Source organism: Thamnophis elegans, chromosome 13, assembly GCF_009769535.1.
Source record: "Thamnophis elegans isolate rThaEle1 chromosome 13, rThaEle1.pri, whole genome shotgun sequence".
Taxonomy (NCBI): Eukaryota; Metazoa; Chordata; class Lepidosauria; order Squamata; family Colubridae; genus Thamnophis; species Thamnophis elegans.
This window is the reverse complement of record NC_045553.1, coordinates 33,379,675-33,451,763: the sequence shown is the minus strand read 5'-3', so window position 1 is coordinate 33,451,763 and position 72,089 is coordinate 33,379,675.

The following is a 72,089-nucleotide window of genomic DNA, read 5'->3' as shown; positions in this document are numbered from 1 at the left end:
GATGATGTTATCTACAGTTTTCAGAAGTCAATTTCTAAAATCAATATGCAGATTTCCTGAAAAAGCTGATGCTTGCACCAAAATTATTTCAAAGGACACTTTTGAAGGACACTTTTGAAGGCAGGCCTGGGGAAATTAACCATTGCAATTATAGCAAGCCAACAACGAAAGGGAAACAGTTCTGCCTGGTGGTGCCTTATCAATTAAACTTTTTGTGAAAGCTGCAAGTAGAGACTCAGCACTTCTACCATACGACAATTAACTCAACTGACTGAACTTCAAACGTCATGTTAAGTGGCAATGTTTAGGGTCATTAGTTTTAACAATGTCAGTGTGCTCTATTTCATTTACCATAATTAGTCTACTTATTATTATTTAGCATGCTTCACCTACAGATAATTCCCTTGGCTCTCAATAGGCAGAGAACAGAAATAAATGGTTTTCCCTTGCCATTTTGCTCAAGCAAGTATTTATAACAATGATGTGATCAATCTAAATGCAAAAGCATGGGCTGGCATCAAGCTCTGCAGCTGAACAATCATGAATTTACATATATGTATATGTTTCTCAACTTCTCTTGTTCTTGGTGAGTGCCAGGCAAAAATATCCAGAAGAGAGATTTAAGGAGAATCTTTTTCCACCCCATTGCTTCATCTTTATTATTCTGAAATTTTGTTAAGGCGGTAGTATTTTAATGTTATAACAAATTGCAGAATGTTAATACCACTTTGAGTTCTACCATGGATGTTTCTTCTGCTGCTTTCAAATAAATGAGCAGATTTTACTTTTTTTTGGAGCTTTTAAAACAACAAGAATAATGATTCAGATTCATATCTTAATTTTTTGCAGGAGATCATGGTTTAATGGAAAGGAGCATCTCCTTTCTATTCTCTCCAGAACAGCCTTATGATGTAAATTAGATTAATAAAAAGTAAGTAGATCACTCATGTTCTGATCTAGATATGGATTAGTAATGGTGCAGAAGCAACGTTGCATACAGTTCATTTTGGTTTAGTTTCGACTCTGCTAATCCAACAATCTATACACGTGCTATATTTGTTCATTTGATGTACACAGAAAACATTAAAAAAGGTAATGAAAAAGAATTTATATCAAGAACATATAGTGAATCATACAGCAGTACTTCAGTACTCATCATTAATTGGTTCCAGGAGGTGTGATGAGTATGAAAAATGATGAATACTAAACAACTTTTCCCCATAAAGAATAATATAGTGAGTCATAAGACAGCTGACAATGACAAGTTCTAGCTTGTGCATCAAATACCAAACAAACAACGAGTACATGTCAAAATGCATTAAAAAGGAAATTTGATGAGTTTCAAAGCAGTTGAGTACAAGGTACCACTGTAAAACAAAGAACATAAAGAAACTTTACATTAAAAAACATTTTAAGAGACCTGATTAACTGCAGCATAGTAACTTATAAGTTTTTAAAAAACAGAAGTTTCACTGGGGAATAAGTAAATGCAGTGTTTTTGCAGTAAACGGTACATAAATTAAGGTGGATTTGTATCAATATGTACCTTCCTATCTGTCATGTCTCAGATTTGTTTGTTTTTTAAAGGAAGCAATATGTGATTTAAGTACTTTGCAATCCCTTTTTTCAATTTAGTCTAATAGAGCTCAACAATTTTGTATGAGAAACACTGAAGCAGTTACACTTTGTACAATTTGCTGCATATTGTCATATTATAGGCAGCCATTCACATCCTTTTTGCCTTTTTGTTAGGTAAGAAAGTTCTTTATTTTTTTTTAAAAAGAAAGTTATTTAGTTGCATTATTATTGCTAATTTAATTAAACTTTTTTACAGATGAGATCCAACAAGGTAATAATAATTTAAAAACATGGCCAATATTCTCATTAATATGCAATGTAAGGAAACATCTACCTTTAAATAGTTCTACTTTTAGGTATCTATTTTATAGGAAGCTTTTAAAAATTAGGTGAGTTTAATAAAGATTGAGAAACTAAGAACCGAACACATTTTAGCTGGGATTTTAGTGAACTACTATGCACAAAAACTAGAGGCAAGAGCAATTAAGATTTTTCATGAAATTACAGAATATATGGTATTCCAGTGAACTGATAGGTTATCACATTTGTTCATAAATGCACTAATAATTTAATTAGGGATAATATCCACTAAATTTACCAAAACTTAATTCTGAGCATCTTTCATCCAATACCCCATTACTTCAAGGGAAGTTAAAATTAAGCAGGAATGAACCAATTCTCTCATATTAACCACCTTCCTGGTTTTTCATGCACCCTTGCCTATGTTTTCATGGAAATATAAGCTGCAGGTAGAATCTGAGAGGTGATTCTATTGATAATTCGAACTTCAGGGAAGAATAACATCAAACCTTGGAAAGAAGACAGGTTAAAAATCTTGTATGTTATTTAATATGGTTGGTTGATTGGTTGGTTGGTTGGTTGGTTGGTTGGTTGATTATGTGCCAAATGTTTTTTCAACTCCTAGTGACCACATAGAGTTTCATCAAGATAATATATTCCTAGTGTTTCCTTTCAAGTCTCCCATTAGTGCACTCAATGCCACCGTAATTGAGTCCAACCTCTTTGCTGATGGCTATCCTCTTCTTCTCTTCCCTTCCACCTTTCATAGAATTAAAGCCATCTCCAGACAGGTAGGTCTTCACATGTTGAAAGTAGGATAATTTGAGGCTGGACATTTGTGCATCGAGTGAGAACCCTGTTTCATTTGTTCAACGATCCATTAGTTTGTTTTCTGTCCACAATATTCTCAGTAGTCTTCTCCAATACAAAATTGAAAAGCATCAATACTCTTTCCAATCCTGCTTCTTTAAAGTGCAGCTTTGGCTTCCATAGAGTGCCATATGGAATACCACGGCTTGCATGGTTCTTATCTTTGTAAGTGTAGACACATCATCGCATTTGAACATCTTTTCCAATATTTACTTTTGTGACTGCTTTACCAAGTGTTTTTCTGTGGTATATTTCTTCTGCCTCTTCCTTTACTATTGCTGATTGATCCTAAAAGGCAGACACTATCTACCACTTTGATATCTTCATTGTCAATTCTGAGGCTGTTGATCTACCTAATTAGGTCTTTTTATGTTTATGTTTTATGTTTAATATTAGACCAATTTTTTTCACTCTGCTCCTTGATTTTGATTTTTGTTGTCTATTAGAATAATAGCAATAGCACTTAAACTTATATATTGCTTCACAGTGCTTTACAGCCCTCTCTAAGAGGTTTACAGAGTTAACACATTGCCTCCAACAATCTAGGTCCTCATTTTACTGACCTGGATGACAGGCTAAATGAAACTTGACTGAGTCAGGATCAAACTCTTGGAGTGAGCAGTGACTTGGCCTACACTACTATGCCACCATGACTATAATGTTATAATAATAGTCTAGATTATTGTTTTATTATCCAATTTTAAAACCATGGCCATTTTTTCCAATCCAGTTTCCTTTTATATCTACCTGTTCTGACCCCCCTCCTCCGTCCAGTAATGAATGCCGAGACAAGCTTGACTGGAATGTACTTTAATTAGCAAAATACCAAAACCTCAGTGGCTGAAAGCCAAGCATAACAAACAGATAAGGACCTTGGCAACAACTCAGACAAACTCAGGCAGCAATAAACACAGATAAGGCTTGGCAGCAATCCAGCCTACCAAGCTCCCAGTACTGTCCTCCGACATTCAATCCTGCGTTGACTTCTACAAAGAAGGCCATGTGCACAAGTAGCTTTTATAGTCTGGAGAGGAACCTAATGACCACCAGATGAGTACAATCACCTCCTGCAATTGCATAATTGTTCCTGATGCCTAGTAGCTCTTTGATGGCGTGCATCCAGGAATAACTCATTGCTGGCTTCTGGATCATTCTCCCGGGTCTCCTCCGCACTGGTCCAAGGCTCAGGCGCCACCTGGTGGCCAACAAGTCTCTCTGCACCCTGCTCGGAGTCAGAACCCTGTCCAGGGTTCTCCACATCCTCCAGAGCTGACTCATAGTGCCTCTCGCTGTCGGAGTCTGGTGGCAGCTCCAATGGCTCCTGCTGGGCCACAACATCTACCTATATCTATATCTATGTCATCTATGTCTACATATATCTCTATCATCTCTATCAATTATCTGTATATCTGTCTATCTGTGTCTCTATTGCTATCTCTTGCTATCATTTAATTGAGGGTGATAAAAAGAGATATGCACATATTTTAAAAATGTTTTTTCAGTGCTAGATTATGGGAGCTCTTTTTTCTACATCTGGTTCTGAATATGAATGGAGTTACCTGTAAGGGCTCCTCTCCTAACTTAAGAAAGTGAAGACTCTTGAAACGGAGAATTTCAAAAGAAACCTTCTATTAAGAAGAATGGAAGCCGCTAAAGCCAAAGCAACATCTGAATCCCCTTAGGCAATGCAAGTAGAATTAAAGCAGTAGAGACCCCTCCCATTTGTTTGAATGCAGATTCTAGCCAATACCCAGGTGTGAAGATGTTTCTTTATCAACTGCCCTGAGAGCCGAATAAACATACATTCCCATGGCTACCTTCTGTTAGGCATTAAAGTAAAACGTTCCACATGGCCATCATAAACATCCCTCCAAAAGGTGATGGAATCACAGGCATTTCGGCACCAGGAAACCAGTTGTAAAATATCAGTTGTCACAGGCACTGCCAATAAATTGACTCCAGCCCCCCCTCCTCCCAATTGAATGGCAGTATCACTTTTAGGGATCTGATATGAGTTACCTGTAGGTTCCTGAACCAGATTATATAGTTTCTATTAAACACCCAGTGTCAGTTTATGGAAAGTACAATGGAATGAACTCCTGTACAGTCATTTCCACCACTGGTAGCAAATGTACCTCTCAATCCTCCCATTTCACTCTGCAGGAAAAAAAGGACAGGAGAATTGAAGGCTGTCTATTTCAGAAGTTTGACTTACCATTGTGTTTAAAGTAATTCATTGCTTAAGAAGATGGGACAACTGATTTATCTTTTTTTTTTCATTTCTACATGATAGCAATCACTTGTTCATTTAGAACATAGAGGGAATGTGTTCAAAACCAAAATGGAATTATAAATACTGGCAGTGAAATTTCCTGCCACAACTTCATACTTGTATCTCCTTTCTAATTATTCTTGAGTGGAATAGTTCACTACAACACATATACAGAGTAAATGTCACTCAAAGGTTATAAAGCATCAAAAATCTCCAGGAAATGTACATTGAATTTCAATGATGTGCTTTGTTTTGAAAAGAGGAAATGTTGTCCTGCACTAAAAAGTAGCATTTGCTACTTGTTTAGAAACAGTGCCCTGGGCTAGCCCTACATCTTGCATATGAAGTGGAAAATACATTCTGGAAAGTTGAACTCATTCTTGCATTGTTACATTAATTTAGCTTACAAGAGTTGGGAATAATAATATATGAAATCAAGGTGAATCAACTAAACTGTGAAAATAGAAGAAAGGTCATTTTACAAACCTTCAGCTACAGTTTGCTATAATGGAGCAATACTTAATGGAGCAAATTTTGAGCTGACAAAGGAAAGATGGTCAATAGCCAGAATCTCTAGCTGCAAGGTTCATACAGAAGGTAATAAGAAAGGCCTCTACCTTGCATAGATCTTCAAACTAGATCTTTTTTTTCACTAGACCTTCAATCAGTTACCCGTTGAAATGAAGTTTGGAAGTATATTATCCTTCTCCGTGAAACAGCTCCATTGGATCAATGAAAGGAACTTCCTGGCACGCACAACAAAGCACAAACGCTCCAGTTATTGAACTGAAGCTGCCAACTTTGGTGAATTGGTCCACTTTGAAGCTTTATTGAGGTAGAACAACTGACTTACCAGAAGCAAAGCACCTCATTAAAGCAGATCATGGCTGATCTGCACTGGCTTACTCTACTGCAAGTTCTGGGGAACCACAGCTAATCAAAGGGAGCTGGATAAATCAATATTCTGCCTTTAGAAAGGAGTTGAAAATGTTCAGGCAGCCACAAGCTTGAACAAAAGAAAGTTTCAAGAATACTGATTTTATCATCAACTCTTTTCAAACTCAATACTTAAAAAGGTTATTCAACAAACTACTTTGTCTCTGAAAGCAGCTGTTTTACAAAATCAGCAAGCTGTGGCTTTGTTATTGTTATAGACACTCGAAGTCCCCTATGTTTTTATAAAGTCCTATTTAAAAAAAATAATTCTTCATAATGCAATCCCCAGGAGTTAGCTGAAAAAGTGAAAGATAAAATCATAATTTCTTTAAACTTTTTCCTACTTTCCATCTCTCCACTCCACCCTTTTAGTATATAGGGTCCATTGTACCTGTTGTAATGACATGTGAAAAAGAAATATATAGGAAATGGCATAGGGCCATGATGGCAAACCTATGGCACGCATGCAGAGGTGGCACACTGAGCTCTCTCTGTGGTCCTGTGGGCCATCACCAACTGTTCTTCTGGTTTCCGGTACTGGTCTTCATACGCGCCAGAAAATGGCCTGAAAAACAGCCAAAAAACAGGCATGTGTGCACCAGCTAATCTTTGAGTTTCCGGCGCTCTTGCGCACGCATATAGCATGTGAGTTCTAATTTGGGCACTCGGTGCGAAAAAGGTTGGCCATCACTGGCATAGGGTGAAAGAGATCAGCAATTCATTTACCACAATTTTTGTAAGTTTGCACAGAAAAAAAACACATATCCAGTTATTGTAGGAAGTGATTAGTTTTGGCCACATTAATTTGTCTCTCCCTCCCTCTCCTTCTTTTTCTCCATCTCTCTTTCTCCCACCCTCCCCTCCCCCTTTTCTCACTCTCTCTCTCCCCCATCTCTCTCTCCCCCTCTTTCCCTCCCTTGCTCTTTTCCCCTTCTCCCTTTCTCTCTTCCTCTCTTCAAAAACTCAGGAGTGTGGTTTCTCATTTTGATGTGAGAAACAAGTTGATATTCACTCTGGGTAACATCCAAGCATACCTGACAATGGATCCCCTTGGAGAGAACTCTCCTCCATTTTCTCTTCTTAGGATCTTACTCAATGCTTTGAGCACTAGCAAGAAAGAACTGTAACAGTAATTCTATAGTACACCAGAAATATTGCTGTGAGAGGGCAATCTCCACCAGTCCAATACCAATCACAGATGTTGCTTTATTTTGTCAATTGGCTCTTGACCCTTTAAGTGGTTTTATACATAGTCTTCCTGTCTATCCTTTACAGATAACAATATGGAATGGGGTTGCAGTGGTCATGTGGTAAGATGCTGGGCCTGAGCACCGCTGAGGTCAGCGGCTTGATTCCTTGAGTGAATAAACCACATAGGGAGAAGAAAGAAGCCTTCCCCAATTGTCTATCAGCATTCAGGCATCCTGCGGGTAAAGATAACATCACCTGAAAAAAATTCCTTTCACAGAGGCAGCCACCTCGGTGATCCCTGGCTAATATGTGCCATACTCTAAAAGAAAAAAAACCAATAGGGATACATACAATATGCATGAGTGCTTATACTTGCACATTTCTCAAAGTTGCAAAGTCATTCACAACTTCAAACAACCATGAAATGTTAGGCGAATAGAGTAAAATGGATATTAGAGGAAAACATGGACATGTGTCTTAGTATGGAAAAGTTGGTTTCAGAAAGGGTGCACATTATGAATATTCTTCAGGGAAAATAGGCATGAATATCAATGGATATTTTCTGTATAATTCATTAGCCATAAAGATGGCTAAAGTAAAATTGATAAGGGATAAATGTGGAGAAAATTCAGGTGTGTCCGACTGAAATATATGTACCGTATTTTTTGGCCTATAAGATGCACCTTTTTCCACTCAAAAAAGGGGGTGAAAATCTGGGTGTGTCTTATACACTGAATACAGCACTTTTGGTCTACCAAAATTCCTCCCCCTTTGCAAAAATGGATGTGCAGAGGGTTTGTGAGGCTTGCAAAGTGCTCCTGAGGGCTGGGGAGGACAAAAATGAGCAAAAAAACCAGGCAGGTTTTTTTTTTGCAAAAAACACCCTGTTTTTGTAAAAAAAAAAAAAATAGCCAGTTTTTTGCTCATTTTTGCTCCTCCCAGCCCCCAGGAGCACTCTACAAGCCCCCCCCCCAAAGCTCTGCATGCCCCTCCTTTTTTTGCAAAAAAAACAAGGCATGCAGAGGGTTTGGGAGGCCTGCAGAGTACAAATTTTTTTAAAAAAAATTCACCTCTCCAAAATCATGGTGCGTCTTATACTCTGGTGCGTCTTATAGTCTGAAAAATATGGTATATATTTAATGTCAACATCATTGACATAAGTCATGAGTAATTTACACATATGAGGAACTTCAACTTGTTTTAGAGATGCCAGAAGCCACTGGATCTTTGCAATTGGCATCAACTGGAATCAACCGTAGGCATCTGAGACCTCAAAAGCCAATTCTTATGATTTTTGCTATACAGGAGTGCAAACTGTTGGCTTGTGTCCAGCAGACCTGCAAATTGTTTTGATTGGGCTTCACTTTATTATCTAGGTAAATTAACCTGAGTTTGTCAGAATAAAAACAAGATCTCTCAAGATGCATTAGAAATTTCCTTCCTTTTTTTTTTTTTTTGCGCCGCACAGAAATGTGTCTGTCTTTTTTTTTGGTTCCTTGTCTACTGAAATTGTGGCTGCAACCAGGAGACCAGTTCATAGTTTCTCTGCAAAAGAAAGGAGATGAAAACAAAACCACAAAAAAACACACCATATGGTGACAGGAAGCCCAGAGGTTAAACTCGGGCAATATTTTTCTTTCCTTCTTCTCCAGCTGTTAATCTCTTTCTTGACATTTCTGGTATGCTCAGTTCCATGTCAGAAGAACAAATTGTCACATCTTTTTGGCAAGCTTTCAGAAGCTTCTCTCCACTACACCCTCCTCACACCAGTTCCATTGCCAGATGTCAGCTACACATAGGAATAATAAACCCTGCTCTTGAGTCTGGAACTGATCAATATTTCAATAGGCTTGAAATGATGCAATCTCATCTTCATTTTCTTTCTGATAATTGCATGTAACAAAAAGAAGCTGCTGCTCTAGTCACAAAGGAATTGTTACAGCCTTGATATTTCAAATAGCCATTTCATGACACTTCTTTACATTGTGCAAAAGCCCCAAATTCAGCCTGACTTCCTGTCTTGGGATGCCAGCTGTTATTTAGACATTTGTTGGTTACTATGCAGATGCTACAGTACATCAATAGAAATCAAAGATTAACTAAAACTGGATGATCGAATAACAAGCAATAAACAAATGCCAACATAAAAAAATATATATTCTTTTGTCATGATGTTTCCCATTGAGATTTAGACTTGTAACAACTAATTTATAAAACAGTGGGCATACAATGATCTGCTTTGAGTAGTTGATTGATTCCAATGTATTCCAAATCTGGGAGAGGTTCAATATGGCACACAGGATTGGCTGTGTTTTAATGTAAGACATTTGTCACAATCCCACCTAACCTCTCAGAGCAGCATCATTAATTCCAAATTTCAATTGAAGCATGTCAGGAGACAAGTGGGGAAAAACCATCATGAATCTAACTCTCAAAAGAGCTCATTATTAAGCCTATTTAGTAGTGTTGATGCAGGAAAAAAATCCACATTTTTTCCCCTCATCATCCATTGCATCCTCTGTGTGACCTATGGAGTTCTTCCAAGTAATTCAGAACCTTTTTGGACCTGATTCAGAGAACATATTGATCCTTGGTGGCAGGAATGTGTTAACTAGACACTTAAAGGATAAAAATGAAATGTGAATAATGTACTTGATTGAGTTTGGCTAGCACTTATTCGATCCCTCATGGCTTAAGAAGCAATAAATATCTTCTTGTGACAAGGATTAGTCCCAATTTCATCACTGGAGACTCCAAAACAAAATATTCTTTTTGGGCAAGTTGATTATATGTTCCCACAAGTTCAGAGTTGTTGGATGGAATGGGTTCTCTAAATCTGTTCTGATTTGGGTGAGGACTGGTTTTGCCACTTAAATATTCTTGGTTACCCATTTGGATAATACCTGCAAGGACAAATAAGTGATTGCAACCTTAATTAATTTGCCTGGGGCCTTCAGCAATTTTCAGTATTCTTAACCATAGTATTTTTTTGAAAAGGTTGTCCAAATTAGGCATGGTGGAACAGTCTTGAAGCAGTTTCATTTCTACCTGACCTGAGCTATAATCTCTGAATGTTAGTGTTGGAAGATTTCTGCTTGATTCCATGGCTTTTCTTCTTTGGGGATTCCACAAAGTTCCATTTTATGACCCACACTGTTTAACATCTCACAAAACCACAGAATGAGATCATTCAGATAAAATGGAATAAAATATCATCAGTATTTTGAATGCTCAGCAATTTCTCTCCCTTTCATTTGATCCAGGTGACACTGTAGAATTGGTAAAACGTTGCCTGTGTATAATAATGGACAAGATAAAACCCAAGAAACTGAAGTTCAGGCTTGACAAGACAGAGGTGTTATTAAGAATACTTCACCTTTCAAGGATAGTTTCTCTCTGACGGATGCTCCCCTTAAAGGACGGGTGCATCTGGATTTATCTTTAATCTAAAATCTCTTTTACTAGTCCTGCTTGATGCACCAGCTGCAGCACTATTTGGATTAGCCTTGCAAAAACAATCATTTGATTCCAGGTCTCCCCTTGTTTGTATTTTTTAATAGATTTAATGTCAAGATCCCAACTGATGAACCCAATCAAGCAAGCAGACTTGAAACTTTCCTATCTCTTTCTAATAAACTTTATTGGATACATCATATCAGCATGAATCTAAACAAAACCAACTCTAATTAATCCCCATGGTTTACACATAGTTAAAGAATCAAATTCCCCTCCCCTCATTAGTTTGAGTTACATTGTCCAATTAGCAGTCCAAATATTATTTTAGCAACAGTCCGGCCTTAGTAACCCAGAGGGCTGAATGGCCTTGGTTCCCACAGAATGGAATTCTTGCTGTTGTCTGCTGTCTGGAACCACCATTCCATAGGTGGCTCCCCTCCCCACAGTCTCTGTGGCAACTGAGAAGTGGCAACATTGGAAATCAGCATATAGCTTTGACTCCCTAATGAGCAAAAGATATCTGGAAAATATTAAATGCATACATTAACACTTTTCACTTTTTGTTTTATTCTCCCTCCCCCTCCCAGATAGGGTCCCAGGCTTCTGTGGATATTTTTTTGTGGAATCTTCTCACCAATCTATTGGTTCTTACATTTTGAGCTTTCATCCAACGTGCCTCTGACATTGGGTAACCCTTCCATTATACTAAGTACTGAAATCTTCCTTTATATAATGTGGAGCCTAAGATCTTCTTGATTTCATAATGCTCCTCTTCCTCTACTAACACAGTTCTGGAAGCCCTCCCCTCAGCCCATCTCAATCTAGACCCTACCACTAGTTTAAGCAAGCTGCAATGAAACACTGGCTGCATCTTCTCTAGCAATTGGGGAAGTTGGAGCTCCACTGTGACTGGATTAATCACTTTTACAATGGGGAAAGGCCTATGTACTTTGAACCCATCTTCTTGCAAGGTAACCATAACTTCAAATATTTTGTAGATAAATATACTTTCTCCCCTACCCTGAGGGGTTCTTGGAGTGATCTGTATCTTTTGACTCTTAGTCACTTTGGCTAATGGTCTCTTTATATGCTCCCACGCACCTCACAAGGAATCTACCCACTCATCAAACTTACTGACTAAGGGGCTCCCTGGGATATTCTGGCATTGAGACTGGAGCAATAGGCTCCACCAAGTTCCTCCATTCCGCCAGGAAAATATTAAAAGCTGATTGGCTGAGCTGTCTGACAGCTCCCTATAAAAGGGCTAGCTGTCAGACAGGCCAACCCAGTTTCATCAAGTGAGGATGCCTGTTACTCAGTAAAAGACAGAACCATTGCTCAGGGTTAACCACTGGCATCTGCCTGGATTACAAAAGGCTCCTCTGTGTTGGGCTGCTTTAAAACTGGCTTGGCTGAGAAAAGTCTCTTAAGTTCTTTTTAAAGCTGCTTGACATTCCATAGTCCAGTTCAGTGGCTGGCTTGACTATGGCTTCTCCCTACCTTTGCCCATTTTTAATAGCTCGGTAATGGGCAGGACAATCTTTGCAAAGGAATGAATGAATTGCTGGTAAAAGTTTGCAAACCCCAGGAAGCTTTGCAGCTGTTTATGCATCTTGGGGGCTTGCCACCCTAGGATGTCTTTTACTTTCCCTGAGTCCATCTCTATTCTCTGGCATGACACTTGGGGGCTTGCCACCCTAGGATGTCTCTCACTTTCCCTTAGTCCATCTCTATTCCCTGACGTGATACTTGGTAGCTCAGGTAGTCCAGGCTCATCTTCACATTTAGACAGCTTGGCATATAGGTTCACTTTCAACAGCTTTTGCAGAACCTGCCTCACCTGTTTCACATGCTCTTCCACTGTTTCCAAGTAAATGAGAATGCCATCCATGCACGTGAGGATCCCTTTGTACAGATGCTCAAGTAGCACCTTGTTAATCAATTGCATGGGGAGTCCTTGTAGTCCAAAAGCATCACTTTGAATTGGTAGCTCCCCAAGGGGCTGTTGAATGTCATCTTTTATTTGCTCCCCTCCTTAACCCTCTCTTGGTAGTAAGCTTCCCTCAAGTCCAGTTTAGTAAACATTTTCCCCATGCCCAAGTGACCCAGCACGTCCTTCATGAGAGGAAGGGAGTACGTGTTCTCCATGCACACCCTCCTTATTCTTCTAAAGTCCATGCATAATCTCAAAGACCCATCCTTTTTCTCTTTAAACAGCACTGGGGCTACCACTTATGACTTCACTGCCTGAATGAAGCCCCAGGCCAAATTCTTGTCTATGTAATCTCACAGCTCCACAGGGGTTCTGGATTATATTTTTGGCTTGGAGAGTTTCACCCCAGGTAAGATTTCAATGGCACAGTCCATTGACTGGTGAGAGTGTAGGGAACTGAACTCCTCATCACTGAACACATCCCCCAAGTCTTTGTACTCTTTATGGATGGGAGGTGCTTCAGGTGATGGCTTGGATGCTGTCTTTAAGCTCTCGATTTTTCTTCCATCATTCCTCACAGCCTCCTTTTGCTGGGCTTGGGCCCCTTCTCACCATGGTCATTCACCTGGCTCCAAAGCCACCTTGGCCATGTCCAATTAGCAGTCTGGATATTGTTTTAGCAACAGTTTGCTCTTAGTAACCTAGATGCCTGAATGATCTTGGTTTCTACAGAACTGAATTATTGTTGTTGTCTGCTATCTGGAGCTGGCATTCCACAGGTGGTTCCCCTCCTCCCAAGTCTTTTTGGCAACTGAGAAGTGGCAACACTTGAAATCAGCACAATTTTGCTTTGAAGTTGACACCAGGTTCATTTCCAAGTTCAATTCAGGCTCTTATTTTTAAGCAATAAAGCCCTTCATGACATGCAAATAGAATACTTGAAGGCTCTTCCAACACTGGTGCAAGTGTTAATTTTCTAAATATGCACACTTATGTTTTTATTGTTAAAATAGCATATGCTTATATATGAATTAAAAAGTAATCCCATTAGAGATTTCCTTTAAAGGGCTGTACAAATAACCTTGGGAGACAGAACAAAGACACCAGTCAGAGAAGAGAAATCTCAGCCCACAAATGGTGGTGAAGAAAGCATGTCAGTAGGAATCCTCCCTAGTTTTCTGGAATGTAAAAGTAGGAGAGGGGAGAAGTGCTTTCAGACGTACAAAATTCTGTAATTGTACAATAAAAGTAGCATTAAGATTCTTGGTTTTGACTTCCTGGTCTGGACTACCTTGAAGAGGTGACAGTTCTATTTAAGACAGTACATATCTGATTAATATTAGAATCTATCTATATGGTTCCTAAGAGTCAACAATGTTTTGGTGACACATAAGCAATCGATCGATCGATCAATCAATCTACTTGGTGATAGTCCCAAAGGTGCTTTTTCCAAAAGGCAACTGGATTTTCTTGTCTTTTTCTTTGAAAACATTTAAATTCTCTTCCAAGAATCTTCAGTTCTTCAGAACTTCAGAACTGAAATATCTTGGATGAGAAGCTAAATGTTTTCAAAGAAAAAAAAACAAGGAAATCCAGATGCCCTTTGGAAAAAACGCCTTTGGGACAACCATGACCTAGATATGATTGAGAATCTCCATAGATTCTCCATTGGTGATAGGCTTGCAAGGAAGGATTGCTGTTGAACTCTAAAAGTACAAAGTAGATATGTAAGAAAGATAACAACATTCTGCTCTGAGCCAAATTTGCACACATTTTGATGTATCTTAGACTTCAGGCAAAATATGTTTAGGCTTTTGTTGTCAGATAGTTCATTTCGTGACTCTTCTATTCAATATTACTATACAGATGATTGCATTGCATCTTTTAGAAATGTTACTGTAAATAATCTTGAAATATAACACTTTAAAAAGGTGGTGTGTGAAATTAGACTCTGGTTAATGCCTTTTAATAAACATCAGTCTTGAGTGCCTTCACTCAAGAATGAAATTATTTCTTTTTGAAATGAGATTCCAGGGAGCTATATTTTTTTTAGTATTTAATTCTAACGAAATAAATTCTTCCTTGTATGATATTTTCTTCCTCCAGCAATAAAGATACAAAGAGATCTCTGAATGGGCTTAAATTAGATCTTTCCTAATCAGTGCATCTGAACATTGGTTGTTGGAAAATAGGTAAGGACATCTATTCTTTTCCTGCTGATTTGTTCTTGGACAACATGGAAGAAATATTCTTTACGTAATATGGTATAAAATTACTCAGGTCTTGACACTTCAGAAAAATAATTATAATTCAAATAATGTCACAAATGGATTTGTTTCAATTATATATTGGATATCTTTTGAGGTGGAACAGAAACATGACTCATTCTTATGTTTTGATCCACACAGAGAATATGTTTCCATCCAGTTAGTTGTTATAGGTACATATTTCTTTTCATTATTTAGGGAGGGGGCAATTTTCTAAAACTATGAAATTGCAGAGAACTATGAAATCAAATAATAACTTTATCATAAAATATTAAAACAACACATTTAAAGAAACATTCTGAAGACATTTCTATAAGGTGAATTAAGACTTTTCTTGACTGCCAATAATGGGGATGAATCTCCAAAGGAATATTTTCCCTAGCAATAATCTTTTTTTTAATGGCCTTAGAAAATATTTTCCATAGTGGAAACCATAGGGTGGTTGGGTGGTTGAGAGTTTTTTGGTGACTTTAAGTCAGTCTTGATACTTGGCAACTGGCTGAAGAAGTCCCTGGAGCTTTCTTTTGCAAGATTTCAGAAGTGCTTTGCCTTTGCTGACTTCCTAGAACTGAGAGAGAAAGAATGGGCAGTGTTACTTAGCTAATTTTGTGCCCAAGAAAGGCTGGAACTGGCCATCTACCATTTTCTAGAATGATGCCTTAACCACTTTACCACACCTCTTCTAAAACTGACTTTTGAAACCAGAACATTCTTGCTGGTTTTCATACAGATTACCCCACAGCTGGATTAACACCTGTCTGGAAAACTTTGGAATCAGCAAAAATATATGTACAGTTCTAACAACAAATGGGGATAACATTGGTGAAGTCAACATCAGATGAGGAAACTTCCAAGGGGATCACTTTCACCACTACTGTTCAACATTGCATTATTTCCACTGACTATAGTCCTACGAAACAGACAACTGGGATACCAAATCTCAAGCCAACATGGCAAGATAATCCATCTACTATACATGGATGACTTTAAAATGTATGTGAAAAGCCCCACTGAACTTAAATCAATACTCAACACAGTTCAACTGTTCAGCAGTGGCCTCAAAATGAAATTTGGGCTTGAAAAATGTGCTATATTATCCATGCGGCGAGGAAAAATGAAAAAAAAAAAGAAGGAATAGAACTGGGAAATGGAAATATAGTGAAAGCATTAGCAAAGCATAATGGTTACAAGTACCTAGGCATATTGGAAGAAGATAACATCTTAAATGGAAAAGTCAAAGAGTCAACGCAAAAGGAAAACATCAGGAGGGTCCGCAAAATATTAAAATCAAAGCTGAATGCTGGAAACATAATTAAAACCATTAATACATGGGCAATTCCAGTGACACACTACTCAGCTGGAATCATCAACTGGACTCTGGCTGAACTGGAAAACCTGGATCGGAAAACACACAAACTTTTGAATATGTACAATGCTTTAAATCCACAAAGTGACATCGACAGGTTATACCTGCCAAGAAAAATAGGGGGCAGGGGCTATTGCAAATCCATCAAACTGTATAAGAAGAAAAACAAAGTTTGAATGATTATGTGAACAAAAATACAGAAAAATTGCTGCAGGCTGTGAAAATGGAGAACAGGATAAAAACAACAGAAACAAAGGCAGAATATAAGAAAAACATCTGGAAGACAGATTAAATAGATGGAAAACCAAAGCTTTGCATGGACAGCACTTGAAAAACATTGAAGGAAAATGTGATGACAACTTGACATGGACATGGCTTAAGATGGGAACTATCAAGAAAGAAACGGAAGGTTTAATACAGGCTGCTCAAGAACAAGCCCTCCAAACTGATGCCATGAAAGTGAAGATACAAAAATCCACTGACAAACCAAACTGCCAACTTTGCAATAACAAAGTTGAAACTGTTTCACATTTAATATGGAGCAAAATTGCACAAACTGATTACAAAGCTAGTAATGACCGAGTTGATAAATTTATCCACTGGTGATTATGTAAAAAATATTATTTACCTGTATCCAGAAAGTCATGGGAACATAAAGTGGAAAAAGTTACTGAAAATGAGAAGGTGAAGATCTTGCGGGACTTTCGAATACAAACGGATCGTCATTCAGAACACAACACGCCAAATATCACCGTTGTAGAGGGCCAAAGTATACAGTTTATTGATATCACTGTTCCTGGAGATGCCAGAGTTGAAGAAAAAGAACTAGAAAAAAACATGAAATATCGCGACCTGGCCATCGAAACTACACAGCTATGGATGAAGAATGTAACAGTGATACCCATTGTCATCGGGGCACTTGGCACCATGTCCAAGAATTTTACAAGATACATCAACAAATTGTAGCTTCCTGCAATAACACCAGCAGAACTGCAAAAAACTGCACTATGCGGAACATCTTATATTTTAAGAAGGTACTTGGTTAGATTTTATTGACATTTGTAGGCCGCCTATCTAGCATGCTGGCAGCAAACCGTATCAACCATTAGCACCAGTCACTGGTATTAGTAATGCATTTTTGAATGTTCAGTTGGCTGAGTTTCATGTTTAATGAACAAAGCATATAATAATAAATATTGTAAATAAATAAATAAAACAAATGCTTTTAAATAAGTTTTAAGTCATCCATGCATGATGGTTTATCTTGCCATCTTGGTTTGAGATTTGATATCTCAGTTTTGTATTTTGTAGGATTATTGTCAGTGAAATTAATGTGACATTGAACAGTAGTGGTGAAAGTGAGTCCCCCTGGAAGATTCCTCATCTGATGTTGACTTCACCAATGTTCTCCCCATTTGCTGTTAGAACTGTTTTCCATTTTTGCATATTTGCTTTCAAAAATGTACAGATATTTTTGCTAATTCCAAAATTTTCCAGACAGGTGTTAATCCAGATGAAGGGTAATGAGTCAAATGCCTTCTTGTAATCAATCCACACCATATTGAAATTCATTTTCCTTTGTTTTGCAGTTTTAGTACCATTTTGTCAATGAGCAGCCATAGCATCTCACACAGCCCTCATTGACCCAGGCGACGACCAATCCAGTGTGGAATTTTGTTGATTTCTTCTCATCGTTAATGATGATTTGAAGACCAGTAATCCCATAACCATAAAGACTCAATAGTCGTCCAGCAATGGTGGGGGCAGAAGAACAGCCCAACTGCCCCTTTGGTGTTGTCATTATTATTATTTAGTTTAAGAAATTATATTGGCTCTACCCAAATTAATTGGAGCTCATGATTGAGAGTTGATGCAGAACCATAAGAGATGTACTCATCAGTCTTTATCTTTTTTATTTCTATTTTTGTTTTTCTTTTTTTTATTAAAAAGTTTTAATAAGTTTTACAATAGTATACCTTTCCCCTTCCCTCCCCCCCCCAATCCCACATCCCCCTTACCCTCCCCCCTAACTTCCCAGAGCAAATACAGGGTATAAACATTTAACAATCATACATTAAAATAAACTAACTAACTTTAGCATCGTACCTTCGCTTGTACTTTAATTCCCCTTTTGTAAAGCTAACTTTAGATGAATTGTAACATTCCTTGTTCATTCATTCATAAACTAACTGAAATTTCTTAGTCCCATATTTACTTTGAATATAATCAGTCCATCTTCTCCATTCCATCTTGTATTTCTCATCTGAATGGTCCTTGAGGTATGCTGATATTTTAGCCATCTCTGCTAAGTTTGTTATTTTTAACGTCCATTCTTGAATAGTAGGCAATTCTTCCTTCTTCCAGTACTGCGCCACCAACAATCTTGCTCACCAGTCTTTATCATTGACTCCCACTGAATGTACTCATGTGAAAATAATGGTATGGGGTCACCAACATCTCTGAATTACATCACAGCACAGAATAGGTAGTAGATTAGCTGCATGAGAAGTAAAATAACCTTAATACCACTGCTCAGGATGAAAGATAAAATTATTATCCTAGGTTTCAGTATTTAAATAGAGGATAACAGTTCTATTTTGTGAGTTACTTTCTTTTCCCAGAAGAAAATAAAAATAAAAATACATGCAAAACCTATCTTTATAGAGAAATAACTGTATTCAAAATGATTTAATTTTAAAATTCATTTAATTTTAAATGAAAATGTATTTTTTTTCTTAATGTATAGTGCAGAAGTGTGAAGAAGGAGTTCAGGTCAATAACTTTAAATATTCCAAATAAAATATCCTTTCAATAAGCCATTATGATTTTGTTTTTTAATGAAAAAATGTCTCATTATTAAATGCAGCTGAAGTTAAAGAACTATGAAGACATTTTCTTTCCCTCCCGACCTCCCTTACTGGGAAATTATGAAAAATGATTTGGTCCAGATGTGTCCATCCTGCCAATAGACAGGTGTTCATTTTACACATGATTTAGGAATTCCCAGTGCAGCTAATTGCTGGAAGATAAATGCAATATTTAACTGATAGGAAAATAAATGTATGCGTATGTGTCTTTGGAGAAATGTATTATTTGCTTTTCTAAATATGAAGGTCATATTAGACAAGATGATAAGTATGTCATTTACAATCATACCAGATGATGACGGCAGATTTTTTTTTTAAGTTGCTTTTGGGAAGGCAAAAAATAGGGAAGGAAGATTAAATATCTTTCTGATCACCACAGGTCTTCAGAGTTTCTTTTGTGTCAGTTTTGGAATTAGCAGAGACTGCATCTAGAAGCTAGACTCCTCCTTCTCTTCCTCCTATCTCTCCATCTCTCTAGCTCTCTATCTTCTTTTTCTCTAACTTCCCCTTTCTCCTTCTCCACAATCTCTAAATCTAGATACAATCCAATAAAAAAGGTTACTTAAAAAAAAAAACTAGCTAAAGGCGATTTTCTTTATATTTATTTAAAATCAACTGTAAGCGAATCTTCTCTTTTTTATTAGTAGAATCAGTACATAAGGCCAGAGATAAAATAGAACATTTTTTAAAAAAACACACAAGGATGTCAGAGAAACGAGATGAAGCAATAGGATCATTTTTGCCACCTACTTTGAATTTTTCTGTTGAATTCACATGCATATGAATAAGTTATGAATTAGAATCTATCAATTATTTCTATTGTGCATTCCTTTTATTCACTAGGATTGATTTAAAGGAGTTTTTATACCATAAGAACTTAATTCATCTAGTTAAATTTTCAAATCCACTTTAAATACTATTTTATTTGATATAGTCATTGTATGAAAAATCCCACTAGTTTTAAATGTCATGCATACATCAGGGACGTGCAGTCACTAGAGGCAGGGGGCGCGTGACCTCACCAGTCATGAGGAAAAGGAAAGAATTTTAAAGAATTTTTTAAAAATAATTAAAGCCAAGGTAGTTGCTGCCAGATTCCAAGTCACAGTGACTTGGAACAGTGTTAACTATAGGAGGAGGCCAGAGAACTAGAGGCTTCCTGTGCATAAGCAATTTTTCGCCGTTTAAGAGTTAAGCAAGGGTTAAAAAGCAAAAAAAAATTGTATGCAAAGGAGGCACGTGTTCTCTCGCCACCTGTAGAGGGCATTTTTAGAGGCTTTTTAGAGTTCTCTGGGAGCAACTAGCTCAGTCTGACTCAGAGCTCAGGCCTTTCATGAGGGCAGAGTTGAAATCCTCTCTGAAACAGCTGGAGCAGGTCCGTGTGTGGGGAGGGGAGAGGAATTCAAAAAGTTTGATTGCAGGCAGAACCACGTTGCCTTTTCAAACACACACAGAGCTGGATAAAAGTATATAAGCCCAGCTTCACTGAAAAGGCAACGTGATTCACCTGCAATCAAAGGCTCCGATAGGAAGGCAGCAGGGGAAGGGGGTGCTATGGCAGAGGAGCTGTTTTCAAGCCTTTGGAAAATATATCCAATCCAACTTCTGTGTTTGTGTTTGTTTGAGAGTGAGTGAGTGAGAGAGGGATCCAATTTCTCTTTGTGTGTGTGTCTATTTGAGAGGGGGGAGGGAGGGAGAGAGGGAGGAAGGAGGGGGAGGGGGAGGGAGAAGAAAAAAATGGGAAAACTTATTTTGCAAGGGGGAAAAATGCTGTTGCTTTAAATCAGAACTGAGCATGCCTGGCTGTGGAATTCTGGGAGTTGAAGTCCACAAGTCTAAAAAGCTGCCTCACCAGCCATAAAGCTCACCGCACGTCACTGGAATACATATAATTTCACAAATAGTATTAATGACCTTGCATGAAAATAAATTATAAACCTCTCTTCTATAAAATCAGCTTGAAACTTGTGATCAATTCTTCAGCAAAATATATTCAGCCTTGGTAGGTATGTCATCAACCATCAGATCTCCAATCCTATAAAGTCCTTTGTTTTTGTAGTCCTCTACCAAGCACATTTTCTATTTAATGTAAATTTGGGTGATTAAAAAAAAATAGGACAATAGGAGAAAAACCAGGTGGTAAAAATTATTATTTGTTTAACATTATTTGAATTCTTTAATCTTATATCTCATTTAAGTAGGTTTAATGCAGAAAGCAAATGTAAAGGATGGGCATTAAAGATGGAAAGGAAATCTACCTTGGTTTTCCTTTACATTAAAATATTGGAATGTGTCAATTTAGTCCTGGAGTCTGGACACAGTAAAAATGAAAATATATGGGGTTTAGGCTAATACAAAACCATGAAGGGGTGCTCTTCTTCTCAAAGCTTTAACAAAATGATCCTTACATGTATTTCTTTCACAAAGTGAAGTACTACCTTCTGCTAGGCACTATATTAGAGATAACTTTGTATTGAGTTGTTGCTATGAGATTGTGTTCGCTTGCTTAGTTTACTACCCTTAATTTCACTGTGACTTCAGGTGCAGAAGACATTTCCACTGAAGCAAAGCAGTTTGATGAAATGAAGCGTTCACCGTGGATATTTTTATTTAGAAGGGTCAAGGTGAAATAGTTTGCTTTTGCATGTTGTTTTGGATTTGTTCAAACTTGTGGAGCAGATTTTGGAGGCAAGGAGACTCCAAAGCCAAGCAGCACTTTCTTGCAAAGTCCTAAAGAGGCTATCATGTTATCAAATAGAATTGATTATGTGCCATCAATTTGTTTTCAACTCTTAGTGACTAGATAGATGATAGATAGATAGATAGATAGATAGATAGATAGATAGATAGATAGATAGATAGATAGATAGATAGATAGATAGATGATAGATAGATAGATAGATAGATAGATGATAGATAGATAGATAGATAGATAGATAGATAGATAGATAGATAGATAGATAGACAGACAGACAGACAGACACAGACAGACAGACAGACAGACAGACAGACCAACAGACTAGAATAAATAGCTATAAAAACATTCCATCAGATGTTTAGAAACAATATGTCCAAAAATGTTCCATCAAAACTGACAGAAGAGATTCCGTATGTTATGGGTACTATCTGCAAGAAGCTGCACCTGATAGGACCCAAGAGACAGGATTTTGTTGGGGCATCCACTCAATGACATATCATCCCCCTAGAGGTGAGCTTGGTCCCAGCCCTGTCAACTTTCCACAAGTCCCTCAAATCTTGGTTGGGTCAACAAGCTTGGAGGTCTCAAGGGAATGTTGAGTTGATGAAGAGGCTCCATTGTCTATAATATTTAATACGTCTCTCTTTGCCTTTTAATTACATATACATTGTTTAATTGTTCATTGTTTTTATTTTCAGCTGCCCAGAAACACATTTTGTGAAATAGGTAGCTATATAAATAGCCACTTCATTCAGAAAGATTGCATACAGTTGTCATACAAATATGTCTAATTAAAGCAAGTTGAATACCAAATAAGAGTGATTTCTTTTTTAAAAATATGGAAATCGCTTCCACTCCTCTTGAATGATAAGTCTACATTGCAGATTTAGATTAATCCCTGCTGATCCTACACAAGCAACTATGAAATGGGAAACATTTGATCTACTCATCCCTGATGCTTTAATTCTGGACAATGTTACCATTCGTTATTTTTGACCATGTCTTCATCTGTGACTGACATGACAATTATTATTTTTTGGGGTTGATAAATGCTTGTCTTTTTGGGAATGACATCTCCTTCTATTTATTATGCTTGTCCAGTGTGGTGTATAGATATTACTTCATGCTTATAGGTAATATTGTGTCTGTCAGTTCACAACTGTCATGCCGAGAGAAAGTTTACTGTCACAGAAAACCATGTAATGCCCCCAGTGTTTAAAAATAATCTATCACTCTATCATCAAATGTTTATAGTTTCAGTGGATGTTCACTCACAGAATGATGATGGCTTGCCAAAGATGGCAAGTGAAAAATGGATGGGACAACCGTTGCTAATGAATGTAAGTCAACTGGGATCCATTTATATTTTGATGTTATTTAGTACCTTCCCCACACACATTTCAATTGCAGAACAACATTCAGAGCTCTAAAGAGAATCTGCTGTGGGCATGTGTATTTCAGAAGTCCCCAGATGTCCTTCGAAACCACAATGACAGTTTAACTAGTTTAAAACAAGTTTGTGTTTATTGTGTAAATGTGCCTAAAGGAAATTAAAAGTGACTAGGATTTTTTTAAATGTAGTTCATATTCCCACCTGAATTTCGAGTGCTCTTTTGTCGGGAGTGAGTTACATTTCCAGACTGGTTTATATCACAAACAAAAGTCCCAAAGGGCTCTTCAACCAGATGCATTCAAATACATTCAATTAACACTCATACTTCACTGCTTGTTCTGTAAGGCAGGAAACTCTTATAAAACAGATTTCCTGAAAAATGAGTATAAAACACCCAAGATGATTCTATGTGGAATAGAGAAACCCTTCCACACCATCCATTTTCTCTTTACCATTCATGTCTAGCCACTAATAAATCTGATGCAATTTTCTCCAGTGCCTATGGAGGTTCTCAGTCATTCAGGTTATGGTTGTCCCAAAGATGCTTTTTTTCAAAAGATAAGTAGAGTCAGAACTGAAGAAGGTTTTTGGATGAGAAACGAAACATCTTCAATGAAAAACAAAGTTTAGTTGCCTTTTGAAAAAGCACCCTTGGGACAATTTTCTCCAGAGTAATTTTCTTCCATTCTTCCACTGACTTCCATCAATGTCATGATTCTTTGCTTACTTTGTTCTACAAAAACCACTTTCTTTATTCTACAAGATATATGCACATATCCTAAGTGAATTTTTGCAATACAATGTATGAAGATAAAATACCTTTGGCTTTGTCCAGTTGGTTGCTTTCCCACTCTATGGATTAGTAGATATTCAAAACATGGGATCCATACAATGTATCTCCATATTGATTCCATTTAGTTCACTTCTTATCAAATCCAAGGGAGGAATAACTAACCTGATGCCTCCCAGATAGCAATAGCAATAGCAATAGTTAGACTTATATACCGCTTCATAGGGCTTTCAGCCCTCTCTAAGCGGTTTACAGAGTCAGCATATTGCACCCAACAACAATCCGGGTCCTCATTTTACCCACCTCGGAAGGATGGAAGGCTGAGTCAACCTTGAGCCTCATGGGATTTGAACAGCCGAACTGCTGAACTGCAGTCAGCTGAAGTAGACTGCAGTGCTGCATTTAACCACTGCTCCACCTTGGCTCTGATGATCTAGACCAGTGATGGTAAACCTATAGCATGCATGTCGGAAGTGGCACGTAGAGCCATATCTCCGGCCGTGCAAACCATTGCTCGTTGCTCTTCTGGGAAGCATGGGAAACTGGAAGAGCAGCCTCCCAGTGCACATACACGCACCGGAAAAATAATCTTCCTGTTTCCATCGCATACATGTGCACTGGACTTCGTGATGCGCACCATAAACTGGAAGACCAAGTGGCCAGTGCACATTCATGTGCCAGAAAACAGAAGGTCATCTCCCTGGCGTGCGTATGCACACCTGGTAGCTGCTCTTCTAGCTTTCAGCACGCCATTTCTTTACATCTTTTCTTCCATTTTCTTTCTTTGTATTTTTTCTTTCATTCATTTTCTATTTACTTATCATTTTCTTTTACTTTCCCTTTTCTTTAAATTTGTGTTGTGCTTACCTTGTAAAAAACTTCCTCAATAAAAATTTTAAAAAAAAGATTTTGCCAAGAAAGATTTAGAAGTTGATATTCATATTAAGATGCTGGTGAAGCTTACAATTAAATAGCATTCTTTTCGGTTATACTTTCTTTCTATTACTCATGCTCACAATCACAGCCCCACACAGTCACAGTAATTGCAGATGTGCAAATCCAACCAATCCAGTGTCCAAGATCCATTTCTAGTTAGGAAAAAGGCAGCCAAACCTAGTAAAAAGTTATCTGGGCTGATGTGAAAATAATATTATACAATAAGCTTTGAAAAAGAAAACAATTTAGCAGCTAAGGAATTTTTTAAAAAATATTTGAAAATATTAATGGTGGAAAGAAGCTTCTGGTGGTCTCTAGAAAGGACCAGAAATAGATTAGGAGAGGCAAATCTGTATTTCTATCTTTTTCTCAGTGATCTTTCCCATCTACTCCCTCTCTCCCCCAATCCATGCTGAATGTTGCACATCTTATAAAATTCTGTGGAAATCCTCCTCCTGCTCTCTATTTTGTCACCTGCCTTGAGCAGCTATTCAGCAAAGGGAATTATTTCCTTAGTTTATGGAGAATCACAATGATTTATCAACCCTGAAAGGGGAAAAATTGCTCAATTTCTCAGCAGAGAATGAAAGGAGGGGAGAAAGTCTTTGAGCATAAACAGATTGCACTATTTATACACAAAAATATTCCTCTGCATCTATTAATTTAATACCACCAAGTATTTTAATTAATCACAGCAGTTGCTATGGAAACACTTATCGTTCAATTACAGCTCTGTGAAGCAGTGTTGCAAATTTATGACCATGCGAAAGAGGTAGCTCTTTTGCTGAATTAGAGTCTGTATTGGACATTCTGGAAATAAAGGTTTTTGGCATCAGTCACTAGGTTGATGCAGGCATCTGTCTTCACATGGATATAAATTAAGGCAGTGGGAGGGCAGAGTACACATCTATTCTAATTTTGAACCCTGGTAGTTGCTTCTCCTTGCAACATGGATCTGACTGTCCTCAGTTTTTGGAAGTAATCTCATTCAAAGAATACAAGGAAGTGCATAACTTATTGCATGAGAGTAGTGAACTGGAGCTGTAAATTGATATTGCTGACCACACTGAGGAGTCGTTTTTGAGGTGATAGCAAAGTTGCTTGTAGTGAAGAATCCTCACATGACATGTAAGGTATCTGGATAATTCCTCAAGGTTTCCATTCCCAAGAAAGCCTTTACAAGAAAAAAAAAACCTGCGGAGCAATGCCTTCTTTTTTTTCCCTTCACCCTCCCCTCCGTTTTCTCTGCTCATGGGCTCTGGCTTCCCATGTCATGCCATCCTGTCCCTGATCCTGTCTGCCTGATACCAAATGGGCAGTTGGCTTCCTGCTCTATGCCAAAAGTTGATTTCCCCCTGCCTGAAGCCGTGCACCACTGCCATTCATCTGCCACGCCCCTCCATACTAGAAGCGTATTTTCCCCATGCCTGAAGCTGTGTGATTGGGTGGTGGCTAATTGCCCCATGTATTCAAAGGCCCAGAGCCAATGATGTGTCGGAGAATGGGCCAGGCTGAAGGGTGTGACGTCAAGGGTCAGAGGCCCAATGTCCAGGGTGAATGGCCGGGGGAGGACCCACAGAGGAGGAAAGCTGGCTGTAAATGGGCCAAGGCGAGAGGCTGTGGTGAAGGGTGGGAGCCTGAAGGTCCCATTCCCAGCTACCATACAATGCTGGGTTTCTCTGTTGTATTTTTTTTTAAGATGATGATTGTGATGGTAATGATCCTGATGGTGGTGGTAATGATACTCTTTCAGTCGAGTCTGACTATGGGCAGATCTCTCTACATTTGCACTGAAACCTGAATTGCAAAATGTAGAGAAGAGAATAATCCAAACATTTGTTTCCATGTCTTAGTTCAGAGAGAATGAATTATGTCAATTCACTTTAAAATAAAGATCCAATAAAATCCTCAAGTATTCCCATAATAAATCCTTCTCTCTGCTTCTACAGAGTTTGCAATCACAGACATAACCTTTACATTTCTAATAAAGGAGGAGCTGATGACTGAACTCTACTAGCATCCTTGAAAAGCCTCATTTAAATGAATTTTTGGGAAAAGAGTAAAGTTTTGCACCAACGAAGAAAAAGAAAATTGACTAAAAAATAGAACTGTTTTACAGAGAGCCACAAAAACATCCTTAAAATGGTACTTTTATTTTCCTTGGAACAATTCCTTTTTATAATTTGAGCTCTCTTCCTTTCACAGAATAATTTGCCAATCATCTGTCATTTATTGAAAGCATATATCAGCCTGTTCAGAACATTGGCTGTTTAAAAAATACTTGGGTCCCGGTATTCCATAATATTGCATTTGCCCCTGATAAGAACAAGAAATCAAAAGTTTGACAATCTTTGAGAAATAAATGCTTGCATGAAATGTTAGGTTTTTCTTTTTCTAGTTTTCACTGGAAGCACGATCTTGATCAAGGATTCATCAAAGCGTTCTTCTCCACTTTTGAGAAAACAATCCATATTCTTGGGGATAGACGAAGAGGAGGGTGAATCTTGAATTCCAAGTATTCAAAAAGAGCACAGCAGAGGTTGCATCGGTCTCCAGACATAAGACTCATTGATTAGCACAGTTGTTATCCAGAGACTATCAGCAAAAATCTGTGATCTAACTGAATGGGGGGAAACAGCCTGCAAATCAGTCTAATTACTCCTTTTCAGAGGAAGAAGAGGCTCCAGGGTAAAGCAGATAATCTGACAACAGCTGTGGATAAGTGAATAGTCTTCTTCTTGGCCTAGAAGACAAGTGTTAGGGGCAAAGAATCAGACCAGACCCTGGGTTGCAGCAGTTAAATAAATCTAAGCCTATACACAAGGATATAGTCAATTAAACTTCAATACTAAATTGGTGCCATGAAATTCAGGAGAGCTTGGATTTGAAGCACACAAGTCTTAAAGCTGTCTAGTTACAAGACCCTTGCACCCCTAACTCTTTAGAAAAAAAACCCAGGGGTGTTCAAAGTTGACAGTTTTAAGACTTGTGGACTTCAACTCCCAGAATTCCTCCTCCAGTCATGTTGCTCAGGAACTCTGGCATTGAAGTATGCAAGTCTTAAAGCTGTCAAGTTACAAGACCCTTCAAATGCCAGAGTTTCTGAGCCAAACTTTTGGTTGCTAAGCAAGAGCGTTAAGTGAGTTTCACCACATTTTACAAGATGGCCATGCCCACCCAGTCACATGGCTGGCAAGCCACGCCCACAAAGCAGGCCACACCTACAAAAGAGGTTCTAAATTTTTTTGAAACCCACCACTGGTAGCAGTACATAGGAGAAAGTGAATAAAATAATGAAATGTCTAGAAGTTGCATGCTAACCAGCACTGCCTTTAAAATAATCATTGTATGGAACTATGTTTCAGTGGTGAAATACCACTCACAATTTCTGGAAATAGAGTTGTGCAAAGCGTTGTTTGGAAACTTTAGTTTGAACGTGGAAAGGCAACTTTTGGAATCAAAATTTCAAATCGTTTGAAACTTTGAACTGGAAGGGACGCTCTTGAAATTGATTCTGTCATTTGTCAGATCAATGATTTGAACTGATTTGATTCAACTCACCATTTCAAATTGAATCAGCTCAATTCCTTGAAGGGAATTGACAAGTAGATTAAACCCCAGGGTGATACACATGCTCCTACTCTCAAACAAATATGCAATATAATTTTTTGATAACCTAAAAGGTATTTAATTTGCACATGATGTATCCTGCAACTTTTAATGATGAGTTAAGCAAGGTCTTGTCAACATAAATGCAGTGTGTCTTATGGTACTCAATGCTGATTGATTTATCTATCACTTTAACTTACAGTACATAGCTCTGTCACTGAAAAGGAATAAGCATCACTGATGCGTCTCCCAACGTCCCTCCCCCAATGGATCTCACGAGGAGAGGCCACTGACTTCAGGGGAGCATACTGTAAAGAATAAATAGATTAAATGGTATTACTTCACCTTCTAATTTCAGGTTATTGGAGAAAATCACTGAAGCACTGTTCGCCTAAGTACAGATCACAATGAATAAACTCCTTGAGGTGGTTGAGGCTCACAGCAGTTCTGAAAGCAATATTGTAATAAAATGTTGACCTTGGGGAATGAGAGGAAGAGATGCTGCCTAGGAAACAGCCAGACAAGAGAGGGAGGAACCCTCAGTGGCTTAATGGTCAGAAGAAAATGCTTAGGATGAACCTGGACTAAATAATCAAACAGTTAAAGGTGGTGGATAAGGTAAGTTTATATTTTCAGACTTGCATTGCAGATCTTGATTAAGGTCAACCCTCCCAGCTTAACCAGATAGGAGATACAACTAATGAACGAATTCTATTTTATTGTAAGACTACATTAACAGAATTTTGCATATTTCTCCTAAAGTATATTTGAGTTTTTGGAGTGAAAAATGGCTTTGTAGAATTCAGAAATATAAAGGACAATAGCTTTCCAAGCAAGTCCAATAACTTGGTAATGAGAATTAAGTCCATCCATTTAAAAATATGGTTCAAATTATTCTCTCCCTTTTTCTCTTGTCTTGTAGAACTTGATGTAAGTTCAACTAATTACTTTTGGGTCTAGATCAGCAGTTGTAGAAGTAGATGTCTTTTCCAATTTAAGCCGCCCTGAGTCCCCTCAGGGAAAAGGGCGGCCTATAAATAATAAAACCAACCAACCAATTTAGTAGTCTTCAGAAGTTTGGGAATTGTAATTCGCACAATTTCAACTGGGAATTCTTTTGTTTTTTTCAAAAAAGTTTTTTATTTTTATTTTTTTAACATACATATACTGTATATACTCGAGTATAAGCCTAGTTTTTCAGCCCACTTTTTGGGCTGAAAAAAGCCGCCTCGGCTTATACTCGAGTCAGTGAAAATTTGCCCGAAATGGAGGAGAAAAAGGGGCGGGGCCATGCCGCTGGGTGACACTCGTGAATGGCCCAGTGTCCCTGTGAGTTTCCCCTCCCTCTGTGTCAGTTTGCCGCGCAGCGCGCATCGCACCATCCCCCCTCCTCACGTTCTAATGTAATGCAGGGCTGTCTTACGATTCCCCTTCCTCCCCCTCCTGCCGCTCTGCAACAATGTCCCACCTCCTCCTTGTTATGGCAAGCAGCCACATAGCGATGTCCCACCTCCTCTGGTACAGTGATCCAATGATAGGAATCACTGTGCCGTGTGTCATAGGAGGCGGGACATCGCTCCCGCGGCTGCACGGGACATCATCATCACAGCGGGACATCAGCATCATGAGGTGAGTGAAGTATTTCATTGAATACACCGCTAGTTTACTGTTTTTCTTTGAAATAAATATTCAAAAAACATTATTGGTATCTATTTTTATTTTTGAAATTTACCGGTAGCTGCTGCATTTCCCACCCTAGGCTTATACTCGAGTCAATAACTTTTCCAGTTTTTTGTGGTAAAATTAGGTGCCTCGGCTTATATTCGGGTCGGCCTATACTCGAGTATATACGGTAATCCAAAGTATACCATTACATCTTAACAAACTTTTAAAAAAAATTCAATGATATATCAATTCCTCTTGCCATCAAGCCCCATCAATTTTCATTTGCGCTTCTGCTTTCCATACACCATATTATAGTCTATTTCATCTTCAACCCTTCTCCTCTCCCTCTCTCTTCCTCCCTACCTCCTTTCTTCCCTCTGTCATCTCTCTCTCTCTTCTCTACTTCCCCTTGCTCTCTTCCTCTCATCTCTTTCCATACCTTCCCTCTCTCCTTCCTCCCTTCTGCTTTCCTCTCTCCTGTCCTCTCTCTCTCTTTCCCTCTCTTTTTCTCCCTTCCAGTCTCTATTTTGCATGGTTTATTTCAGCATTTGAGCAAACCCCATTCAATATCAGTGGCATTAATAATTACATTGCAAAAAACTATTTTCCATATTACTAATTTTACATACCTTCTCCTTTTAAAGGCATATCTATATACGAGTTCCATTTGTTTCCTCCACACCCCCAACCTCTTTTTGGCTGAAGTGTGAGACGGATTAAGGTTTCCATCTATCCTCATAATACTATTACATAGTTATACATCATTAAGCGCCCATATTTTTCATGTGTCATGTTGTAACTTTAAATATATATTGTTAGGTGTATTTCCAAGTTCCCCCTCCATTTTAATTTTTTTCCCTCTCCCCTGGTAACTTTTCCAACTGATATTTTTCTTATTTGCAATCTGGTATAATCATTTCACATTCCACTATTGATACATATCAGCTGGCCTACTAGGTTCCACCACAAAACCACAAGCCCTTATCTGCGCCGACATAAGTGCAGAGGCAAATCTGCGCCATCCGAAGCACTAAGGAAAACACGACCCTACCGTGGTGACAGAACCGCGGAGGGCAAATCCGTGCCTTCCGCACACTAAACCTAGCCCTAAACCTAACCCTAAACCTAACCCTAAACCTAACCCTAACCCTAACCCTAACCCTAAACCTAACCCTAAACCTAACCCTAACCCTAACCCTAACCCTAACCCTAACCCTAACCCTAACCCTAAACCTAAACCTAACCCCTAAACCTAATCCTAACCCTTACCTTAATTTAAATCGGCTTTCTGCTGCCCTTCTGTCGCCGCGCTGTTGTCGCGGCGGTGATGACGTGCAGTGATGACGTCGCGGCTTTAGCGACACGGTTTTATCACCGCTACTTTGACAAGCGCCGTTATGTCGTGCCACGGGCCTACTATCCTTATTCACCTTATTTAATCTACCTTTACTTCCCTTTTACTTGCCATCCTTTCTATACAATATATACGTATTGCATTTCAAGGTTACAGTTAATTAAAACACACAATAATGTATGCCTCACTAATGTTCTCCACCTTTCCCCCCTAATTATTATTATATATGTGTTTATTACCCTTCTTCCTCTCACCTACCAATTTTTGTTCTTTCTTTATCCTTTCCACTTATATTTAAAGAGCCTTTTATCCCAATCTCTGAACTACTTCTTCTTTCTCTTCCCACTATTTATATATCCTTTCTTCCCAATCTTTTTTGTGATATTTTTTGCTGTGCCATTTGTTGTACCTTGTTCAGGATTTCCTTTTGTCTCCTCGCCCTATTTCCCCCTTTTCTTTTCTTATTATATTTCCCCCCTGTAGTGAACTCCCTTCTTTCTTTCTTCATGGTGCCTGTCTGCTCGATTCTCCTCCCTTCTTTTTTTTACTCCCCTTTCTTTTTTTTTTGTTGGGACACGCTTCTCCCTGTTCATTGTGCCACTATTAAGTCAAATGAAATCATTTGTCTGCTTATTGTTTCCTTCACCTTCTCTTGCTTTTTCTATGTTTTGGCTCTCATTTCTGCTTCCTTCCATTTTAATATCCAGCCTATCATCCTTTCTCACCCCAAATTTCGCATATTTCTTTAAATTCCCACCACTCCATAAAGCCCGATTTATAATTTTCTATTTTCCCTCTTCAAATCATATCTCAATTCTTTACAATTTAAAGCTCACACTTTTTTCTTATCCACCAACTCCAACCCTATTCAAATGTTCCCTCTCAAAAAGAAAAGGGAAGAAATTTCATTGTAAAAGGACATAGTCAAACAGCCTGTGCCAAATCTAAAGTTCCAAGATTCTCACCATCAAAATCAGCTCTTCAGGTTTCGTTTTCTTTGTTTCTGCCAGATGATGCTTTCTTCTTTCTGGTAGGTGACTACGCTTCTTGGGTTTTTTCAGTCAGATATCTTAAATGTAATCTTTAACTCCGCAGGAACCCAAAGTGCAAATTGTAACAAAGGAGAGGGGGGATTTCTTCTTCAGTTTTAAATCGTGTTGAAAGCAAACTTCCTCATCTTTGTTGTAGTATTTTTGGCTGCAGTTTTTTTCTTCCCATCCCACTTCAGCTCTTTCTGTGAGATTTCTATGGTGTTTACAGTTTATCAATTAACTGCTATTAAAAGCAAGGTCTTTCCAGGTTTCAGATTCAACAAAAGAAAAAAAAATTATATTGATAAATTATCCAGTCCTTCTTTCAGTTCCACCTCCCAAGCTACAAAAGCACTCGGTTCTTTTTGGGCTTTGATATTTTTAAACTGCCATCTTTTTTCCTTTCCCTTTTCTTTTTCCACGCAATTCCCATTTTCTCCGTTTATGCTATTTTATGCTCGAATTCTCTCCCAATTCCAACTTCACACTTGCTCTTTCAGTGGGCTTTAAATCTTCTCACCTGGTCTTGTCACTTCATCCAGCCATCGCTCCTGCACTCATGCTTAGCCCAGTTGCCCCAACTTTGTGGCAGATATTTTGCAATGTCTGCCTTCCACGCCGCCAGGTCAGAGAGCTAGTCTCTGGCCTTCGAGGAACCAGTTTGTTTCTCTTGGCCACTCGAGATGCAGCTCTTTCTTCACCTTCTCTCCAAGAAGGTTCTGGTCCAAAAGACCCGCCGGTAACAGTTTGTCAGCTCTGGTTTTCACAGGACCCCTCTGGAGCCCGCTATTCAATTTCAGTTGGGAATTCTAATCAAAATACTTTTGGAGGGCATTGAGCCTGGAAAGTTAAATTTTTTAAAAAAAGTAAGGGAATTTAATTTATACCATCCCTTAGTTTCAGAAATATTTAGTTGCATTTCTAAACCAAGAAGTGCCTAGTCTAAGTGACATAAGTTATTTCTGGTTCCTGAGAAAGATATTTCCCAAAGCTGCAGTCTGCTTGAGATCTTTTAACAGGAAATGTCAAAGTTTGAATCCACAAGGGTTCATTACCACTGAGCGTTCTATTCTAGCACTGTCCCTCTGCTCATTTTAAATCTGGAAAGGATAGGTTTTGGGAATCAATAAGAATAAGAAAGCAATCTTAGTTTTTCACTCTGTGGACATGTGTTTAATGCAATGTGATTCACTGAGAAACAAGTGTGCAAGGAACTGAACAGGGCTGTCTGCTTGTCCAGTTGATAGAATGTCAACATCTCTCATTAGGTAACATTCACATTTATGTGCCACCCCTACTACAAAATGTTTGATGCTCCCAGAGGCTACACTTAATCAATATAATTCATTATATTGATGATATGCCTTTGTAGTCCTTAGGCAACACCAGTTGTTAGATGAGATCTCCTCTCCTCTCCAAGTAGACATACAACTTTTCTGTACCCTATGGATGCCTTCCCTTCTTTTTACATACATAAAGTCTCCCAGGGACTGAATTATTAGGATTAGTTTAGCATCAGGTTCTATTATAACACATTATACATGATGAGGGGTCTCTGTGGGTTTGCTGAGAGCTTCTGAGGGATTCTAAACTATCACACAGGAAAAAAAAATATTGAGAATAAACTATTATGCCTTCTTCATCACATTATGGCTTGTGGAATGAAAAATAACAGAATAGATTAACCTGATGGTTTCCTTGAGGACAAGAGGTGATTCATTTTATATATTTTGAGATGGTGAGTGAGGTTTTCACTCTCTGATATCTAGATTCCTAGGTCTGATAATTCCCAGCCATTATGATTAAAGTTTTGCACATGTGGGTGTCATAGGTCAAGCCTTTGTTAAACTTGACTTTTGATTCATTGATATACCCTTCAAGAATAAGACCCAATGTTTCAAATATAAATATTATTTCAGACTCATATTCAAAAGAAGAAAGAATGTATATAAATAGCTGTCTTTATTTCCAGGATGTGGAAAGCTTTAATCTGAATACCATTTAGTTGAATCATCTTTTCAGAGTCAAGTGTTTAAATTGAATCATTGAACCAATTCAATGCATCAGATCAACCATTCAAATTATACCCCTGGGTGAGTCACATGCCCCTAATTTTTAGTGTTAAGAATATGATGCTGTCACTTAAAGCAAAAAGTGCAACCAGGGACCAAAATCTGATGGTCCACTGAAATTCAGAAACCTTTGCAATCATCTCAGTAATAGAAAAATACATTTAAAATGTAAAAGAGACAGAAATAAGCCTCAAATTAAAACATCCTTATGTGGTTATACTAACAACCTTCTTCAGGAACATTTGACATGCTACTGGTATTTGAATAAAATTTCAGTTACTTCAGCATAAGGAAAATGGAATTGCCTTAAGATAGGTCACTAGAAGCGGAAATTAAAAAAACAACAACATGGTTTTAGCAATAGAAATAACAATAGCAATATCACCTAGATTTATATACCGCTTCCAAGTGCTTTATAGCCCTCTCTAAGCAGTTTACAGAGACAGCATATTGCCCCCAACAATCTGGGTTTTCATTTTACCAACCCTGGAAGGCTGGAAGGCTAAATCAACCTTAAGCCAGTCAGGATTGAACTCCTGGCAATGGACAGAGTCAGCCTGCAATACTGCATTCTAGCTACTATGCCTCCACAGCTCTTGTTTTTGGTAACAATCCCATCATTGGCCAATCTAGTTACACTTTAGCAGGACACTGAAATGTTAGTTTTATCTGGGTAAAAATCTTTCTTTTCCATTTGCCAAACTTCCTGCAATCCAATCGCAACTTTTCTCAGGTGGATAAATTCAGTACAGAACCAGTTATTTTTTTTAATCAAAATGCAGCATAATATCATCCACATCACTGAACACAGGACAGAATTCAAACCAAGTAGTAAAAAAAAGGCACTCATTTTGCATCACATGAGACCAAGGATACAGCCTTAGGATCCAAAATGAATAAGAGAGCAGAGTTTTGCCAGGTATTATTTGAACATGTTTCAGATAAACAGTTCATATATAATGCATTTGACTAAGTTCTTGTTGTTATAGTGAATTAATTGTTCTCCAGTGGATGGCCACGGAGAATATGTTTGGAAAAAGCATTCCAAATGAAATCACATCAACAAGAACATTTCCAAAGCATTTTGCAAGAAGAGTATTTTCTTTTTTAAAAAAAGTTTAAATACAATGTTTGTTCCAAGAGTCTCATCAGATACCCTAATGGGAAGAGAAATATCCCACAATTATTATTTTTAATCCAGTGTAGGCTAGAGTGTACTGTAACATAGCCATGTAGCCTAGATTCAATGCTATTAATGATTCATTATTTTAATTAAAAAAGGAGATATAAAATAGGGCAGTGGTTTCCTCCTTGGGGTTTCAATGCTACTCTCTTATATATCTTAATTGTGCTGCCAAAAAATTCTAATTTAATGATTCTTCATGACATATTATAATACATTATCATTTTATTGAGAGGTTTTCATAAAGAAAGTGGACCAGGTCCAACTGTCAAAGTAATTGCTTTATGAACCTCTCGAGGGCTACTCTAAAGTAATGGCATCCCATTACCCTCTTCTTTATTTTTGATGGCAGAGCCTTGTAAGAATGGCAGTTATTGCTTACGACATTAAAAATCTAGTTTTTATTTCTTGCTTTCAAGAATGCTCCAAGCAATTCAGCAGATACACTCCAATGTTTAATCTTATAGAATACTGCAATAGTTCCATATGATTTTTTTCTGAGTCAGATGCAATTTATATTACTTCTATGAACTACCTTTTCATCTACTCTAGGAAAGTGCAGGAAAAACCTGAGGTTCAAAACACTGAATCTCTGTTTGTTTTAACGCAGATGGCGTTGGAGTTTAAATTCTAAATAGTTTAGGCAGAGACTTTAGAACAACTGCGTGAACTTACAAAGAAAGTAGCTTCGAATCTAAGTGCTTGATTTAACCAAATTAAATGTGGATTTATATCAGAGGTGGGTTTCACATTTTTAGAACCTCTTCTGTAGGTGTGGCCTGCTTTGTAGGAGTGGCTTGCCAGCCATGTGACTGGGTGGGAAGTGGCTTGCTGGTCATGTGACCATGTGGGAGTGGCTTGCCAGCCATGTGACTGGGTGGGCGAGGCCAACTTGTAAAATGTGGTGAAACTCACTTAACAACGCTCTTGCTTAGCAACCAAAAGGTTGGCTCAGAAACTCTGGCATTTGAAGCACTCAGGTCTTAATGTTGTCAAGTTACAAGACCCTTGCACCCCTAACCCTTTAGAAGAAAAAACTCCAGGGGTGCTCAAACCTGACAGCTTTAAGACTTGTGGACTTCAACTCCCAGAATTCCTCTTCCAGTCATGTTGGCTCAGAAACTCTGGCATTGAAGTGTGCAAGTCTTAAAGCTGTCAAGCTACAAAACCCTCGCACCCCTAACCCTTTAGAAAAATAATCCCAGGGGTGTTCAAACTTGACAGCTTTAAAACTTGTGGACTTCAACTCCCAGAATTCCTCCTCTCGCTCTTCATCTTGATGATGTGTGGAAGGGCAGAGGGAAGGAGCTGGAACCAGTTCTAAACAGCACGGTAGATTTGTGGAACCTCTTCTATAGAAGAGGTTAGAACTGGCAGGAACCCACCCCTGATTTATATGCTGCTTAATTATGGCAGGCACTGGAACATCATACCCTGGAACATGAACCCCTAGGCCAGTGATGGCTAACCTTTTGACACCGAGTGCCAAACTGGAATGCACATGTGTGCTGGAGTGCCGGAAACCCAAACACCAGCTGGCTGATGTGCATGTGTGTGCCAGCCACCTGGTCTTCAGGTTTATGGCACACCCATGTGTGCCGGCCAGCTGGTCTTTAGATTTATGGTGCTCCGGCATGCACGTGCGCATTGGAAACCAGAAGAGCAGCGGGCAATGACATGTGTACCCACAGAGAGGGCTCTGCATGTCACCTTTGACATGCGTGCCATAGGTTCACCATCACGGCCCTAGGCAATTAGTCCTAAGATTTGGAGTATTACCTAGCACAGTGGTTCCCAAACTTGGAGCCAGCTGGAGAATTCTGGAAGTTGAAGTCCACAAGTCTTAAAGTTGCCAAGTTTGGGAACCACTGACCTAGCAGGGTCCACTAAGGAATGGGATTTTTTTCTGATATAAAATGATAGGCAGTTTGTAAGGGTGAGGGAAATATATTTGAGGTGCACCTCATTTAATTCTTACAAGAGACATGGTGAATACATTTTGTCCAAAAAAAAACCCACCTTGCTGCTTGTGTATCAAAATCAATAGGCTAGAAAATGAATATGTGCTTTGAAACCCAACATTTTGAAATAATTTTGGAATTGTATTGTAATCCCAATCTATTTTATTGCCTTAAATGAAAACTCTTTTAGCTACCTCGAAGATGCATGCAAATCTCCAAGCAACTCTCAAAAACTTCAAAACATCCACTTCACAAATACATGGACAAGGTTCAGCAGTCCATCTGCATTTTAAAGACAAAGGTCATTGTTTTGAAGACCGCCAAGTCCACATTCAGGATGAAAATAATTGCTGCTTTGAAAGAGGGGGTCAAAGTTGACATCTAAATTAAGATTGGACAACCCTCTCTCAATAGAAGGAGATGGAGAAGCCATCACCCATCTCTTGTTTACAACAGAGTTCTTTCAGCAGTTCCAAGAAGGTTCCACACCCATTTGCTCTATACAGGTGACCCTGAGTGCATAGATAAACCTCCAAGTGGCCTCAACAATTCTCAGAAAAAGTGCTAAAGACCAAATGACTGCCAGGAATATATATCCTTTCATCCCCCACCATTCAGACAGGACTGAAGAAACTTCTTGGATGGGAAGTGAAATATCTTCAAGCAAAAACAAAGAATGTCCAGTTGTCTTTAAAAAAACACCTTTAGGGTGGACTTAATTACTGGACCATGGAGTTTCTAGCAAGCATAATGATTCTGTGATGGTTGAACATTGATTTTTCCAAAGTTCTATCCACTTTCCTCATTAAGAAATGAGTGTGAAGGGGAAATGGTTAAAATTTTGTATTGATTTTGAATGTCTCGTGACAAACGCTAGAATCTGCTTTAATGAAAGTTTTGTAGGAAAGTTTGACTGTTAATAAATGAATAAATCAATATAATTATGCCATTTGTCCTCTTTTCCTTACTTTTCTTTTTCATGCACAGTGAACATCTGTGATATTTCTGATGGTATGCACTGCAAATTGTTTCTTCAAGTCTTTGCCCCTTTCTCATCCATGCATGAAAGAGTGTAAACATTCCCACTATTCTTTTCATCTTCACTAATACCTAATGTAGCATGGAGAAACACCTCTTCCAACTGTATTGTTTACTTCTGTTTGGGAAGGTAAATATGGCTGTAATGTAATAATGTTGGTTTAAAAGCCTGAATTAATACAGTGACTTCAGGAGGAGAAAATAAAGACAATGTGAGCAGATTATTCCTCCCACCCCCCAAATTGTTCCAGGATGATGAGCTATATCTAGGCCTTTTTAAGAGTTATTGTATAGTTGTTGCCACTCTAATATAAGCATGGTTACTTCAATGTCATTCATCTTTGCAATCGCAAATTGGCTTTTTCATCTATCAATGGTTGTCTTTGTACAGATGTTCTATTTGGATGAGCAGAGAAGCATGCAAAAGCAATCAAAACAATCTTCCAGGATACTGTTCAGATTTTGAAAAGCTTCTCAATTTCATCTCTGTCCACATCCCCCCTAGCAGTCATTTGGAGTTTGTTTGGCATTATGCTTCGTAGCAGTAATATCTCTAATGTGGTTCTTTATTTTCATAAGGGGAGAAATGCATTTAGCTTTACAGTGCTTTGGGATGTTTAAAGCTATGTGAGTAAACACTGCCTCCTTGGCAGCTTATCAAATCAAGTGGACAAAAAGAAGCAGCTCTGAGTAGCTAAGAGCCAATAGAAGGGAGGAGGGGAGGAGATTTTTTTGGCTTCTATTACTTGAGATGGAAACTGTCATTCTTGCAGGGTTGTTCAGATGCAAATTGACAAGCATGACTGTCACCGGAGTGACAGGTAATGGGTTTTATATCTTAGGAAAACAATTTTAGCTCCATTGGTTCTGTTGGTTGATTTTGTTATTGTTTTGTGGCATGAATGGTTGGCAACATGGTGTTTAATAGTCAGGGACATGGCAAGGGGAAAGATGTATGCATGATGCTAAACTGGATTCCAAAAATATGGAATTTGACATTTTGTGAAGAATTGAAGTTCTGTTAATCTAGGTAATTGACTAGGAGAACTGTCCTATGTGGGTAGAAAGAAAACAACACTCCAGATAATAAAGAATAGATTCAAGAAATGTGTTTATTTTTTGTCTATTTCTGAAATGACATTATATTGTTGAACTCAGAAGATGTAATGTTATTTTTCTTTATGGTCTATATTTAACGATATGGTAAAAATGGTTTAATTGTATAATAACGTTGCATTTTTTTTTAATTTAAAGTTTAAATTTATTGTTATCAGCGAGAGTGAGAGAATAGTCCAAAATACACATTCTGCTAGAGAAAAGTTCCCTGAGAATAGAGTCTGAAAGCTCAGAAGACTAAAATTCTAGTCCTGATGACTGACCCATATTGGATTCTGCAACATTATCCCGGGACACATAGATGAGGTTGATGTTGAGGTTGATTCGATTTATATGCCGCCCTTCTCCCAAGAACTCAGGGCGGCGTACAACATTAAAAGAAACACATACTACAAAAGTTAAAAAGAAATTAAATAGGATATCCCCAAACCCAATTAAAATTAACAATGACACATTTTTTTAAAAAAAGAATTCAAATTAAAATTAACAGTGATCAATAATTTATTTTGTTTTGTTCAGGCCAGGCTGGCTTGCTGGAAAAGCCAACTTTTTAGGGCGCGTCGGAAGGACCGGAGGTTGGGGATTATACGAAGCTCCGGGGGCAGCTCACTCCAGAGGGAAGGCGCTCCCACAGAGAAGGCTCTCCCCCTGGGGGTCACCAGTCGACACTGTCTGGCCGACGGCACCCTGAGGAGGCCAACTCTGTGGGATCGCACTGGACAATGGGAGGCTACCGGTGGCAGTAGGTGGTCAGAATGAAGATGTGCCTTCATTCATGAGCCATTTGGTTTTCTTCTCCAGGAGAATGTAGGAGATAACCAGGCTAAGGCCGAGGGTGGGGTCAAACATGTGATCAGACCAGAGTCTTTTAAAAAGTTGAATTAAATTATTACTACCATCGTTTCAATTAGATGGATCTTGTGTTGAATCAAAAGAGAGGCTGATAATTTTTGATCAAAGTAAATATTCGATCATGGCCTAACACTGTGATGGCGAACCTATGGCATGTATTGCACAGGTGGCATGCAGAGCTATATTTGCTGGCTTATGAGCCGTTAGCTCTGGCGCCCATGAGAGCTCTGGCCAGCTGATTTTCAGTGTTCAGCAGGGCTGCGGAAGTCCGTTTTCTCCCTTCCCAGGCTTCAGGAAAGCCTCTGGAGCCTGGGGAGGATGAAATCTCTCCCCCCACATGCATTGGGGGTTGTGCATGCATGCATGGAGCGGGGAGCACACTCACATGCACAGGTGGGTGGGGCACATTGAATTGTGGGTGTGGGCCCACGCACATGTGCGATAGCACGCACACAATTTTGCCAAGACTTTACAAAAAGGTTCGCCAGCAACTGGCCTAACACAATAGGTAATTTTATCACATTTAGTCATTCCAGCGTCACAAATCAAAAACAGTGTTTGTTTTTGGAATGAACTCTCAAATGTTCTTGGTTTCTTTTTGATAAATTAAACAGTTTGTCAAAAGTTTTTGGACTACTTTATATAAACTATACAGAAGGTTAGTTGAAACAAAGTGGTATAAGAGTGTAGGCATTCTGAGGGTTGCATTTCCCTTTCGGCATAATTATTTTATCCATTGTGGGACCTCACCCTTGTTTATGTGATAGTGAACAATGTCAAAGTAATTCCTTCCACCAGCTTTCATCAAATTTTCAGTGCCACAATTACTTTTAACTCATGGCCACAGGCAAATATTTCAACAGGCAGTGTTGCAAATGGTACAAAGAGAGGTCAAACCCTCCTCTTTCAGCAGGCAAAATGTGTTTGCTTGAATGACTTGCTCAGATGCATAATTGCCTGGAAGTCACATCCACCCTGAGATCTGAAAGTCTACTCTCTTTCTCCTGCAGACCTGAGGAGATTCTGAAGAGCTTGATGAGACAAAGACTTTTAAGTAAGTATAATCTTTATTGTCATTGTACTTAAATACAACGAAATTGGTTGCAAATGGTTTTAAGGTAAATGGAGCAGGCATAAAGGACCTTAAAGAAAAATAATTGTGAGGACTGTTCAGTAGAATAAGAAAGATTGGAACATGAATGAACTATATTAGTGCTATGCCAAATAACATTATTGTGCTCTCTTACGTAGTCTGTCAGAAAATAGATTACGCTTCCCTTTTCCCCCCTAAAGGAAAATACTTCCTCGGCAAAATATGTTTATGTGTGAGAGAAGGATGTGTCAGATCTTGCCTCTCATTCTACAATCATCTCTCCAGGTGTCTGTAGCCTCCTAGACTTCCTTTCTTTAAAAAAAAAAATTAACGAATCTTGCATCATTAATCAAACAGTGTATCATCTGAGTACAAGTTTTTGTTTCATCATATTTAACATTTACTATCATTTTAATACATTTTTATCTTTCCATTTACCTTTACATCTCAATTCGGCATCTCCTCTATAAATCTGCTTTCCTTCCCAATTTCTTTAATTTTATAACTCTTTTGGTCTATATTCATTTTCTATCCAGTGATAAAATCTCCCCCATATATTATAATACTCTGATTCTTCCTTCCCTTTAATTGTCAATGTTAATCTATTCATTTCTGCGCAATCTAATATTTTCTTAATTACTCTTCCTCTGAAGGGATTTTTTCCATTTTCCAATTTTGTGCAAATACAATTCTAGCTGGAGTTATTACATGAATAATTAAATATACATTCTCTTTACTATATTTATCTGGTAAAATACCCAACAACTCCAGTTTTAAATCAATATGTTGCTGTGTCATCTTCTCCAACCACATGCAAAATTTTGCCCAATACTTTCTCATATGATAATACGATCCCGGTGCCTAATGGGGTTTCCAACGCTTGGTTGATTTACCTTTAAACATTTTTGCCAGTCTTTCCGATGACATATGCCATCTATAAAACATTTTATACAAGTTCTCTTTATATGCTGTTGCCATTGTTAATTTGTAGTTCCTTTCCCATAATTGCTGCCACTTATCAAGCTCTATCATATATCCAAAGTTTTTTGCCCACACTGTCATTGTCACTTTTACTTGTTCTTCTTCTAATTTAATATGTAATTGATAATTATATATTATTTTAATCATTCGTTCTTCTGTTCCTGTGAGTATTTCATCCAGTTCTGTCAACTCCAAGTGAAAACCATACATCTTAGCATCTGTTTTGTATCTTGATTGTATTTGAAATTGTGTATACCAAACCATATCAATCCCTTGTTCTTCTAGCTCTTGTTTCTGTTTCAATTCTCTTTTCTGATAGATTATCTTTATACCTAGTAATATTTTACATCTTGATAAGGTTTGGATGTATTAATGCTTTCATTGTTGAAAGTCATGTTAGTATTTTCAAATAGATTTTTTTTCTCTTAATTTCTCCCATACTACTAATAAAGCATTTCTTATATAATGTCTTCGAAAATAACTATGTATCTTATTTTTCCCATGCCATAAAAATGCATGCCAACCTAGTTGTAAATCATGCCCCTCCAATTTCAATAACCTTGTTTTCCTCAATTTAATCCATTCTTTCATCCATGACAGTGCTGTTGCCTGATAATATAATTCCCAGTTTGGAAGTCCAAACCCTCCTCTGATTCTTGCATCTTGTAACATTTTTATGTGAATTCTTGCTTTTTTCCCTTGCCATATAAATTTTGCTATTATTTTATTAAGAATTTCAAAATACTTTTTCTCTCGCTTTATGGGTATCGTTTGAAATAAGAACAATCTTGGTAATGCTATGTTCATCTTAATTGGCACTACCCATTAATGATAGTTGTTATACATCTTGCTGTTAGTTGAATTCCTAAATATTTACCTTTTTAGTTATCTGAATATCTAGTGTTTGCACCAACTCTCTTTTCTGTTTCTCTGTAATGTTTTTCACCAATAACTTCATTTTATCTTTATTTATTTTGAGTCCTGCTACTTCTCCATATTCTTCTATTTGTTCTACTAGTTTCAGCCCAGTTTCTTGCGGTTCTTCCAAAATAAACACTAAATTTTCTGCAAACACTTGTAGTTTATATTTTTCTTTCTTAATTTTCATCCCTTTTATCTCTTCATTTTGTTTAGGCAGAACATTTTTGTTCATTTTTGTTCATTTTGTTCATTTTCAATATATTTCTATTTAATACCTCTAATGTTAACACAAATAATAATGGGGATAGAGGACATCTTTGTCTTGTACCTTTCATAATATCAACCTTCTCTGTCATTTCTCCATTTATCATCACCTTTGCTACTTGTTTGTGGTAGATTGTTTTGATCATATTTATAAATTCCTCCCCAAAATCCATAGTCTGTAATTGTGTTACCATAAATTGCCAGTTCACGTGATCAAAAGTCTCCTAGGCTTCCTAAACATCAATTAAATTTCAAGAAAAGAGCTCAGGAGGAACTGTTTCTTTGGATAGTCAAAGAGTTTTCAAATTGTTAAATGATCTTTGCAGGATGAAAAAGAAAATCAGCAACCTATACACCTTTATAACAATAACCATACTTCAAAAATAGTATTAAGTGAAGTTCTAAATAATTCTAAAACAACCAAACTTTAGCCAACATTGAGAGAAGCTTATGATTTTTTTTAAAGAGGCAAGATAGAGGATAACTAAAAAATAAATATAGGATTTGAGGGGGGAGGGGGGTTCTATTGTGTTAGTTAATCATAATTCTTAAGTGATATATGCTAATGTAGATGAGTTCCGGAATTTGAGTTATCTTTGCTTTTTACAAAACTAAGCAATGATTAGGCAACAGGTTATGAAAATAAATTTACAGAAGAATTTAAATCTAATTTCTAGTTACCCTAATCTTGAAGTCATTGAGAAATTGTAAAGTAAAAATTGAATTTTAAATCTTATCGCCCTTAACCAGAGAAAGGTCTACACTGTTTTAATGTTTTTCCATTCGTTCTGTTTTAAAATAGATTTTGGCTGCATCTCCTTGTTGGCTTGAGCTGTGGATTACACATTGTTTTAACTATTTATTTTAGCAAGAAATGCTACTTTTCAGTAAATATTCCAGGAAAAAGTGAAGAACTTTTTCTTTTCTTTTCTTTTTTGATTTCAGATAAAAAAAGCTCAGCTAGATCACAGTTTTACATAAAGGTCTATCAAACTCAACAAATGATTATGATGCTGGTATATCTTAGCTTGATTATTTTAATTAAAGTAAATGTAGGGAGTGTGTTACAAAAATATGTATCTATAAATTGTACATCTTTTTTTGTTGCTCTGCATCTCTGATTAATGATTATACTAATTGTTGACTGTTGACTTTTAAACCATCTTAACATACTGTAGAAATGTAGGAATCTCTTGACGGGGGTGGGGGAGAGAACTATATCAGGAATCAGAATCAATAGTTTCCTGCAGTTCAAGCAAGTTTAAATGTGAATGATAGGATTACTTATTTTTCCTTGGTCTGAGAGCCAATAAATATAAAATTGTTTATTTGAAGAAATTAGTTTAAGTCAATGTAACTATCTTTTTCTTCCTTTGTGATTCAGTGTGTCATAGAGAATCTATTTCCTTATTTTACTTGATTAGCATCTATGTTTAGTTTGCCTTAATAAATATCTAACCTGGTGATACTTTCATGTAAAAGAGTTATATAAAAGTGGCCCTTACTTGATTTAAGTTCAGGTTTAAGCATTGCCAGTCAACCCTGAAGCTGAGGTGACTGGAGCCATTTTGAAGTTTGAATGTTGCCACACCACACCAGAGGTGAGGGATAGGGAGTGGGGAATAGAGATAGCTGGTGTTTTGTAGCCAAAACAAAAGACTTTCTCCTGGGAACCAAGGACATGCTCACACCTGGTCAGAGAGAGGGGAGGAGTGATGTTACCAGACAACAAGATGGCACCTTGATTGGACCATGTGACTGATTGTTTGGGGAAAGGGAAAAACTTTTTCTTTTAATTAAGTGAAAACCACGGGAACCTTCAGAGTCAGTTTTCACCAGAACTGTGCCAATGTGATATATCCAATAAAACTATTATTTGAGCAATTTTATAAGATATGGGATTTGTTTTATCAGTGGCTGGGAAAAAAAAACCCTGGAAATGAAAAATATTTTACTTATGTTTTAATTGAAGGAGATAAGTGATAAATACAATTATGTTGTTAAATAGATTAATAACAATACAATGAAAGATATATATATATATATATATATATATATATATATATATATATATATATATATATATATATATATATATATGAATTGAATTCAATTGAAACAAAATTTAGAACTTTTTGTTTTAAAATGGATAAGGAAAATAATGAATCTATGTATATTTGATAGAGGATTGGTGATATAATGTATAACCCTAAGTGTATGTTATAAAGATATCCTGTTGTTGATAAATAATTTTAATGAAGTAATCAAAAATTGGTATATATATATATATATATATATATGAAGTAAGTATTTAGAATACCTTGTTGAAAAATGAAGGAATAACATTTTTGTTTGAATGTATGATGTACAAGGACAATAATGAACATAAGCATACTCGATGGATGATTGGTGGGATTATACATAATTGAAAATAGTGATATATAAATATAAACAGTTTGTAAAATCTTTTATACTGTAAAAATATTCAGAATGGGATAAGTGATTATATAAAGGTATATTGTTATTAAGCAGACAATCAAGAATGTAAGGGAATTAGGTTTATTGAAAAGAAAGAAATATTAACTGTAATTGAATATATGTTGTACAATGAAAGTGAGGTATCTAGTTATATTAGACGGAAAATCTGTGATTGTATATGTAATTGAGAATATAGATGCAAAAACACTTGTAACCAAACGACATGCTGTATGTAATGGATGAGAAATTTGTATGTTGTTTTTTATGTTTAAAAATAAAAAAAAATTGCAACCCCCCCCCCCCTATTATTTGAGGAATCTACCTGCTTCGGAGTTTTGTTTGTATAGGTGTTTTACTTGGAAGCCTTACGTTGCCTGGCTTTGTAGCAAGTAGGCTAATTAGCAATAGCAATAGCAGTTAGACTTATATACCTTTTCATAGGGCTTTCAGCCCTCTCTAAGCGGTTTACAGAGTCAGCATATCGCCCCCACAGTCTGGGTCCTCATTTCACCCAATTTGGAAGGATGGAAGGCTGAGTCAACCTTGAGCCGGTGAGATTTGAACCGCTGAACTGCAGATAGCAGTCAGCTGAAGTGGCCTGCAGTACTGCACTCTAACCACTGCGCCACCTCAGGACACTAATTCAGAATGGCTGAACCCAAAAGCATTATAATTTTTATTTTTCCATAAATACTAAGGTATATGACATTGCAAATTTTTTAAAAAATGTACTATTAAGTACACAAATTCATGGCAGTACTAAAACAAAATAAATGAAAGGGAGCACACTACTTGCCACCACGGCAATTGGATTTTGCAATTTACTCAATTATACCACAAACTGACATTTGGTCTATGTTGACATTTCCAAAGTGTAGTGTTTGAAATAAGACACTAGAGAAATAGAAAGACACATTGAAACATGTGAGTGAGGGCTTTAAACAACTTTTACTCTCTATTAAATCAGCTCTACTGGACAGCCTCTTGACCTATAGCTACATTTTTCCTTTATTTAACAATATTCATAAATTGTCCCAATCTAAATGACCAAGGTTGATAGATACAGTTGGCAATCAAATTATTGTCAAGAAATCTCTGATGTTTTCTTCATTCTAACATTAGACCAGATCCTGCTGGGTATAACTACTTGGTCATAAATCCAAGGATGTAATGGCTTGATCCCAACATACTGGCAGCAGAAAACAATCTAGGCTGCTCTGATCACCCTGGAAGCAATTCTGAAGAAGAGGTGGATGTTCCGTAATCTAGTGTCCTTTAGGTATTTGACAGTTGATTAATCCTTTGACATGACAGCCAGAAGCCATATCTGAAAATGCTGGTTTTCTCTCCAAAAGAGTATATCTTTCTGGAAAAGCTAATGTGAATCTGAGTATCTATCATCTATCTCTCAGATTAACAGAGTTGGAAGGGACCTTATAGAACATCTAGTCCAACTCCCCACTCAAACAGGAGACCATACACCATTTCTGAAAAATGGCAGTCCAATCTCTTCTTGAAAGTCTCAAGCGATTAAGCTTCCACAACTTCTGAGGGCAAGCTGTTCCATTGGTTGATTGTTCTCACTGTCACAAAGTTCCTTCTTATTTCTAGGTTGAATCTCTCCTTGGTCAGTTTCCATCCATTATTTCTTGTCTGCCCTTTAGGTGCTTTGGAAAATCGCTTGACTCCCTCTCAGTGTCAGCCCCTCAAATATTGGAACACTGCTATCATATCTCCCCTGGTCCTTTTCTTCACTAGACTAGTCATGCCCAGTTCCTGTAACCGTTCTTCATATCTTCCAGTCCCCTAATCATCCTGGTTGCTTTGCTCTTCACTTTTTCTAGAGTTTCAACATCTTTTTTTATAGTGTGGTGACCAAAACTGGATGCAGTACTCTAGGTGTGGTCTTACTAGGGCTTTATAGAGTGGTAATAGTACCTCAGTTGATCTTGATTGTATCACTCTGTTAATGCAATCTAGGATTGCATTGGCTTTTTTGGCTGCCACTGCACATTGCTGACTCATATTTAGCTGGTTGTCCACTAAGATTCCAAGATCCCTCTCACAGTCACTGCTGTTAAGCCTGGTTTCACCCAGTTCATATTTGTACTTTTCATTTTTCTTACACAAGTGTGGGACTTTACTTTTCTCTACATTGAATTTCATTTTGTTAGCTAGGGCCCAGTGTTCAAGTCTGTCAAGATCCTTCTGGATCTTGAGCCTATCTTCTAGGGTGTTTGCTATTTTTGCCAGCTTAATATCATCTGCAAATTTGGTAAGTTCTTCTTCTATTCCCCCATCTAAATAGTTTATGAAGATATTGAAGAGTATTGGGCCTAAGATGGAACCTTGTGGTATCCCACTACCTACTTCTCTGTCTCTCACCCTCTCTCCCTCCCTCCCTCCCTTCCTCCCTCTCTCTCTCCCTCCCTCCCTCTATCCATCATCTCTCTCTCTCTTCCAATCTTCCTATTTACCTATTTATCTACTTATTTACCTACTTACCTACCTACATCTATTTATTTATCTGTCTGTCTATCTATCATCTATCTCAATCAGTCAGTCAGTCAGTCAAACCCATCTCATAAGTGACCCTGGACAGCCTATGTTAGTCAGATATTAATTTTGCTGTCAGAATAGCTCCTATTTCTTAGAGCAGCAAACTATGAGGCCTGAGAAAGGCTTCTGCCTATGGAAATCTGTCTGTCATCTAGCTAGTTTATGATGACCAGAAAGGTGAAAAACTGAATGTGACATACTGTAAGACAGCTTTGTATATAACTGTGATACCTTTCACTGTCATCATCTCATTAGCAAACTGGATGAAGGGGCACATAGTACCAATCCCAGGAACTGTTTTATTACTAAAGTGCTGTAAACTCAGAAAGCACCATCCTGCTGCCTCCTTTGCTATTAATCATTTTTACTCAGTGGGATTTGTCTGAGCTTTTTCTTTTTAATAAAAGGAACAAAATCTGTCTCATACTCCAGACCAGGAACCTTTCAACCTGCTCCAGGTTAATTGCTACTGATTGTGTCGTACATATTGTAAAGCTTTCATATTTGGCATTTTTACACAAATAGGTCCATAGGAAAGTCATTTTGTATGGCACAAAGCAGAAGCATTGCAACCTACAAAAGATATCACTTTTGAAAAATGAATCTCTTCTTCCCTTTTCCTTCTACTCTCTCACACATATATGCACAGCATTGGAGATATTTTTTTCACTTGCACAAATAGGAAAATGACAGCATTTTCTGCCTTAACCTCTTCAGTTATGGTTGCTAAGTAACAATGGCACAGTAGCTAGTATTTGCAGCAGTGCTTGGTCTAAAGGCCTGACAGTTTGATTAATTCTCCAAGGTATCAAACCTGTGCTGTGAATATTTAAAGCAGCTCAGCATTTATGCTGGAAGCTGTTTGCTATTGTCCATGATTTATATAGTGCATTTATAATTAAAGATGTCATCAAGACCTAGAAAACTCACATAATTGAGAATCGGGAGGGGGAACTAAGTTGGCTGCTTTGCCAATCTTTATGCTGCCTTCCCCTTTTGTTTCAAAACATGAGAACGTGCATTTTCACAAGTGGCTGTGTGCTGAACTGAATGGTATCTATTGAGGCTGTGGGTAACAGCATCAAGTGGGATAATTAAAGCTTTATTTGTTTTTATGAAAATGGGTGGGTAGTGGGCTTCAGTTGCCTGCCATTTGATCAGTGGTGGGTTTCAAAATTTTGTAGAACCTATTCTGTAGGTGTGGCCTGTTTTGTGAGAGTGGCTTGGCGGTCATGTGACCGGGTGGGAGTGGCTTGGCTGTCATGTGACCGGGTGGGTGTGGCCAAATTAGAAAATGTGAAACTCACTTAACGCTCTTGCTTAGCAACCAAAATTTTGGGCTCAATTGTGATTATAAGTTCTCTCCCTCTCTATTTCCCTCCTTCCCTTCCTTCTTTCTTGTGTCTCTCTCCCTCACTTATTTTCTTTCTTTCTTTCTTTCTTTTCCTTCCTTCCTTCCTTCCTTCCTTCCTTCCTTCCTTCCTTCCTTCCTTCTTCTCTCTCTCTCTCTCTTGTCTTGGGAAGGGGTTGTATTAGATTACCTCCATGTTCCCTTGCATTCCTCTATGTTTTCTGCCCCATTTAGTCACAAACAGCCCCATTCACTTTAAAGTTGGTCACAAACTCCACTCACCCTGCACACTCCCTGGTCCCACCCAAGGAGGCGAGCTGTAGGGTGGGGGAAAGGGAGAAGTCTGTGGCTCTTTCAATCTTCTTCCCTGCCTCGGTTCTGCGGGCAGGAGGTGCTGCTGCTGTGCGGGGGAGTCAGGGCGCTACCCGCTATCCACAGCAAGCCCAGGAGCAGTAGCCACTGCCGCCACTAGCTACCTTGCACCGCCATCACTTGCTCCCCCTCAGGCCGTCAGCTAGGCACGCAGAGAGGGTGTGGCGACAGCTGGGGCAGCTGAGTGGGGGCAGTGCTTTGGTGAGTGAAGAAGAGCCGAACTAAGAGGGAAAAAAAGGTCTGCCAGAAGCAGAGTGGGAGCCTTTTACTATGTTTTTCTCTTCCCCTCAGCAATAGCCTGGCGTGCACCCCCAATCCAGCCTGCCTGAGGAACAGGAGGGGAGTTTGGCTGTTTAAAAAGCCCTGCATGGAACTTCTCTCCTGTTCCTTCTTTTGCTGCTTGAACAACCACACGGGGTGCGCTGCCTTGTATTTCATAGCCCCCTCATTTCCAATTGGGGCGGGGATCCATGGAGAATGACAGAAAAGATGGATTTCTTCATCTCCCCCCAATTGGAAACGAGGTGGCTGTCAAAGCAAGGGAGTGCACCCCACGTGGCATATTCAAACAGCAGAAGGGTGCAGTGCTGCTGCCCTTGCTCTTGGGATTCTTCTTGCAGGACATGCTGGCTGGCGCTGCTTCAGGGCATCCCTGCTCCCGGCTTCTCTGTGCTCAGCCTGGCTCTCAGCGCTGCCAGCATCCAATCCAGTGCCTGTCCTCGGCAATGTGGTCCATTCCCCTAAGCAAAGTAGGAGGTGAAGAGCTGGGTGGAGGAAGGGGGAAACCCTAGTTCAGGGACTTCTGCCCCTCGTGTCACGCTTTATAGCCACTGGAGCCCTATATGGACCTCTTTGGGGTGCTGCTGGGCAACCTGGTTCTGGGGAGCAGTGATTCCCTGTACCAAGTTTCCCAACACCCCAAAGTGATCCATGCAGGGCTCTGGCAGCTGCAAAGCATGGCACGAGGGGCAGAAATCCCCGAACCCAGGAGGGCATCGCAGTTCCAGCAGTAGCAGCACAGCTTCTTGCAGCAGCACACCACCTTGATCAACCTGCCTTATGGCACCCCCTGCAGCCCGCTCTGCATGGAGTCAAGTTGGTGGCAGGCAGCCCTCACTAGGGTTTCCCCCTTCCTCCATCCAGCTCTCCACCTCCTCTTTTGCTTAGGCTCCCCGCTGGGTTTGGGGGCTTCTGCCCCTTGTGCCATGCTTTGTAAGCATGGTGAGGTGGGGAGAGAGAGAGATTTAAGAGTGACCGGGTGGGCGGGGGGAGCGAGCGAGGGGGGGCAGGGGGGAGCGAGCATTCCGGTATGGTCCCACCGGACCAACAGGTTCCAAAAGGTATGCTAAAATTCATGAACCAGTTCTTGCATACCAGTGCGAACCAGGAGAAACCCACTCCTGTGTTTGATGCTACTGACTTCCCTGTGTCTCAACCTTTAGCAATATGCTATGTCTATTATCACCTTTCTGTGGAATGATGTAAATGTATAATTAATTTCAACATACAGGTAATCCACAACTTACAACTACAATTGAGCCCAGAATTTATGTTGCTAAGTGACAAATTTGTTAAGTGAATTTTGCTGCATTTTACAACTTTTCTTGTTACATTTGTTAAGTGAATCACTGTACTTGTTAAATTAGTAACATGGTTGTTTACTGAATCTGGCTTCCCATTGACTTGACTTATCAGAAGTTCGCAAAAGGTAATCACATGACCCTGGGATACTGCAACCATCATAAATATGAAACAGTTGTCAAGAATCCAAATATAAATCGTGTGACCATGAGGATGCTACACAGGTAGGATTTGACTAGTTCTCACCGGTTCACCCAAATTGTTAATTAATTGGTTATGCAGTTTGGAGAACCGATTAAAAATAAAGTGCAAGAGAGGTTATTTCCCCCTCCCTTCAGTTAATAGCTCCACTTAACAGTTGCAGCTGGGATGCAGCCAATACACACTGAATCAAGTCAATAAACAACAGAAACTGACAGGATTAGGGCAGGGAAACCCACCAATCACCCATCTAGGGATATGATTAAGAAGGATAAAATTACAAACATTTTCATTATAAAGAGTAACACTTCTGTGATCAGCTGATACACCCTGGAGTTTCCCAAAACCTTTTATAGTTGCTGCAGTTTGGCTACGTCTTGTTTCTTCCTGGGGGAAAAGATACAGGAGGGGACAATGATGCAGCTTGATCATACAGGCTATGTGGTCAATATTCTCCCCGGAGTGCAAGAACTCAAATAGCATTCAATATGAAATTCCTAACCCAGGAAGTAACCAGATCTGGCAGCAAGACTTGAAGTTTGTTCTCCTGGTTTTGTACCAATACCTCAATAAACTTTCCAGCCTCAGCTGTAGGCATATAAGCAACTGCTATTTTTTTGCTCTGAGGAAGGATTTCCAGCTTAAGAACCAACTTTATTGTCTGTCTGGGTAGTCCTGACTAGGCACCATGTAAGTTTGAGTCCTAGCTAGGCACTATGGAAGGAGTGTGTGTGTTTATAGAGCTCATATTGATTGGAGTCATCTGGTTATTAGTATTCTTTGCTAATACCAGAATGCAGATAACTCCAAGGAATATAATCCACCACTCAGTTAGAACTGAAGAAACTTCTTTCATGAGAAGAGAGACATCTTCAAGGAAAAAACAAAGTCCAATTGCCTTTTGAAGAAAGCACCTTTGCAGTGGTGGGTTGCAGGCGGTATGCCCAGTTACGGGGGTACCGGTGCCTGCCCGGAGCACTGGGTACCATTCCGGTATGGTGGTCTGGAGGCCCCCACCCCCACCCCCTCCAAGCTCCTTACCTGTATTTGAGCTCTTCAGCACTTCCATGCACGAGCACGGACTTCTTTCAATAGCCCTAAGGAGATCATTGATCAGAGCTATAAAAGCCAACACCAGAAAATAGCCATTACAATTACAGTTATGAATATGAGGCATAAATTAGACTTGGTTTTGCAACTGCTGTTTCTGCTTTATTCAATGCATGTTTATGAACCTAATAAATATGATTTCAAAACTTCTACATATTATGAACCGGATGTCTAGCCCTTCTCCCACATAATCAGTGGAAGATTAGAAGACTAATGCCTGTTGAATATACCTGAGTAAGCTTTTTTTTTCTTTACTATTATTTCTGTGGTTTCTTATACCATGACACTAAAAACAAAACCTAAAGGGGGAAAGGGAGGCTTTTTCCCTTTGTCATATCTGCCATATTTTTAGAAGTCACTTCTTCACATATTATATATTTCTTTTCTCATTCTTAATTATATTCTTACTTTTTTCTTTTCTTTTTTCTTGCACTTTGTACTCCTTTCTATTCTCTTTTCTTTCTTTAAATTTAAGTTTTGTCTCTGTGTCTGTGTCTGTCTGTCTCTCTCTCTCTCTCTTTCTCTCTCTCTGTCTCTCTCTCTCTTTCAATCTCTCTCTCTCTCTCTCTCTCTCACACACACACACACACACACACACACACATACAGACAATCCAATATGCTACAATGTTAGTGGAGAAAAACAAGTTTTAATTACTTGTGTTATGGTCTAGATCTACAGTACTTTTGGCTGTAGAACATTATCACAAAATGTGCTTCCGCTTGCTCTATTTTTTAAATAGTGTATAAACATCTGCTCTGAAACAGACCTGTGATCACGTACTGCCTCCATTTCTTTTTCTATCTTGAATGTAGCTGGAACTCCTACATCAACTCTATTAACATGAAGAGTGAATAGCAAACGTGATATTCTGTCAACAGACTATGGTGAATGATGGAGTAAGGAACATGCCTCTGGTCTATGAGTCATAGTCAGAAAAGGAAGAGAGATGAGGCAACCATTCCATCAATCACTCATGGAAAACTCAAGCTCAGAAGCATGGGAAAATGGAGCTGTCCCTATGGCTCAAATTATAAATTAGTATTTCCCCCTCATACCACTGGAGGGCCATCACATATAGCTAGATGCATGAGGACAAAAAGATAAAGTGTATGTTGGGAAAACATTTGGGAAGTTCAAGGCTACACTTGGGAATCAGGACTGGACAATTCCTGATGATTTGCAGATCCAAATTGGAGAGGATTGATTTTCCAGCCTTCAGATTTCAAAGTCTGAATCCAATCAACTTGAGGCCCACCAGTGGCCAGCAGAGCTGGCAACAGATTCAGACAGTGAGGAGGTTGGGGAGGAACATGTGCCAGTCCTGGAGAAGGCTCTGATGAGGGCTCTGTGTCAGAGGCAGAAAGGGGGCCAGAGCCATATGCCTGTTATCAGCTGCCTTCAGAGTCAGACATCAGTGAGGCAGACAAACAGCTACAGCCTGTTCCCAGTGTGCATGTGTGCAGAATTGCCTGACAAAGGGAACAGCTAAAGAACAGGGGTTGACTTGAGAGTAAGGCCACAGGTGGACGATGAATGGCCCTTCCAGAGGAAATAAAAGAGGAGCAAAAGAGGAATGGAGTTTACAGGAGACAATTAATTCACTAAATTGGTTTGTGACTGTCCGAGACTCCTTGCCAGGTTTTGCAAATATCGGCCTGGAAGCTCCCCAAGCCAGCTAAGGTCTGTGACTGTAAATCCTTGAAAGACCCTTTGCTGGATGCGAATGAGCAGAATTCACAGTAAATAAAAGGGTTTTTTTTGTCAGGACAAGGAGTTGCTTCATGCTCTTGGGAAGCCTAGGTCAGAACACAACTTGAATGTTGTTGTTGTTGAACTTTGCTTTTTGAATTGAGTTGGTAATTTGAATTAAATCAGATCTGATTTGCACATCTTTAATATTTCATCTCTAATTGAAATTCAGCAGTAAAACTGCAAAGGGATTTGAGGACAACAAAAAATAATAACAATTATAAAAAAATATGAAGCCACAATGTGGAAGAAATCCAAACAATGATCCTTTAAAAAAATGTAATGCACTATATTTTTATTATATTTTCATTGGAAACCCATGTATTCACACATGCACCCCCCCACACACACACATGCATACATTTAAATGAAAGTAAAATCAAATTCCATCTTTACTGCAACATCTTTCCTTCAATACATTTTTAAATTTCTGCCTTTTAATTAAGCTTCATAATAGAACTATCTGAGTTTTCCCCAGACTGATTAATCAAGAATCTTATCAGGAAACTGAAACACTGCTGTAAAATAGCTGTAATGCCCCAAGGAAGGAGAATTATTAAATTGTGCTGCTGTATTGCAAAGGATTGACAAAAGATCAGAGTGGGACAGATACTCTTTAGAAGAGACTGCAACAAAACACATGTCTTATTAATAAAGTGATAGTATTATGCTATAGTTAGAAACAAGCCTTGACAAAAGTTGCTGCTATGCTAAATTAAAAACTAGAGTATGACTAGAGTCCCACTATTCTACTGGATTTTTTCATAGTACAGTTGTCCTCTTCACAATCAATTGGTCTTAGATCTAGGAAATAAAACATTCTAATGTGCTGAATGCAGATTATAGGTGATCCATTGTCAGGGTTCCAAATAATATCCAAAATTAAATCAGAGTCCAAGGCAAAGTATTGCTCAAAGTTCCAATTTATTAAGAGAGTCATGTTGGCACATCTGTGAAAACCCGAATCTGAAAGCTTCCTGGTTTTCCCCACCCAGTTGAAAGTTCATGCTTTTACCTCCACACCCACAAGTCCATCACATGGTCCAATCTTCCACTGCCATGCTGGCAGTTCCACCCATCCAGTTCCGGTCAGGTGCAGCGGGATAGAGACAAAAGTTGACCTTGGCTTTTAGAATGGAATTTTATTTTGACAACAACACATTCTACTCCTTACTATTCCCCCTCCCAATTCCCCACTAATGAAACAGCATAGTAGAATAGAATATTAGTGTGGCAGGCCAAAGATCCCAAAAGGAACTGGCTGCAGGCCTGACAACCATATTTTTTGGAGTATAAGACGCTCCAAAGCATAAGATGCACCTTTTGGGGAGGAAAACAAGGGGAAAAATCTGCCTTTGCCTCCCACAATTTGCCTCCTTGCAGCAAACAGCAAACAATACAGACAATATACACTATTTGTGGTATATTTTTGTTCATGTGTGCCTGACCTCTAGAAATATCAAAGAATTGGAGAAATGTACATTATGGCAGTATATTAATGCAAGAAAGTTTTCTTAAATGTAGTCACACTAACTCCTCCCAATTATTTAAATAGCTCTACTCCAAACATGACTAAGTCAGGGTCTAACTCAGCTGTCTTATCTTAATACTACAACAGGACACTGTTATATTTCAGACTATGTTTGTACAGATGCTGTTAAAATTGATGTGGCTTTCTGGAAGTGTACGTTATTCTCTGCTATGTAAAAGAAATATAATAGTACTGGGCCTCTTCAGATCAACAATTTATTCTAAAAAGCTTCTTCATTTTGTTAAATTGTCTAGAACAATAATAAAGCTGTCTTTAAAAAAAATAAATCTAACCATTTGAACATTCTGTAGGCATTTATAGTTATTGACTCCTTGCAGCAAACAGCCTGTTTCAGTTTAGCCTGATTAGCACAAGAAAAAAAAGTCTGCCTCTGCCTCCCAACAATTTGTCTCCTTGCAGCAAACAGCAAACATGGCAATCCCTGCAGCCTGAAACAGCTGATGGTAAGGAGGCAGATCCAGCTGACAATTAGCTGGTTGTGCTAATCAGGCAGTGCTGAAGCTGAAACTGGCTGTTTGCTGTTTGCTGCAAAGAGGCAAATTGTTGAGAGGCAGAGGCCAAAGGGTGGGTGCTAGCGGTGGGCGGGGCTACATTCGGTGTATAAGACACACCCAAATTTTCACCCTCTTTGGGTGGGGGAGTATGTTTTATACTCCGAAAAATAAGATAATTTAGTTCATTAGATTATTTCCCTCCTTCCTTCCTTCCTTCCTTCCTTCCTTCCTTCCTTCCTTCCTTCCTTCCTTCCTTCCTTCCTTCCTTCTTTCCTTCCTTCCTTCCTTCCTTCCTTCCTTTGTTCATTTATTTATTTATTTATTCTCAGCTACTAAAATTGGTATTTGGATTGGTTTGCTTAGTAAGGTTTCATGCTACTTATTTTCATTTGTATTCAAAACCTTTCCAGTCAAAAATGCAGCCAGCAAGACTGATGATGAATTTGGAGAACCCCAATGACCTTGAAATATGAAGATGTAATAAAAAGAGCAAAATTTGTATTAGACAATACATATTTTACCTTAATCTTCAAGGTTGCTTTTAAGATGCTGGAACCACCAAAACTGGGGTACTAATAGTCCAGGTGACTATTAGATATTACAAGCAGTTATAACTTTGTCTATCTTTCTGTTCGCATCCAGTGGTAGTCTGATTTCTTAAAGACCAAACATCATATTCAATGTCAGGATTGTTTTGAACCCAGATTCCTCTGTGGTGTTAAATTTGGAGTTGTTAGAATTTGATGCAGTCCAAGTCCCTCCGTATCTCATGTATGCTTCATGTTTGACTCCCAATCCTGAACCACAGTCACTGAAACCTAGCTAGTACCACTTCTTCCAAGTAGGAGAAGAAAGGTTGGATGGAAAGTAAACTTCAAAGCTAAGAAAGCAAACATTAATAATCTCCAGATGGACCAGAGACAAAAAGCTACAGGGCCTTGAAAAAGCAACAAAGGAAGTCAAAGCTGGAACTAGATACAACATTTCTTTGAACTTCTCTTATTTGTCATGCTGTTGATTATACTACTTCAATCCTTTACATATCTCTGTGGACCATCCTTTTGTCTTTCCTCTCCACATCCTGGTATTCTACTTCTGAGATTTGTATTTATGGATTGATTGAACACCATTCATGTCCTGGCAGTTGTGTATCTTATTGCTGCAAGATATAATCTGGACTCAAAGTAAAATCTAGCTATAAATTCTTTTGTGCAGGCGATGGGAGAGAAAACCATCCTGTACTTTGTGTTTGGTAGCAAAATGCATTGAAATAGTCCTTTTTTTCTCCAAATTAATAAAAACTTTTCATTTATCAACATGATAGATTTCTACTTGCCAAACTGTGCAATGAAGATGTCCAGGTATTAGTAACAGTTGGTGTTTTATTTTTGCTTGAAAATTGATCATGTATAAAGCTTGGCTTTTTAAAAACCCACAGCACTATAACTTTACCTTTCGGGTAATGAATGCACTGAGGTTCATCTTGTTGACAATTCCCAAGGGTTGTCAATAGATATTTTAGTCAGATCTGAGCACAGAAGAAACAAAGCAGGACAATGTCATCAGTGTTAAGTGGTAGAGATAATTATAGCCCTTTGAAAACTGGCACTGGGAACAAAATAACACTTCACTTTTTGAGTCAGATAACATAATTTGTGTTGTTAAACCAACAAGCAAAAGCATCTTTGCTTAATCAGTCTGCTTTCTAAAGGTTGTTAGCAGAACACAACAAATATCTAGCTCAAATTTGAATGCTGTGTTTAAAGATAAATACATCCTGGTGAGCAAAGTGAAAGTACAGTTAATTCCAGTGAGACTGGAGAAGATGGATTTTAATCAATGGGCTTTTAATTTACATGTTCGGGGACTCTAGTGAATCAAAGCATTAAGCTTAATCTGAAGTTTAGTTCAGTATTTGAAGGTTATTTTCATTACATTCTATAACAGTTTATTCCTGCTGCTGCTGCTGCTATATTGTTTTTGATACACTAAATGTCTAAGGGACATTATTAGAAATCCCTTTTAGCAATAGCAATAGCAATAGCAATAGCAATAGCAATAGCAATAGCAATAGCAATAGCAATAGCAGTTAGACTTATATACTGCTTCATAGGGCTTTCAGCCCTCTCTAAGCGGTTTACAGAGTCAGCATATCGCCCCCACAGTCTGGGTCCTCATTTCACCCACCTCGGAAGGATGGAAGGCTGAGTCAACCTTGAGCCGGTGAGATTAGAACCGCTGAACTGCAGATAAAGTCAGCTGAAGTGGCCTGCAGTACTGCACCCTAACCACTGTGCCACCTCGGCTCTTTTAGATCAACGACCCTTTATCTGTAAGAGTCGCCTCCTTGCAAGAACTTTCTGTATGCAGTGGATTTTCTGCAAATCATCCTTGGAAGATAAATCTGTTCATTTGTTATCCAATCACCTCATGATTGACAGAGGCTGGGAATGTTATTTGGTTGTAGCTGTCTGTGTTGAGCTCACCCAGCAATTATAGTTGTTTTAACCATGTCTGAGCATTTATCATATGTCAACTAACCAGGTGGTGTTTATTCAATAAATCATGGCCAAACAAATAGCAAGAACAAGAGCACTTAGACATATATCACTTCATAGTACTTTATAGCACTGTCTAGATGGTTTGCAGAGTCAGCATCTTGCCCCCAACTATCTGGGTCCTCATCTTACGAACTTTAGAAGGATGGAAGGCTGAGTCAAGCTTGAGTCAGTTAGGATCAAACACTGGCAGTCAGCAGAATTAGCCTGCAATACTGCATTCTAATCAGTGCACCACCAAAGTTCCTATCAGGACCTAATGGACTGAACATAACCTGTCTTTGCTTGTTTTTTTTTTAAATGCATACAGTTGCAATGAATAAAAAAATGTAATTAGCAAAAGTGAAGTAGCCTGCATGGGATTTTTGATGGAACTAAAGTGTTAGTTTAAGGGAAAAACCCTTCTTAGAATCTCTCAAGATTGTTACGAACTCAGGTTGATGACCATGGTTCATGGCATGATGGATACTGGCCCATCTTCCATTTTCTGTATTTCCCAGACATAGTCAGAGTGCTTCCCTTAATAAAAAAGTGGCCACTTTGATGTATTGCTTCTTCTACTTTGTTATACTGTATAAATAGATAATTTATAGACTCCTTCAAATCCCTGGATATTGACACCACCTCCTGGCAAACCCTGTCACTAGATCGATTGATATGGCACACACTGAACCAAGGCTGCCAGACATCTGAGGACATTCTTCTCACTATCACTATCTCTAAACAAGCTGAAGAACCTTGAAATGCAAAGTCAAATGATCAAAGAGAAAAAAGAAAAGACAATATTTCCAAGCCTTCCAAGCCTCCAGCCTCCAAGTGGCAGTGTTACTTCCTTTCTCTCTGTTATTTCAGCCCTCTTTGTATTCCTTTTATATCTTCTTTATATTCCAGGCTTAAAGAAAACAAAATTCTTAAATGGAGCAAAAAAACCCATCCAATCCAGGATTATAAAAATAAGGAAAAGATTTTAATCCATAGGTTTAAAAAAAGAATATAAAAAGTAGAAGAAATCCATTCAATTTAAAGAATAGGAAACATTTGCAAAAGTTCCATCCATAAAAGAAATTTTTTAAAAAAGGATAACACACTGTCTAATGTAGCTTAATTTTGCCGCTTACTCTCTTCTGTTTTCAAATTTAATTTAGCTTTAATTTTGGGGGTAAGTCTCTTTTATAATAATAAGATTTCGTCACCAGATGGACACACTTTCTCTTTCCATTTTCCTCCCATTCCGGAGCTGTCCCAACTTCAGCAGCTTGTAACCATGAAAGTATCAACTACGATCTTGGAGCTTCAAGATCGCATGTCGTGTCATCGCAACGTCAGCTCCTAACTCCAGAATTATGCAGGTTTTAAGGTCTTCTTTGGTTTAGTGTGATTCCTACTCTTTCCCTCTGTCCTCATGCCAGGAATTATTCTGATGTTGGATTCATGCCATAGAGTCAACAAGGCTGGTTAAGAACCAGCTAGTTACATTTATGCATCATGCTAAGGTTAAGGTTAGACTTTTATGGCTTGATATGCTTTGCAATTTCTATCTTGCATTAATTTAGTATGCTAGCTGTATATCTTATATTTTATTCTGGAATACAAGGAGTTTCTCTATTATTATTATTTTACAACAAAGCCCTTTGAGATGAGAACAGCTGAAGGAGACAATCTAGTCCAGTGATCTGAAAGTGAATATTATCTGTTAACTTTGCTCATAATCCAATACTTTTAATCCCTCTACCACACTGAGTCTCCGTTGATTAATTCTTCTGTGTATTAAATGGAAACTGAAATGGTATATGGTGTCCTGCTTGAGCAGGGGGTTGAACTAGAAGACCACCAAGGTCCCTTCCAACTCTATAATTCTAAAACAACCACCCTTAATTAAAAAATGAAATTGCACAAATTCAGGAAAATAATCAGAAATAATTGCCTTTTTTTTCTTGTTAAAGCAAGCTCACAGAGTTCCATGATTAAAAATGCCATTAGACCATTCTGCTCTAAAACAAAGCAAACAGGAATTCCCAGGGATGCATAAAATGTAATAGTAACATTCGAGATTAGAATTACATGTTAAATTAAAATCTTTATATGAAGTAAGGCACATAGTAATATAAGTCCTGTGATATTACACAATTATTATTTAACAGGTGAATCTAAAGAAAAATAATTAAAAATGAAACAGTATACTTATGAATCCTGAAAAAATATAGAAATAACCATCAATACAGATAGGACCTGAATGGAACAAAATTAAACATACTTGACTGTAATGCAAATGATTGAGATTTTGCCTTCAGAAAGAGACCTATGCTGTTTTCTAGTGTGTTCGGTAACCAGATATATTCATTGTCCACCAGTGATGAATCTTACATAATTGCTTTTAGGCAATAAAAAATTGTAGATTAAACCAAGCTAGAACTGTAAGTAAATTAACATATTCACACCACACACACACACACACACACACACACACACACACACACACACATATATATGAAAATGGAATATGGAATATGGAATATTAAACCATGTACTCATCAAAACTGAGTGTAAACCTCAGAGATAGAAAAGTATAGTTAAAAAGGGAAGGGGAAAATTGATCACTTAAGAGAGGGTCCTGGACAAATGTTTGATATGCACATGTTTGCACCTTTTTGGCTCAGATCCTTCTTTTCTTTCGCTGCTATCTTTTCATGACCAGTAAAAGTATTGTTAATTCCACAAACAATGGAGTTGAGAGTTTTCTTTCTTGGTTATTGATGGAGGCATGCCTGACACCCAGCATATCCCATCCATTTTGAACAGGTCTATCGGATGCTGATAGACAGAGTCTCTGCCACCTTGATCACATAACTTGTTAGACTGGAGATGGGGTACCACCAAGAGCTCATCTGATTTGTCATAGCTCCCAAAATGACAGAATCAATCATGCTGGGCCTCACTTAGATAGACAAATGGGGACCAACCATCATGTGGGAAGATGGCTACTGAAAGCTAAGAACAGGCATTGGCCCACTGCCACCAATCAAACCAGATAGTTGACAAAACGCAGCAATCCCCAGCAAGCAGGAAACCACGGTACCTGCTGCAGACAAACTCCCCGGCAGCCCACAGGTGCCAAGGGAATACCAAGACCTGTTGGATGACTTTAGCAAGCAAGACTGTAACTTTCTCTCCCTCACCCCACAACAGATTGCACGATTGAGTTTGTGCCTGGAGTAACTCAACCAAAGATGTACTCTATGACTTGTTTTCCAAGCCAGCCCACTTCACTGCCTGTTTGGAATTACCCTCAGCTAAGAAACTGGCAAAGATTTTTATCAAGCAGATTTACCAGCTGCATGGGTATCCTGCCAGGTAATTTCAGACTGAAGCGTCCCATTCACCACTAAGTTCTGGAAGGAGTTCCTGAAATCAGTCGGGTCCACTCAAAGCCATAGCTCAGCTTTCCATCCAAGTACGAACAGAGCTGCGGAATGAGTGAATGCAATGGTGGAGCAATATATAAGCAAGAGGACTGGGTAGACTTGCTGCCATTTGCAAAAGTTGCTTACAACAATGCTGTACATAGCAGAACTGACCTGACCCTCTTCCAAGTCACCAACAGCATGGATGTTGTCTCCATGCCTTAACTGAAGAGAGCCGCTTTCCTCTATGACTCCGACTGGATGCAATAATTAAAGAAGGGGTGAGAAAACACCAAAAAAGTGCTGGAAGAAGCTGTGAAGTGTATAAAAAACAAGCAGATAAACACAGATCTCTCCATGCCCCCTTCCATGTGGGAAATCAGGTTTTCTATCAACCAAATACATAAAATTGAAGTTGCCCAGTAAAAAAACTGGGACCAAATTTTTTAGGACCTTTCCCAATAGTGAAAGTGATTAACCCAGTAACAGTTCAGTTTAACCTCCCCCACATACTAGGGAAATTGCATCCTGTCTTTCACTGTAGTTTATTAAAACCTGTATTCGGGTCAAGGTTGAGGCCACAGGACAGACTGGCACCCAAGCCTATTGTAGTGCAAGGGGAGACTCATTATGAGATTAAGAAAAACCTCTATACAATCTAGAGTCTAGGCTATCTTAACCTAGACTCTAGATTGTCTAGAGGTTGATTACAATATTTAATTTATTGGAAAGGGTACCCTTTGTCTGAAGCTACTTGGATTAAGAGCTGGGATGTAAAGGCAGAGAGATTAGTAAATTCCATGAAAAGCCAAAGAGTCCCCCTGGGGGGGGGGGGAAGGTGGTTAGGGAATATGGCATTAACCCCCTATGTTCCTCTTGTTGCAGGACATGATCATAGGTTGAGGGGGGTGTAGCCTGTCAGCCCCGGAGGCGATCTTTTTCTTTGGATCTTCAGGGCTGCCACACTTAGTGCTGTGGGAAACTGGGAGGGGGGATTGTATGGAGTTGCAGTGATATCTAGCCGTAATAACATTCCTTTTTCCTAGAGTCAAGGACATTCAGCCTGCACCTGGAATTGCGTGACTGGAAGGCATCTCCATAGGGATGGTGCATTTATGTGATGGACATGTGGTGCATTTATGTGATGTGATGGACATGTGGTGCATTTATGTGATGGACATGTGGGTGAAGGGGAAGAGACTTGGGCTTTCTTTTGGGTGGGGAAAACCTGGAAGCTTTCAGATTCAAGTTTCCCCAGGTATGCCAATGTGACATCTCTAATAGAATGGAACTTTGAAGAACATCTAGCCTTAGAGTCTTTTTGCATTGGGGGAGGGGTTTACTTGGAACCCTGACAGTATGATTGGAGCATACTTATTTTCCCCCTTTGTTAACATGTAACTTTTCACAGTGATTTGTAAAGACCATTCCTAAGCGTTGAAGCCATCATGTTAGCCCAGGGGTGGATAATTAATTTTCCCAAGGAGCCACGTGAGAAATTGGAACTGTTGTAGAAGGCAGAACCAACAGGACTGTGAAAATGCCTAGGCATGCGTGCATGCACAAATGTAAATATTAATTTAAAAAGAATAGCAGCTACCGTCAAAATAAAAGCAACTCCATGTCAGTAAGTAACATACCCATAGCTTAAAAAGAAAAAAGAACACTCTGCAGCAGGCAAATTCCTCAAAGAATAGGTTTTTTGGATATGTCACATTGGAACAGGCTGGTGAAAACTGACTCTGAATATTATCTTTTTACTTAAATAAAAATGAAAGTTTGTCACTTTCTCAAAACAAACAGTCGCATGGTCCAATCAGGATACTGTCCAGTTGCTAGATGACTTCTGTCCCATTCTTCCAAGCACCTGCAGGAATGTTCTTGGTTCCCAAGAGAAAGTATTTTGTTTTGATTGCAACTCCTCAACTATCTCTATTCCCCCCTCCCTATCCCTCTTCTCCAGTGTGTCAGCACTGAAGTCTCAAAATAGCCTCAGTCATGCCAGCTTCAGGGTTGACACTCCGGATGCATAAATATTTGGAATACAAAGCTTCTCCCCAAAAAGTAGTAAAGCAATTTTAAGTGAAGCAGTTCTCACTTTAAATCTGATAATCGAAACTCTAAAGTAATTAGAGTCCCTGTTCCTTTCCAAACTAAAGTGTTAGAAAGAAGATAACCTCCTATCCTTGAATATATGGGTATGATAAATATAGTTCCTGACCTTTAGCCCATATTAAAAGTGTTTAGAAAACCTGAGAAATTGGGTAAGTTATCAAGGCTACAACCTGCTTTTCTGAGAGTTCAAGTGTGTTAATCAAATACACACACAAAACATATAGTCAGAAGATGGGAAGAATTGCTTTGCTACTTCTTAATAAATTCATTTCATTTTTTTTCAAGGATCCTGTACAAGAAATTGTCAAGCTCAACTTCAAGAAAATAAAGAATCCTTCATGATGGATAGGCAGGTGAGAACACTACATATTCTCTGTCATCTAACCTACTTAAACTCCTTTCCAACTACGAAGGTATGCTAAACCAGATTAGTTAGTGTGAAGGAGTACAATAAATAAACTACAAATATTTTCCAGAGCTGGAGCACTTCATAAGATGAGTTTCAGATTGAGAAACAAGGATAGTGAGAAGCCATAGAAAAATGGTGAAACATGTCAGGCCAAGAAAACAGCAATGCCAGTATAGTCTGTGACATCACCATAATAAAGTAATCTGAAAAGAATTTGTAACACACAGCATCAGTAGAAGAACAGAAGGTTTTCTATAGGGAAATAAAACTTTGGTAAAATAGGAAAACTGATTCTGGTACAGCATGACCATGAACATCTACAGACCTACTGTGGGATACGTGCTTTTAAGTATTAGTAACAATTTCTTCTTTCTACTGGCTTCCAATGTTATTAATATAACTATATTAGTACCTCTATATCTTATGTATCAAATTATAGTCATATAGTCAAATAGATCATTTATAATCTATGAGCCATAGTGAAATTTTGTTGCCTGCACAAATTTGGGGCTTAGTTTTTTTAGGCTGAACCACATTTAGTTTCCAAAGCAAATGGGTAATTTTGGAAGGAACCTTTCTCAGAAAACCCTAGGGTTGTGAACTGGGAAATTTGAGAAGAAGGAAATAGCTAACTACTGTTTTTATTTTAGACGAAGTCCATGAGACTATGTCCACATAATCACCAAAAGTCTTTCTATTTACTTCATTTGTTAAGTATTATGCTATGTTTTTCAAGTTGCATTAAGTTCCTTGAAAAAGGAACTTGGTGAATTTGACCAGAAGTAGAGATAATCTTGAAGATATTCCTCTTAGCAGTGTGAGGCATTGAATGTCATTCTTCATTTATATTTCTTCTAGCTTCTTCTAGTTTCAACTCTTTTTTGAGAAGAGTCTCCAGCCCTCCTTCTGCTATTCATAGTACCTCTTTTTTCTCTTGCATGTGGAAAAAGGTAGAAACCACAATGCTGTCAAAATGACACTCCAAATGCCATAAGTACATACTTTTTGTGATCCACACAATGACACCATGATCCACATAACATCGCTCCCCTCCACACACACCCTTGCACGTATATATCCTTGGAATAGCACAAGAATCATAACTTTTCCATTACTCTCAATCTCCTGCTTGATTGTTGGAAGCTTAACAACTGTGTGTACCATGAGCATCCCCTAGTGTGGAGTTTCATTATGAGAATAGGAGCCCAGATTCACACTCATACCCGTACCCGCACCCTCTGGATGTTCTGCATCATCTAAAATAGGAAGTGTCATAAACAGCTTGCCTCTTACTTTCAAGTCTTTATCTTAAGCCATATTAAGCTATATGCAAAGAATGACCAGCATGTAGCAAGCCATTGCAAAATACAGCTGTTTCCTCTCTATAGTTCCATTTCATCCAAACATGAACTTTTGATTGCACCAAGATTTTATTTGTGCTATTACATAACTGACGATCTCTAATTCTAATCTTGCAGTTGTATAATGAATATAGCTTATTAATTTGTAGAAAGGTTGTCACTGGGAAAGCATCGTTTGCATAGCATGCCATTCCACTCTCTTTCACATAATAAGACTTCCCTTTTATGTTATTCCACAAAGCAGTTAAAAATATCAATGAAAAGAAAGCTAAGTCTTTCTGCTCAACTTGGAATTTGATTGTCAGATTGGCTTTTATTTTAGCACCTAGAAGGAAGTCAGATTTTCTAATGATTGTCATAGAGAGGATTCGTTCTTCGTACTTTATGACAACCACAGGTTATTAGTGAAATGTAGTATTAAGGAGAATGCCAATCTGTTTTATGTAATCACAGAGTAAAATTTTATTTTGATGCCCTCTCTTATGACATTAGGCATATTTTTTTAATCAATGCACAAAGCTAAATCTTAATGGTCAGGGGACTGAAGTCACCCCTAAAAGGCTGTTGATTCCCCACCTCCAATCAAAAGGTAATTATGATTGTTCTGAGACAGCCATGCTCTGAATCAAAATGATGCATTCTCAAATTACAGCAGGCAGCTTTTAATGTGGCGCCATTTCATTTTGTTTTAATAAACTATGGTAATTGCTTGAACTGTTTTTCATCTCCTACTGGGACTATAAAAATGTCACCTACTTTCACTCTCCTATTTTTGAGTATACATGTTGGGAAATATTCAAAATTTCAGGAAAGAAGTTGAAATTCTTAGGAACTGAAAGTTATACCAATAAAGGAGAATATTTGTAGCTCAGGGTTGAAATGAGAGGTCCTTGGTGCTCTCTGAGCTTGCTTGTTTTCTTGCAGACATTTCATTACCTAAACTAGTTTGTTAAAACTAAACAAAACAACCTTGTTTGGGAAATGAAATGTTTGTAAGAAAACAAGCTGAACGTTATTTTGAACCCAGAACTCATCCTATTGAAAGTTGGGTTGAAAGTTGGGTGCTCATTGTATAGCATCATATTGAGGGATTTCAAAAGCCTGGATGACAATACATATCTGTGTCCCTTGCTTTTCCAGATGATGAGTTCAACATTCCCAAGTAGAAATGAAAAATATAAAATTGTGCTTGGAGTAACAAATGTGTACAGAGATATTCCTGTCCATTTCTTGATACCTATTAGGTTCTCTGATTCATCTGACTTTATTTTTAAAGCTGTTTTTTTTTTTTAACAGAAGCTGACATGACATAGACCAACCAAAGCACCACTTTCATTTACAGGAACAATCTGTAAAGAAGAAAAGAAAAAAAGGGGGGGAAATATATGAGGAGAGGGGTTTGAAAGTATTGAAAATCTTCCCAGAAAAACAAGTCAAGCTGTGACAGCACTCTAGAAAAGAGAGGGATGAAATTGGAGAATAATCCTAATATTTCCTTTCTGAAGAATGGATGCTATGACTAATGATCATCATCTTTTTATCAGATAAGTTCTCATAAGATATTCTCATGATGACAAAGGTCCACATCCATTCCAAAGTATGCATGTTGTCCATTTGCAGAATGCATACAGATTAACAAACCTCTGGCACACAAAATGGGAAGAATCACATTAATGAGTTTTATCACTATATCATTTGCCTATTTAATAATGATTGATTCCCAAAAATAAAGGTGTAGTCCTCAATGGAACTGCATCTACATGGAGGGAAGTATGCAGTGGAGTACCCCAAAGCTCTGTTTTAGGCCCAGGACTCTTCAACATCTTCATCAATGATTTGGATGAGGGAATAAATGGGGAACTCATCAAATTTGCAGATGACACCAAGCTGGCAGGAATAGCCAACACTCCAGAAGACAGGCTGAAGATACAGAAGGATCTTGACAAACTTGAACATTGGGCACTATCTAATAAAATGAAATTCAATGGTGAAAAGAGTAAGGTTCTACATTTAGGCAAAAAAAACCAAATGCACAGGTACAGTATAGGTGATGCCTTGCTCAATAGTAGTAACTGTGAGAGGGATCTTGGAATCCTACTGGACAACCATTTAAATATGAGCCAGTCGTGTGCAGCAGCTGCCAAAAAAGCCAACACAGTTCCAGGCTGCATAAACAGAGGGAGGGAATCAAGATCATGTGAAATATTAATACCACTTTATAAAGCTTTGGTAAGGCCACACTTGGAATACTGCATTCAGTTTGGTCACCACGATGTAGAAAAGATGTGGAGACTCTAGAAAGAGTGGAGAGAAGAGCAACAAAGATGATTAGGGAACTGGAGACTAAAACATATGAAGAATGGTTGCAGGAACTGGGTATCTCTAGTTTAATGAAAAGAAGGACTAGGGGAGACATGATAGCAGTTTTCCAATATCTCAGGGGTTGCCACAAAGAAGAGGGTGTCAAACTATTCTCCAAGGCATCTGAGTGTAGAACAAGAAGCAATGGGTGGAAACTAATCAAGGAAAGAAGCAACTTAGAACTGAGGAGAAATTTCCTGACAGTTAGAATAATTAATCAGTGGAACAGAAGTTGCCTCCAGATGTTGTGAATGCCCCAGATGTTGTGGAAGTCTTTAAGAAGATGTTGGATAGCCATTTGTCTGAAATGGTATAGGGTTTCCTGCCTAGGCAGGGGGTTGGACTAGCAGACCTCCAAAGTCCCTTCCAACTCTGCTATTGTATTGTATAGTCATGCTTGAAGAAATGACATAGAAGAGGAACTTGTATTGCCAAAGATCTCTGGTTGCTCAGCAACAAAATATAAATCTGTAGTGATAATAAAGAACAATTATTCCATAGCAACTTTCTTTAAATGACATACAGTAAAAATATATATATAAAGTTGTTGCCTGCCACTTAATAAAAGTGCTAAAGTCAGTGCTCTCTGCAATATCTCCTAGAATAAATCCTGGAAATGCAATACATTTATAACTAACTCTAACCTGGTAGACAATGGATATGAAAGCAGCTTCCTGGGGATGTTAATATTAACATATTTTCAAATCTTTGGAGGAGCGGAAGATAATTTGCATATAATAGACATGTACAGTTAGAAAAGTCATATATATTCTTTTTCTCTAGCACATCATATACATAACCACTGATATAGGATGTCATTTAAATTATTTTGTGAGATACCACTGAAAATTCTTTACAATATTTAAGGAGCACAACAATAAGATGTTTCAAATATCTTTAATGAACATACTCCAGCTGTTTGGAGCAACATCCATCCATCAATGGATTATTTGGAAAGGAATGAATTATTTTCTCTAGTTTTGCTAAAACTATTGGACTGGTTCTACAAACAGAAAACCTGAATGTAGGAAAAAGAAGTGGCAAATCCTGGTTTTGGAATTAAAAAAGGGATCTATGCACAATCTAAGAGGCATCTTTCAGAAACAGCTCCTTGCTTGACCCATGGTCATTAGGCATGGTCATGCCTATCTTTAAAAAGGGAGAGCCTAGCCTAGTAGAACAGACAAATCTCATTGTGTTTCATGACCTATAAGGTCATGGAATTAATTATAAACCAATCCATCATCCTCTAGTTAGAGACAAACAACCTGCTTACTAACAAGCAGTTTGGTTTCAGGAAAAGTTTGTCCTGTAATCTGCAACTCCTACAATGCAGAAACATTTGGACCACACATCCTGACCAGAGTAAAGCAATAGATGCAATTTACATAGACTTCTGCAAAGCCTTTGGTGCATGACAAACTACTGTTAAAACTAAGTTCTTGCAGCCTATCCAGATCCCTGCATAAATGGATAGCTGTGTTCCTGTCAAACAGGCAACAAGTAGTAAAAGTAGGGAGGGACCTATCAAATCCAGCACCAGTTAACAGCGGTGTCCCCCAAGGCAGCATTCCAGGATCCACACTCTTTCTGCTTTCATCAACCACCTATGTGATCATATTAAAAGCGGCTGCATCCTCCTCGCTGATGACGTAAAATTATCTACCACCACTGACAATGCTGCTGCCCTACAAAACAATCTTGACTATGTGTCAGAATGCTTGTGCACTTGGCAATTCAAAATCTCAAACTAATAAATGCTCTGTTCTACACATTGGCAATTTAAAATCAGAACACCAAATGCAAGTTGGGTGGAAACAACCTCGTAGACGACCCTCACTCTGTCAAGGACCTAGGACCATGATGGCGAACCTATGGCATACATGTCACAGGTGGCACGCACAGCCATATCATGGGCATGTGAGTTCAGCTCTCGTGCACGTGTGTATTCTGGCCAGCCAGCTAATATTCGGGCCTTCTAGGACCACCAGAAATCAGGAAACAGGCTGTTTTCAGCCTCCTGTGCGTCTCGGGGGGGAGGCTATTTTTGCCCTCCCCAAGCTCCTAGAAAAGGTCTGAAGCCTGGGGAGGGAGAAAAATGGGTCCACCATGCCATTGCGTACCAAAAGCAGAGGGAACATGGGGAGGTGTGTGTCACGCACACATGCATGGGGGGTAGGGCACATAGAATTATGGGTGTAGGCATGCACGTGCATGACCCCACCATGCTCTCCCCGCTTTTGTAATGCAATGACAAAAAAGGTAAGCCATCACTGATCTAGGAGTACTCATCTCAAAGAATCTAAGCTCCAGAGCTCACTGCAATGCCAAAAAGGTATTAAGAATTGTTAACCTAATTTTGCGAAGCTTCTTCTCCAGTAACATTGTATTACTAACCAGAGCATACAAAATCTTTGCCAGACCAATTCTCGAATACAGCT